Below are 72,089 nucleotides of genomic sequence, written 5' to 3'. Positions count from 1 at the left end.
CACACATTCTTCTCCCCACCAATGATCTTTTTACAATTTTGCATTTCCTGGCCTAGAAATATGCACCTCAGCAGCTTGTAATGTGCACTTCAAATAAGAGACTATTATCACTCTGATACGACATTTCAATCTGAGATGGAGAAGTCCTCCTCCCTCCTGACATCTGTCAGTAGCATTTGGAAAATTGTATTTGCCATTGTTCCTGATACCTTGCTTGCCTCTCCCTCCAATTGTCACCAGAACAAGTCAAGTAAGCAGAGTGTGCATATGTGTGTGTGTGGAGGAGATGGCAGGAATGATTTAACAGCCCATGTTGTGCTCCCAAAAACAAGTGCGTCTGACTGGGCTTTGAATAAATCACATGGTGAAGACAAGAGTGGACAGGTGAGAGCATAAAAAGAGCCCTGCTAGATCTGACCAGGTGGCTACCTAGTCTAGTTTCCTGTTTCCTTCACCTATGGGAATCCCACAAGCAGGAGATCAAGGCAATAGTGTGTCCCATCACTGTTCCCCAGCACCTAGAAATTCAACAGCAGGCTGACTCGTATGTGATATTGGAGGTATCACATAGAACTATCATGCCTAGTATCCATTGATATTGTTATCCTCCATTAACTTGTATAATCCCCTTTTAAAGGCATCTTAGTTGCTGGCCAACCTAGACAGATTAACAGTTTAGTAGCTCTGGGATAATAGGACAGGTACTCTTCAGTTAAAGAACACAAAGTATTAAATGGACAGCTCTCACAATAAGGGGCAGATTTAAGTTTGATGAGGCCCTAAGCTACTGAAGGTAATGGGGCCCTTTATATGTCCAGCTGTCCTTTGTCAACAACAAATTGTCGCTGTTTTTTGTGTTATATGGTATATAGTATATGCTATATGGTAATTTATGGACCTAATAGGTATCTAAAGCCATTTGCCACTGTTGCTGTATGTAGGTTTTATTTTATTTGTTTTTTATCTTATATTTTGGAAATGTACATCCAGTTTTTTTCCTCTTTAAATTTTTTGCCCCCCCCCAAGAGAGTGGGGCCCTAATCTATAGCTTGCTCAGCTTATATGTAAATCTGGCACTGCTCACAATGGATGGATGTAAGAACTGTGGTTCCCCATAGATCTGTATCGGGAGTGGTACCTTTTATCTTGCTCATAAATGATCTTGAATTCAGGGTGAACAGTGAGATGACAAAATTTACTGATAATGTACAATTAGTCAAGGTTGCGGGGGAAACAAAATGGACTGTGAGGAGTTCCAAAAGGTTCTCAACAAGCTGTGTGAATGGGCATTACACTGGCAAATGAGATTCAGTGTAAACAAGAGATGCATATTGGGGCAAAAAATTCATTACACCAGATCCAACATACAGCATTACTGACAGGCCAGAAAGCATTAACAAAAAAGGCCACCAGGGCAATATGGAGCAGGCTTCAGATTTAGAGCCAGATATTCAGTCTGCTGCTTAGAAATGGATCGTGCATACTAGTCAGAATCTGCTGTTTCTTCCTCAAAAGCTTCTGTATAGGTTGAGAATCTAGTAATGCAATATTCTCCCCAGCCAACTACAACCTGGATATGGGCCACGGAATGTTGACGTTTGCCAGCAGCTGAGGCTCATGGCAGGCAAAGGTTTTTACTGCGCCAAAGGCAGCGCTGGCCCAAAGCAGTGAAATTGCTAACCCACATTTAGTATTCCTTCCCCAAGTGTTCCTGGCTGTCACCCTTCCTTTTTGGAGTTTTGAATCTGCTTCAATTTTTGAATTGGTAGAGTGTGAAAAAACAACAACAACCCCTAGTAGACTCGCACTGCAGTACTGTAAGTGTTGAGCCAAAATTTCCAAAACGTTGAACATTTGTCATGCCTATATTTGACAGGAACTGAAACTACGGAGTGAATGAAAATAAATGCCAAGTCGAATTGCAGAACCACCATGCACAGATCTAAACCTGCTTTGATTTTTCTCTGCGTGCGTTTCTCCCTTCTTTTTGCCAGTGTTATTTGGCAAACTCTGCATGAGGAGCCAGGGATCTTGGAATTGTTCTGCTCATTTAACACTTGATGAGATGCTCCTCAAGCACCTTGTGACTGCCATATGCGACCCCTTTTAAATGGCATTAATGCTAATTCTGCTCCCAATTAAGCCATAGCTGTTATCATTAGGCTGTGTCAGCTCCCTGGAAGATGCCCCGGTCAATTAGATAACCCAATTAAGCTGCCAGCTCCCATAGAAGAGGCTAAACTGGATGGTGTCGGTATAGTATTGTCCATAGTGCCAGCCTGCCATTGTGGGATAGCAAACCAAAGCCTGGTCACAACCCTGTCTGTTTTACAGGTTGTGAAAATGCTGATCACAACATAAATTTCTTCCTGATTGACTGTTTGCATGTTGTGCTGCCAGCCTGAAGGCCACAGCCAGCTGGTTCTGCCTTCAGGGAACAGATGTCATGTTTTGGAGCATCTGATTCGTACAGTCCAGATGTGCAGAGCTTAGTGGTTGCTGGAAATCACAAGTGGGGAGAGGGCTGTTGCACCCAGGTCTGCCTGCAGGCTCCCCATATACCTATTCTACTAGCCACTGTGAGCACAAGAAGCTGGATGCAATTAGACTGTGCCAGCAGTGATCTTCTTACACTTTTATGTTCTCCAGGATATAGCTGTCCCTCCACTAATCCCCTTCTCCCATTCTGCTTTCTTGCCGGTCACAAGTTTAAACCACATTGTAGCTTGCTATTATAGGGGAGGGCGGAAGAGGGTTTCCTCTGTTTCCAGCGTCTTGAAGCCTACTCATCCACAGTGAGTGCAGGTAAGCTCTGAGAGAAAAGTTCTCTTGCCTCACCTAGGACACTTTCTGTGCTGCCTGGTATGTCCCACCTAAACTGTAGCATAAAAACCCTCTCTCTTTAAAGAGTAGATTTGGGGCTTCAGAAATGGCCCTCTCCCAGTGGTTCTCAACCTGTGGGTCCCCAGATGTTGTTGGACTACAACTTCTGTCATCCCTTAGCTCTGGCTTTGCTAGCTAGGGGTGATGGGAGTTGTAGTTCAACAACATCTGGGGACCCACAGGTTGAGAAAGGCTGGAATCCCAAGCATGGGTGAATACACGTGCTGTGTAACCAAATCCCAGCTGCAGAGCTGAACTGGGCTGCTTAGGGCCAATCCAGGATTTGGTCAGAGTGGGTTGAAGCAGCCCAGGTTTGCCCTGGATCAGGTCTACCGCATGATCTGTCAAAAGTGGGGTCACTTGGTTGGCAAGAAGATAGGGGAGGAGGAGATGCAATCACATGTTTTAAACCCTGATTAAAGATGTTAAAATGTGGTGTGGAGTGGTGGAGACATCCTAAATAAAACCCTAATACATATGTCAGAGACCACGGAGTGCTGCTTCTAATTAATGTAGGCAATACTGAATCAGATGGACTAATATTCTGACTTTCTGTGTTCCTATGAGCAGAGTCAGTGGAAACAATGGCAACTGCCTCTGAAACACTGATTGCTATCTATGTACTAAAGGCATATTATTTTAAATAAACCTCTAAATTTTACATATTTCTAGAAAGGAAATCACTTTTGTGTGTGTGCTTTGGTAACAAACTTTAATGGGATGTCCCCATATATTTTAATTAATTCCTTCTGAGCGAAAACAAATGTCTTCAGACTTCCTTTGTCGGTTCCAATCTCCTTTTCAACTCCCATCTGCTTTCCTCATGGTTTCTGAACTTTAAAAAAAGGAAAAGAAGCCATTGATTTGAGTTCTTCTTACTGAAGGCAGTTACAATAGTTAGGCTCTTGGGATCCCAGGGAAAGGTTGCCTAAGCCTCCACTGAAGTATAAACAGCTGTGAGAAATGCCCTTTACTTATAGAAGCCAAATGGAGGGCATTAATAATCTAGCATTTTTCATTAGTTATCCGTAGGCATTAAATCCAGCACATAGTGGGACTAACTGAGGCTCACACTGTATAATCGGTGTTTAAACTTAGGCACTTTGGAAAGTTGGTTTAGGCTTATCAATAAGATCAATGGCCTTATATTGCAATTATCAGCATTCTCAACTATTAGACATCTTTATGAAGGCTAAGGGGTTTTGTAAGTTGACAGACGTGTGTTCATGGGCATTCACAAAGGCAGATATACGATGATTAGACTTTACAGCAGAGAACCTGTGGCCCTCCAGATGCTGTTGGACTTCAACTCCCATCAGCTTCAGGCAACTCAACCAATGATTACAAATAATGGGAGTTGTAGTCCAATAACACCTGAAGGGCCAGAGGTTGCTCATCCCTGCTTCTCAGGCTATCTACAGAAAACATAAATATAAGCACCAACATGCACACAGCTTTTGGGTTTGCTGTGTAAAGTATGGAGCTATCCTTAGTCACTGAGCAATTAAGATGATGATGATGATGATTATCCACATATGGAAAATCAGTACGAGACAGGTAGGAGTGCTAGGTGCACAAATGGCAGAACAGACTAGACAGGAGAACGGAGGTTGTGCAGCATTTAGACATATTGTTCAGAAGCACTACTCCAAATGCAGGGAAAACACTGATGAGATGCAGCTGAGAGAGACTGGGTGCAGAAACAGCATGTACAGAAGGAAAAACACACACCGCTGAATCAAAGTTTGGGAAGCCAAACAATAATTAAAGTGAGCCAAGATTAGCCCGCCTCTGTCTGTTTAATAGGGAAATGGAAAAAGAAAGGAAGAAAGGAATAGGGCAGGAAAGAGAAACAAAATTCAGCACCACTATTAGGGATAGCAGGAAGGTATGATTAGAAACTAAAAACCCCACCAGAATGATGTTTTATTCCAGCTGAATTCTTCAACAATTCTTCTCGACACAATAATAATGCATTAGTGATGGGTTTAGCCTGCTTTAGTTTGTACTGCAATGCTTCCCCAAAGCTAACACATTATTGCTGTCTGGTGGGTTTACAGGACAAAATTACCAAAACATTTGTGGAATAAAAAGTTATGGGATTTCAGGAGGTAGTTGTGAAATATGCACTGATTGGAAATGAATTGGTGCCACCAGCCCAACACTTTTGCTGGCACAAACAGTGTTAAAAGCAGGATCACATGTGATTAACCCAAAAGAATCGCAAGCACAAATAATCATGAATGTGCAATATAAAGTACACCTGGAGGGGCCACATGGTAATATGTAAGAATGTAAGAAATGTGAAAAAAGTAAAATACTGAAAAATAATGTGCTGTATCCAATGCCCCCTTCTGTTCTTTCATCCAGTGGAGCCTTCTATGAGTTGCATGGGGAGGGAGACTTTTCTTCTTCTAATTTACCCTTTGTCATACAGTCCCTTGCATCACCTGACACATTGTTCTGGTGTGTGTGTGTGTCTTAAACCTCTGGGATATATTTTTTTGGGGTGGCAGGGACCATATTGGACTACTCTTGGATATTTCAGATAATCCAAAATTATGTATCTTTACCTCCTAAACAGAGTCTAACAACATTTCCCTTTCAATAGATAAAGGAAAGCCATTTCACACAGAAGTACTCCCCCCCCCTTTTCCACAGTAATCCATGCAGTTTGATTGGCTTAATCCAAGAACAGTACAATCCAGAGCTGCTTTTGTGCTTTTTTGCTTACCTCCAATGACTATTTTAAAATACGATTTTGTAACCCTGGCCTAGGAGCTTGTTTATGTGGGAGAAAGGTTTTTGGGGGCAAATGGTATTCTTCTGAGTGACCTTTGGATTGCATCAGTGCTGCCAGACAGCAAGACCTTTGGAGAAGGTTCATGTTTGCAGATTTGAAGTGACCTGGGATTAATCAAGGAATGAGGTGTGTGAGCATGTCCCACTGTGTCTCATTTATTTACACTCACAAAACATGCTCAGGAAATGATACGCTCCCCCCCTTCCTCATTAAAGTGATCAGTGGCCCAGGAATGCATCAGTGAACATCCACCAGCTGTTAGAGAGCAAACCTACTTAATAGAGACAATATATATTTTCTTAAGGCACATGTTGACAATAATTCACTGGGCAGAGTGCACCCTATTCTGAGATACTCCGCTCTCCACAAGCAGCACAAATATTTCCAAGCCTGAGACTTGAGAGAATTGCTGCTAGTCAATATTAAAAGTATATCTGTTATTCTAGCCAAATTTGTGGACAAAAGCAATAATGACATGGGACTGAAAAAAGAGCAACTTGTTTTCCTTAAGCTTGCATGATGCTGATACCTATAGAATACTTTCAAAGTCAGCATGGTGTAGTGGTTAGAGCAGGCATAGGCAAACTTGACCCTCCAGATGTTTTGGGACTACAACTCCCATGATCCCTAGCTAACAGGATCAGTGGTCAGGGATGATGGGAACTGTAGTCCCAAAACAGCTGGAGGGCTGAGTTTGCCTAAGCCTGGGTTTGAGTGCCAGATGAGGACCTGGGGGACCAGGGTTCAAATGCTCACTTGGCTGCAAAGCTCCTTGAGTGACCTTGGGCCAGTCGCTGCCTCTTAGCCTAACCTACCTCACAGGGTTGTTGTCAGGATGAAATGAGGAGGGGGGGAGAACCATGTATGTCACATTGAGCACACTGCAGGAAAAAGGTGAGATAATAATAACAACAAAAACTACGACAATGCGGTCACTCTAAAGTGGTGTGTGAAAGTTATGAAGGATGTTTCTTGATCTTGTGTAGAGCAGAGCAGAGCGGAGCAGAGAGCAGTGTATCTTCAAGGGAAAGTGTGCAAACAAACAAATGGCCATGCAAGCACACACATAAGTAACAGTCTTCCTAAATTTACACCAGGGATGGGGGACCTTGGCCCCAGGGGCAAAATACAACCATCCCAAGTCACTGTCGGGAAGCAGAGGAACCAACCCCCACGGCAGGTTTCCAGGAATGGACAAGACAAGGGAAAATGCTTACCATCAGTGTTTATCCAATATTCACAGAGAGAGGCTTGGGAATGTGGCCTCTTGAAATAATGGCATTGTTCCGAGTAATCCTCCCCTCCCCTCCCCTCCTCTCTCACTTCCTCATTTATCATCTCTTCTATGGCTGGAACTGAGGGCCTTTTGATTCTGAGCCCTTTGCTCTCCTATTTTTAAGGCTCACCAGGTTCTGGGAGATGGTGGGTCTAGAATCCTTTCTAGTGATAATGTGTCAACCACCTACTCCAGTTCTGCCTCCTCCTCCTCTCCTATTACTTCCCAACTTTCCCCTTCATCTTCCTCTGAGCTGTGATCTCCCTCAAACCCCTGTTGTAATTCTGAACTGTCTTCTTCTCCTCTGGAAGGGTCAGCCTGGGGAGGCGGTCTCCACCATTCCTCCTCTGCCCAGTCCCTGACAGTCACACCCTCAGGCCTCATCCCTCATCAGCCTTGCTTCATACTCTCTGTGAATGCTTTTACCTGGCTGGAACTCTGGACTCTGGTGTTGCCTACATAGATGGAGGACAGAGAGGGGGAATATGAACATGTGTAGAAACTAGCCTTCCATACAAAGGTACAATTTATATTCATATTTGCCTCTGGCCACCACTAATATGTGTCCCTGAATGGAATGTGATCCTCCGGTTGAAAAACATCGCCCCACTTTTGATTTACACCAATTAGGCAAGATGTTCACAGAACATTGTGCCTTTGGAGCAACTGAGTCACTATCACAAATGTATGATTGCTGTGCCACTGTATGCACACCAGAGTTTTACAAATCCACATTGAATGATGTGTTAAGCATTAGTAATGTTGTTGTCTTTACCTTTGGCACTTGTGGGTGGGTGGGGCAAGGATCGTTGTGAGGACACGCTGTCAGATCAGCAGGATGATATGAAATTGATGGAGGCAGCCAGCAGGCACACTTACAGACCTTGTCGTGCCAACACCAAATTGGCTGCTGTGCCATAAGCTTAAACTGAGGCAAAGGGAGATTTCTGTGAATGCATAGGTAGACTTGACGCTGCACTGGTGTAACACAATGCAACTCAAAGCATCCTTGCAGTTTGTTGGTACAACCAGCACTGTGGCTCCTAAACGTTTTGCAAACACAGTCGTTCACTTGGAGTGGTAACATTTTTAAAAAGGTCTTTAGGGCAGAAATAAAAGGGATCTGCTGAAAAGCTACAGAAGCAAAATACCATTAAGGAATTGATACCTCTTACAACAAGGAATATAAGATGTTCCATAGAACATGGAAAGTGGTCTGAAAAGTCACCAAAGATGTTTAAATAATCTGACTTGTTCCATCTGAAACAAGCATCTAGAAATTCTTCCCACATTGGTCAGTGAAATATATGCACAGGCTGATATCTGACTATTTGTGTAACAAGCTGGTTCCTGTCTTCTGCTTCCAGAAGAAAACACAGAGAAAAACAGGTGATGCAGTAAAGTAATAGATTTTTACTACTTCGTCCTCTTCAGCTGTGCCAGACTCCCTAAAAACAGTAGGAGCAGGCCTTTCAGGAGCAGGCCTTTTGGAAGAATAGTAAAGATACCTTGCAGCAATAATATGAGTGGTGTTTCAGTTCACCTTCACTAAAGCAGAAGGATAAAATAGGTGTGTAATCCAAGATCAGATCCAAGAGAGTCTCTTCTCTTTTCTCTTTGGCAGTCACTAGTAGCCGAGTAAGATTATCTTCCATAAACCCGGTTTTAACAGTGACTGTGGAGGCCAATTCTGGATCCACACGTCCTTCCACAGTGGGGACATAGGTTTCTGGGCAGGAGTTGATCATGGTGAGGGTTTGCCAAACGTGTCTTCCTCTTAGCACATTTCTCCCTTTCATCCTGAGTTTGAGAGTCTTCAAAGCCCATGACACTTTTGGTAAAGGCTGTTCTCCAATTGGAGCACTCACAGGCCACTGTTTCCCAGTTGTCAGTGTTTATACTACATATTTAAAGATTTGCCTTGAGAGAGTCTTTAAACCTCTTTTGTTGACCACTGGCATTGCGCTTTCCATTTTAAGTTTGGAATAGAGTAGTTGCTTTGGAAGAGAGTGCCTGGGCTGGGACAAGAAGTGGGGGGATAGCTGGGAGCAGAAGAATCTGATGTGCTATAAAGACTAGCTGCTCATACAGTGAGCCAGGAAGGAAACAACCATATTCTGAAATAAGATGTAGATTGCAGAGACTGGTCTCAGTCAGTGATTATAGGTGCAATGAGCCTTGACTGGTCCAGGTGGCCAGCAGCTATCAATACTACCCACTGCTGAAGGGTACAACAGTGATAGGCTTCTATTTCCAGGTTCTCTTTATTAAAAAAAATTCTTTGAAAAGCATTTCATATGAAAATTATCCATATGAAATAAAGCGTTATCTCTGACATGGTACTTGGAGTAGGGGGAGGTGAGGTGATTGCATGTGTGGGCATTGTAAATTAAATTCCTCCACATGTTTAACATGAGGTGGTGCAATCACCACATGAGAACACTTGTACCCAAGTTGGGCATATTTGAATTGACCTTTAGCAGAGCTCAGGGGAAGCAAATCCCTAGGTAATGTGAATCTCTATTGAGATTAAAAGTCTGTGGTAAAATAGCCTAGATATTTCAGTTAAGCAGTGAGCTAACCATTATAGTAAGCCGTTGATTTTCATGCCTTTTTATATGCTGTATTAGCAGAGTAACAAACCTTGTTACAGTTTAATAAACCTTATTTCAGCCTCAACAGCCTTGTTTCAGTACTGGTGGCTAATGCATAAGAAATGGAACACACACACTGAAATCAAAAACCCATATGGAAAGAAGAGAAGATTTCGAATTAGGTTTAATACAATAAGCTGAAAGTTCAGTACAATTTCACATTCCTACCACATGTGAAAGAAACTGGTGCAGAAAATGGAAAAAAACCCACCATTTCTTAAGCTGTGCCATCAAATGCTGGTCGGTCAACATAGGAGAGGGGCATATTTTCTAGTCGCCTCCTGGTTCAATGGGCAGTATTCAATTCTCTTTTCCTCACAGCACAAGGGTTTCCACTTATGCAATGTGATTTCCCATACTTCCCTGTGCCCTCCTCAAATCTGCTCTGGAGGATTGGTGGAACCCTTAGAAAAGATTTAGGAGCATGCACAAAGAAGAGAGGCAGAAGTAGAAATCCTTGTGCTAACAGGAAGTTTACTTAGCACTGCACTGACTACCAGTCAGTATTTTTTAACCTTCTCCTTCACATAGATGCTAATGGGAGTGAAAACAACAATGGCATTTCTTGAGCTGGCATACTTTTAAAGCCTTTTTTAGCCTGTGTGTGGAGGGGACAGGGAAACTTTAGAACTGGCAGATCCAAGGCTTCTCTGAAGCAGCATCTTTTTTTTGAAGCATGTGACCATTACACAGATAGCAACAGAGCTTTCCTCAGCTTCCTTTCCCCCTGCATGAGGAGACCTCTGCCTATCGGCTGTGCCATAAAAGAGGTAGGTCCACACAGCATTTACCGTATTTTTCGCTCTATAAGACGCACCACACCACAAGACGCACCTAGTTTTTGGAGGAAGAAAACAAGAAAAAAAATATTCTGAATCTCAGAAGCCAGAACAGCAAGAGGGATTGCTGCGCAGTGAAAGCAGCGATCCCTCTTGCTGTTCTGGCTTCTGGGATAGCTGCGCAGCCTGCATTCGCTCCATAAAACGCACACACATTTCCCCTTACTTTTTAGGAAGGAAAAAGTGAGTCTTATAGAGCAAAAAATACGGTAATTCCCCAGTGAACCCCCCTAGGAGCTTAGGCTTTCTCCCTTAGTGTTTATCAAACATGAAAAAATGCACTGCTGTGCTTTCCAACAAAAATGTGGCAAGAATATAATTAAGGACTGCTGGATGAGATTGAGGTCTATCCAGTCCTGCATTCTGCCTGCAACTCTATGTGCTCAGATGCCTCTGGGAATCATACAAACAGCAGGGCATTGATGGTGATAGCTACCCTGTGTCCAGAAACCACCACCTCATTCTCCTAATCCATTAAAACTGTATCTACAGTGATCTTCACTAGCTCCCAGTCCCTTGCAAGGCACATGGGGATCACACATTTTCTACCAAGTTTTCAACTCATCCCAGCATCAGCCATGCCTACATTCTCTTTGATTTAAAGGTCTCTGTCCTAATGTAACCAATCAGTCAAGCTCTGTGAATGCGCCAACAATTAATCACCCTCAGACTAGACTTTGCTCCTCTTGTGCAAAAAAAAAGAAAGAAAGAAGAGAAGCTCTTGCTGATAGGAATGAGCAGGATGATGTCATGACCAAAGGAAAAATAAGGTTTAAGTGCTGTTCCATTTCAATTCCTTGTCCCTGCTAAAAGTTAAGGCAATATTTACAAATTAAATGCCTGGGTAAAAGCAACAGAGAGAGGCTAATGGCCTTGGATTTAGCCCTTGATTAAATTGCTAGGCTGGCCATCTGATTCCTTTCTACTCTCTGTGACCTTTTGTGTTACTTTTATTCGTGGCAAAATGAATTTATACACCATGTAATTATAGAAAGAAAATAGTTTTGACCTCAGCTCCATCCTCCCTATCTTAATGTGCATAATTGTTTTGCCAGCCGTTTATTACTGTCACTATTTCCAGTCAGGTGCAGCCGAGAGCACCAGAAGGAGGGGCACGAGGATAAGGGAGGTCAGGAGGTTTAAAGGAATAGAAAACTATTTACCCATCGGGTATTAATTATAGATATGGGCCCAGAAGCTGACATAACTTAGACACAAAACACTTAATGTTGGATAAACACTAGCGTGGCAAACAGTGCCATTCTGGAAGATCACAAAGCGCTTGACTGCCATCAGTTCAGTCAACCCATAAGACTGTTTGGAGACGTTCTATCACTCCTGCCCTCCTAAAATAACACATAGGGATCTGTTTTCTGATGAAATTGTATCGTGCCTGATTGCGGCAGTTCCCAGTACTCTGTTAAAAAAACAAAAACACTTATTGTGGGTCCAGAAATAGAACATTCTACTGCTGGACAAAAGTCATGTGCAGTGTGGGAACATGCACCATTAATAGACGTGTAGAATATTTGTGTGATGTCACAGGTTCAAGCCCTGGCCTCTCCAGGTAGGGCTGGGAGAAGTCTGAAACCTTGGAGAGCTGCTGTCAGTCAGTGTAGACTGTATCGAACTAGAAGGACCAAGTACCTGACTCAACATAAGGCAGCTTCCTATGTTCCTATGAAATGCCTTCTTCTACACAACTATTAAAGGTGAAGGAGTCCCATCCTATTTTGCATCCTGACCACCTTACTATGAGTATATAGTGGTACCTCTGGTTAAGAACTTAATTTGTTCTGGAGGTCCGTTCTTAACCTGAAACTGTTCTTAACCTGAGGTACCACTTTAGCTAATGGGGCCTCCTGCTGCCACCGTGCCGCCAGAGCATGATTTCTGTTCTCATCCTGAAACAAAGTTCTTAACCCAAGGTACTATTTCTGGGTTAACGGAGTCTGTAACCTGAAGCGTATGTAACCTGAAGTGTATGTAACCCGAGGTACCACTGGCAGAGAAAAAATATCCATATTCTCAAGTATTGATGAACATCCATGGAACAGAACTCTCTTAAAATTGAAAAGTAACATGTAGGTGCTGCAGAGAAATTGCAGCATGTAAGGTCTCCACCCTAAAATGTGAGGGGCAAGGGAGTGGGGAGGATGGCATGTTACAAACCCGGTGCTTCTGGCAGTGTGTTTGCACCACACCAACCTCCCCATCTGGTCATCCCTTGCTCTCTCCTTCCTGGTAACCATCAGCGACTCATTGTTGGGAGATGCCCTGCCACATCATCTGATACTGCTGATCCCAAATGAAAAATACTAATGCCGCTTTCTATCAAGATTCTATTCTTGGTTAGAATTTGTAGTTTCACAAAGGTCTTCTGGCAATTGAATATTAACCTTCAAAAATTGCGGTATCAATGTATAGATTTTCTATGCGATATTTTTTAAGCCTTTCTACATGGCCACCAAGCATGGTAAAATGTCCCTTCATGTTCTTGACATTTCCAACAAAGAATTGAAACACCTTTAAACATTCTAAATAATTTCTCAGAAGTACCAATGTATCATCATTTTATAAAATTTCTCTTTAAGATCATAACACAATGTAAATTTTAACCCCTTAGTCCACATATATTCCAACTGTTCCATCTCTATTATATTATATAGTAACCATTTTTTTGCCATTTAATCATGCATTCTTTAACCTGTCCTCCTTCTGTTTTGAATTTCAACAAGAGGTTATACATTTTGCAATATCATGTTCAGCATCTGTACACAGTGTATTTTAAAAGTCCGTCTTTCCTTGCTCTATACCAAAAGTCTTTTTATCTCCTAATTGCATATAAGAAAACCACTGAAAATTATGGTGTCCCACTGAATTCAGAAAAAAAATCCTTAGGGTAAGGCTCCTTCCCCTTTGTACTGACTCAATGCTGGGCAGTCAAACAGTAGGATTGCCTCACTCACCTTTTGTGACCAGATTCTGGTCCCTTTAAGACAGTTGCTGACTGGCAGAAAGCTCCCAAAATGAAGCGTTCCCCATTACTTTATTTCTGTTATGGAAAGCATAGCTTAAAACTGGGGACAACTGATGCAAAACATTTATGTCTTGGTTTGGTGGCAATGACCCCTGCATTCCAGTACAGTGGCTCTGTTATGAATGCCTCTGTTATTACAAGAGGACTTATTCTTGCATGCAATACAGTAAAGCTAAATAACTTGGATTGGGGTGGAAGCTACCATATGCATCTTATAAATATCCTCTGTGATGTTTACTTTGCTCAGAGAAATCCATTTTAATATGCTTGCAAGCATATTGTATTGGAGTGAAAAGTTCATTTCCGAATAAAGGACCCACTACCTTACCAGCAACTCTTGAAGTCTTATGTTCTCTTATAGGGGGAAAAATCTCTTTAGCATCGCATTAGTATAAGTACCAAGGACAACAGAAGCTTTCCACAGCGGATTCTTTCTGCTTCTACCATTTGAGCAACCTTGAAAAAGGGCATGTTCCTTCTTTCCTCTTTCTCCTTCTGGGTGACTTCATCTTTTTACCTTTATTTGTATCACAAACTTGAGAGTTCTTAGAGACCACGGATACTGCTTTCATTATATGCAAAGGAACATGGTCCCATAGTGTTGCCTTATTTATAATCCTATTAAATATCTATGCCAGGGATGGCTAACCCACAGCCTTTGAGCCAGAAGGTTTTTCTCTGGTCCCTAAAGACCTTCCCCACCCTGAATATTTGTACAAGGCACTGCAAGTTTGTTTATTTATTTTCATGAGTGCCCAGGAGCAGTCATGTGCTCTGCTTATCATGTTTCTGCCTTTTCCCACTACCATCTCTCACTGCTAGGGGCTGACTGTGTTGCCTTCAGTTGACAAAGAGATAAGAGCTCTCATGATTGTTTTTCTGACCTGAAGCACACATTTCATAACTTTTTGTGATTTTCTAGATCCATTTTAATCAAGGGTCAGACCCAGTTTTCACATAGGAAACTGATTTGGCCACCTCTGTTGGGGGAGTGATGGGGGAGATGTGTTTCTGTTTATTCTCTTTGACCTCTCAGTGGCTCTTGATAACATTGACTATGGTATCCTTCTAGAGTGGCTGTCCGAGTTAGGGGTGGGCAGCACTGCTTTGCAGTGAATCGCACTTTGATCTTCAGACGAAGGGCAGTATACAAATTAAATAAATAAATAAATAGCTCCATAGAATGATCACAAAACATCATTTCTCTTTATCAACTGAAGGCATTGCAACCAACTGGAAGCTAGTGACATTAGTGAGGAAAGCTGAAGCAGCACTAGTGAGAGTCATTTAAAAAAAATAAAAATATAAGTTATCAAGGAGCATCTTGAGCATTCTGGAGCTTTGAGAATAAAAAGACCTGAGAGTCAAGGGAGAAAGTGCAATAATGGGCAGCCATGAAATTAAGTGCAAAGGGGGAAGGGGAAAAATTAATGCTGGAGGGGAAAGGTGGAAGTTGATACATTAGTGGAGCAAAGATTGATTTTTAATGATGGAAGGGAATGCAATTAATTTTGGGCTGGGGGTTCTTATTCATTCCTAACGAATTAGTAAAATTATAAAGTGATGAATTAATAAAGTGATAGCTTCTTAATGAAATAATAATCCAGTTGATTAATATTACTGTGGAATATCGTGGGAAATCCTTCAATGACGTCCACTTCAATACGACAGCCCTCCAAAGGGTCAATGCAGCTCCAAACCAAATAAAAGGTTAGATACCCCAATCTGGAATAAATTGCCAACCCCCCAGGAATAGGGGAATCATTGCTAAAGAATCTCTGACAGATGGCCATCCTACCTCTTTTTTAAAACCTTCAATGAAGGAGAGTCCACCACTTTCCGAGGGAGTTCATTCCACTGCTGAACTGCTCTTATTGTCAGAAAGTTCTTCCTAATGTTGAATTGGAATCTCTTTTCTTGTAATTGGGAATCCATTGGTTGAAATCTTACCCTCTGGAGCATCAGAAAACTAGCTTACTCCATCTTCCATGTGACAGCCTTTAAGTTATTTGAAGACATCTCAAGGTTAAATATACCCGACTTTCTCAACTGTTCCTCATAAAGCTTGGTTTCCAACTTGTCTTTATCCTTGAATTTTACATTGGTGGAGTCCGACTTGAATTGCAGCTTTGCATCCACATTTTCCTCTATATTTCTTTGCACTAAGATTACATTCCACATAGAACAGTGTTCTGTAAAATTATAGGAAGGCAGGGAGACTTACTCATACATTAATTCCACTTTTCCTCTTCATTAGCAAACCCTCTGGAGGTCATCTTAATCAAGTACTCTGAAAAGAGTATTCTATGGCAATTGACATCACAAGGCGCACCTCTACTTTATGGCATTGCAGGCACTATTGAATGAAGCTTGATTACTGATTTCCCCCCTTTTCTACTGACAGTATTAAAAAAAAGTTTCTATACTTAAAAAAAAAACCTCAGCAAGACATCATAAATTAATAGCTTCATGGGAATATGGTTTAATGACCCTTACAGTCCTATAGGTTAGTGAAAATCAGCTTAAATGACTTCAGTTCTTTCAAGCCAATCCTTATAATGTTTATGTTGAAGAAATCTCTAGTGAGTTGAGGGGGATTTATTTCTTTGTAATTTAAGTGTGCCTTAGTGATGTATGGAAGTGAGAGTTGGACCAAAAAGAAGGCTGACCGCCAAAGAATTGATGCTTTTGAATTATGGTGCTGGAGGAGGCTCTTGAGAGTCCCATGGACTGCAAGAAGATCAAACCTATCCATTCTTAAGGAAATCAGCCCTGAGTGCTCACTGGAAGGACAGATCCTGAAGCTGAGGCTCCAATACTTGGGCCACCTCATGAGAAGAGAAGACTCCCTGGAAAAAACCCTGATGTTGGGAAAGATGGAGGGCACAAGAAGAAGGGGACGACAGAGGACGAGATGGTTGGACAGTGTTCTCGAAGCTACGAACATGAGTTTGACCAAGCTGTGGGAGGCAGTGGAAGACAGGAGTGCCTGGCATGCTCTGGTCCATGGGGTCACGAAGAGTCGGACACGACTAAACGACTAAACAACAAACTAGACTGAACCTACAAATGCTTACTTGGTACAGGGGTTAGGTACCCTCCATATGTTTTTGGACTCCAACTCCTATCAGCCCCAGACAGTATGGTCAGGAATGTCTAGCAACACAGGTACACCGCCTCCCCCTCACATGGATGCATGTCTCACTGGGTACAGTAGGGCACACACTCAAGGAATGTGCCTCGGATTGCAGCCTTTCTTTTTTTTTTTTATAAGATATTTATTAAGATTTTTTATAATATCACAATAAAATAAAAAAAGAAAAAACAAAATAACAAAAATACAGAATAACAAAACTTTTTTTTAAAAAAAGAAAAACACATATACATTTTCAATTACTTATTTTCTTTTAACTTGTTTCCCGGACCTCCTCATACCTCCCTTTTTTGTATTCCACCCCAAATTGTTAGTTCAGCAAATCCTTACCATTATATTATTACCTATTTATAATCCTTTTTTTTCATATCTCTTAAAGCATTACAGCTGGAAACCACTTAATTTCAATCCAACATCATTCTAACACTCATTAATTTTACAATATTTCTGTAGATAATCTTTAAATTTCTTCCAATCTTCTTCCACCGACTCTTCTCCCTGGTCTCGGATTCTGCCAGTCATTTCTGCCAATCCCATATAGTCCATCACCTTCATCTGCCATTCTTCCAAAGTGGGTAGTTCTTGTGTCTTCCAATACTTTGCAATCAGTATTCTTGCTGCTGTTGTAGCATACATAAAAAACGTTCTGTCCTTCTTTGGCACCAATTGGCCGACAATGCCCAGAAGGAAGGCCTCTGGTTTTTTCAGAAAAGTATATTTAAATACCTTTTTCATTTCGTTATAGATCATTTCCCAGAAAGCCTTAATTCTTGGGCACGTCCACCAAAGGTGAAAGAATGTACCTTCAGTTTCTTTACATTTCCAACATTTATTGTCGGGCAAATGATATATTTTTGCAAGCTTGACTGGGGTCATGTACCACCTGTATATCATTTTCATAATATTCTCTCTTAAGGCATTGCATGCCATGAATTTCATACCTGTGGTCCACAACTGTTCCCAGTCAGCAAACATAATGTTATGTCCAACATCTTGTGCCCATTTAATCATAGCAGATTTCACCGTTTCATCCTGAGTATTCCATTTCAACAGCAAGTCATACATCTTTGACAAAATCTTAGTTTTAGGTTCTAACAGTTCTGTTTCTAATTTTCTTTTTCCCACCTGGAAGCCGATTTTCTTGTCCAAATTATATGCCTCCATTATCTGATAATAATGTAGCCAATCTCGCACTTTGTTTTTTAGTTTCTCAAAGCTCTGCAGTTTTAGTCTATCTCCCTCCTGTTCCAAAATTTCCCAATATTTCGGCCATTTGGCCTCCATATTGAGCTTTTTCTGAGCCTTCGCTTCCATTGGTGACAACCACCTTGGGGTTTTATTTTCCAGTAAATCTTTGTATCTTATCCAAACATTAAACAATGCTTTCCTGACAATATGGTTTTTAAATGCTTTATGTGCTTTAACCTTGTCGTACCACAAATATGCATGCCAACCAAAAACGTTGTTAAAACCTTCTAAGTCCAAAATGTCTGTGTTCTCGAGAAGCAGCCAATCTTTTGGCCAGCAGAATGCTGCTGATTCATAGTAAAGTTTAAAGTCTGGCAGGGCAAATCCGCCTCTTTCCTTTGCATCAGTTAATATCTTAAATTTTATTCTGGGCTTCTTGCCCTGCCAGACAAATCTAGAAATATCTTTCTGCCACTTCTTGAAACAATCCATTTTGTCCACAATCTGCAATGTTTGAAACAAAAACAACATTCTAGGCAAAACATTCATCTTTATAGCTGCACGGATTGCAGCCTTTCAAGTGTCATGTTATGCATGCCTACTCATAAGTAAACTCAGCTGAGTGCAATGGGACTGAGTCCCAGGTAAGTGCGTATAGGAGTGCACCTGTAGCCTATTATAGCAGTAAGAAGTGAGAGCAAAGCTGTTTGTCAAATGCAAGTATTTCTTTCTGTTGATGGTGCTCACTCAGATTCACTTCAGGCACTTCAACTTTGTTTAATACACACTGACAACCTTAATTCACTTCAGCTGCATTTCTTCCGCTTTGACAACTTCAGTTGAATCGGAAGCAGGCACTTTGCTCTTGTCTGGTGATGTCTGCAACAAATTGGGGTGTGTACGAGTGTGTGTTTAACAGCAGAAGTATTGTTCAATCTGAAACAGCAAGACAAGGATTCTATGCAAATCTTTAATGATCTGCGTCACCATCATGCATCCCACTCTTCTACTAAAAATACCCGGAGCAGCTTTTGACACAGCACTACAAAGAGCAAAATGAAAACAAAACGAGGAGGTACAAGGAAGTGGTGGGTTCTTAAGTGACAGTTTCACACCTCAACCACAACTCCACTAGCTGCAGAGATGAAACCCCAGTTGCCTGCACGCACCACACTTTACTGTTTCTTTCCAGGTCCTAAACAGTGGATGTAGTAGGCACAAGTAATGGCTGACCCATTTTTTTATATAAGCAAGCAACTAAGGGTCAAACTACATGTCAATCAATTCATGTGGCTGTATTTGTCTTTTTTATTTTTTTATTTATCACAACAAGAGGAAAATGGGATTGCTTTGGGGATAACAGTGCATGGGAAAGAGAGGCTGATCCACCTTCCCCAAGCAAATACTTTCTCAACAGTTTGGCTACAAGGCATAGAAAAGAGTTCCCATTGGTGCCCCATTGCTCGTGATTGGTGATAATGTTTCTGTTAGCAATTTCACACCTCTGATGCTGCAGATGATATTGTTGCAAATCATATGCCTGTCTGGGACAAGTCTGGGAAAGGAGGAAGGTCTTATCTCTTCCGCTGTGGGTACTGTTACACTGTGCTTTCGCTTTTATTTCTGTCTGTTTGTTCTCTCGGAGCTGGAGAGAATGGACGCCATTATGCTTTTGTCTGTAGTACATAGTATGTAAATAAATAGTAGATTAGCTCTACGATGTCTCACTCTTCTTGCTGCGTTATGCCAGAAGATTAGTGTGCATATATCAATATGATGTATGTCTCTAGAAGCGCACTGGAGAAGAAGGGAGATGCCTTTTCCAGAACTGCAGAGCACACTCAGATATCTGGGGGCTTGCAGGTGCCCCCAGGGCATTTTGCAACAGTTTCTACCCTTTATAGGTCTGTAGTAATACCAGGAGTGTCCAGTATGAAGGGTCCTGAGAGTGGTATCAGTGTTCCTTACTGGGATGGAGGAGGGTAAGGTGGTGGCAAAGTTGGGGCTGCATGAGCACACAAGCAGGAGCACTGGATTGGCTCCACAAAACCTTAACTCACCGCTGCACAGCTCCATTCTCACAGTGTCCCAAAAAGCTGCTGCATCTCTGCTGTTGGGAGAATGGTGGGGTGGTACCGCCTCTCCATGCCAGCTACTCTTGAGTTACACCCCAGTGCTGCTATAGGGAAACAAACTCCCAGCAGGACCTCTATGTCCATTTGCATGAACTGCCATACCACCCCAAGTGGGTCAACTGAATCCACATTTTCTTCTCGTAGCATATCATCTGCCAAGCTGCATTCTTTGCTCTCTTGCCTCTGTTTGTTTAGAACAGACGCTATTTATTTTCAGTTTTTAAAAGCTCCTGCTCTATCCAAAACGGTGGTAGTTTCCTGTAGAAATGCACTTAAGCTAATTGAGTTTAAAGATACCTTTGAATTCAATTTGCAGGAATAGGGGGTATAATCAAGTTTCTGTGAAATTTCAGAAATAGCCCGTAAGGTCCCCACTGGTTATGGGAAATGAGGGCATGAAAAATGCATGCATTTTGGGGGGTAGGCTCAAGATCCTGTGATGGAGGAAAGATCAAAGAAATCATATGCATTCTAGCTAGCAGCACAGTTGGTTCCTGCCCCTTAGTTCCCAGTCACGAAGAAAGTTTTACTGGACAGCTGGGAGCGCAAGGTTTTATCAGCAAATCACAAGACACTGAACCAGATGTTATGGAGTAAGCCACTCATCTTTCCAATGGTCTGAGGACTGAGCTAAAGCCGTTTGGGTTATCTGCATGAAGAGATGGCAAGCAAAACTCCATTGCAAAGTCAGGAGGGTCAATAATATCCATTAGTGCTAATGGGAGGTCAGGAGCGAAGCTCAAAAATCCCTGCACTGCTGTGAATCTGTTGCCCCTGCTTTGTCTTGTGTAAAATCTTTTCATTATAAGGTGCTGCAAGGTGAATACGACTAAGGCTAATGAGCTATTGATTTGCAAATAATAGGAGTGGCTTTGCTCCTAATGACTTGGTTGTTTACTGGTCTCAGACCACCTCTACAATACTAATTATTGCAAATATGTTCTCTTTAAATTAAACTCTGTGTATCAAAGAGGGTGCTGAGGTAGCCCTGAAAAGAGATGATGATGATGATGATGATGATGATGATAATAATAATAATAATAATAATAATAATAATGGGCTAGCATATTCCTATGGGGGCCAAACTGGACATGATGTGAGGGCTCCATGATGAGAAATATCCAGTTTCATGTGCATGTTTAAAAAATAGCAATCCCAAGTGGCTGCTTTAAAGATGGGAGAACTGACACTGCAGGAGGGGGCATTTAACACTTAACATTTCCGCCAAGCGAAAGCCCCCCCCCACTGCTATTAGTTCTACCAGGGAACACATACTGGTAGATTTATAGTTGCAAATATCCATATAGACTATGGATAAGTCTGTCCATAGAACAAAACTTTACTGCATTTCCTGGGGTTTTTCATTCATAGGGTATGTACACATTAGTGACTTAAAAACAGTGTGGCTATTCCCCATGCATTGCATTTCAAGCAGCATTTGCTTAGTGTTCACATCAGAGGAGTGAGTATGTCCTTTCAATGGGCATAATGTTTTTGGTTTCTGATAACCTAGGACTTGCTGATCAGAACATCGGCGGTTCGAATCCCTGCAACGGGGTGAGCTCCCATTGCTCAGTCCCTGCTCCTGCCAACCTAGCAGTTCAAAAGGACATCAAAGTGCAAGTAGATGAATAGGTACCACTCTGGCGGGAAGGTAAATGGCGTTTCCGTGCGCTGCTCTGGTTTGCCAGCCCCACCTAGTTTTCTCTCTCTCCCCCTCCCCCTATCAGTCTGAGCATGCTCACACCTCATTAGGTTGTTTTGGGAGTTTCTGTCACACAGCCCTTTCCATTTTTTGGTTACCTCTCCAAACCCTGAGGTTCCCCTAAGCAACTTGATATCTCTTTACTGTGTGTGGTGCTGTTTTGGCTATATAAGTATCCAAACTTATATCCAAACTGAACTTCAAAAACAGTGAGAATGATAAGGTACTGACACACTAAGAAACCTTCATAGGCAAGTCAGCCACTTCAAGTTACTCCATTCCATGAACCTTTTTTGTAAGTTTAGTTACTTTGCAGTAAAAAAAGGCAATAATAAGTCCAGAAAATAAAAGTATATAGCAAAATTTCAGCAGTATTTTACTTCTTATTTTTTTCGGTATTCACTCATGTTAAAAGAAAACATATACTTTTTTTTTGCAATCAATCCGTCATTCAGGAATGTCAGGGGTTTTACATCATCTTTAACTGTGTTATTAAGATGCTTCAATTTCCCCCCTTTTCTTCTATTTTTCCAAAACAACGCTAGTTGAAATTTGGCTGCTATTAAAAGGATTACATCTCTTGCCTGCATAGGGAAAGCACCTATTCTGAGGCAGTTTGGTAGGACTGGAACTATATTTACCTTTAATATTTAATATGATTCCCCATCAAAGGTGTGTCTTGTGAATTAGCTTTTAGTATATTTGATTGGAAAGCATTACAGTATATGTGTTTCCCTTTTGTATTATAGCAGTAAGGGTTAGTTATCCTTTATCACTGGCAATTAAAAACAAGTTACTATCCATAATAATTTCTCATTTTTAAAAATCTCCTACGAAGGCTAGATTTTACTTGGTATCTAAACATATTTTCAGGGATTCTGCCACACTCTCCCATTCGGTGAAAGACTACATGCAATTCACTTTGTAAAAACCTATTAAAAGTGACACTCAAAGAGTCAATAAACCAATAGCTCCACTTTGGTTGCTTTATCAGTATTGATTCAGCTCATAATTATTTCTCTTAATCCTCCGCTCTGTGAAGGTGTCTGATTTAACCCTTTGCAGAAATGTCTCACTCAGTTTTCTGTTCCTCAGCTTGCCTCCCACCTTCCAAGGTGCCAGAAGCGGTTTCCTTTTCCTGGGCAATTTTATGCTTGCAGTAGCAAAGGTGACTGCAGCGGACGATTCATAGGAATGAAAGATAAATGTTGGAATAAGCAGCCTTATAATGCAAGGTGAAAGAATGCATTGAGTGGAGTTTTTGGTCTGTCCACAGTCAGATATAACTGCTAGGCATAGCCAACATGGTACCCTCCATACCTTGTCAAGTTACAATCCCATGGAGGCCTGAAAGAAGAACCGATAGCCAAGGACAGGCATGGCCAAACTTGGCCCTCCAACTGTTTTGGGACAACAGTTCCCATCATTCCTGACCACTGGTCCTGTTAGCTAGGGATGATGGGAGTTGTAGTCCCAAAACAGCTGGAGGGCCAAGTTTGGCCATGCCTGGCCAAGGATGATGGGAGTTGTTGCCTCACAACATCTAGATGGCACCATGCTGGCTACACTTACACTACTCCTATTTGATACATTTCAGCTGACTTGATATGGGGAGACGAAAGTCCTACCCCAACCTTCCTGTGTTGAGTGGGAAGATCTATAGGGGACTTCTAAATATGTTTTGGTGAATACGCTTCTAATCCTTGATGCACATGGAAACTCCAATAATGCGGGGTTCTTGTTTGTGTGGAGGATTCTAGGTGCCTTCACTCAAACTCTTTCCTATCTTCCCATCCAGTGTGAGACCTTCTACGTGCAAAGCATTTGCTCTAACACTGAGTTATGGAACATCCTCCACAGCCCTTCACTGGGCTAGACTTAAAGCATCACCTTCTGCCTAGTCATCACCATTCATCCATCTGGTGGGGTTTGCCTGCCCACTTTAGCTAAGATTTCACTCATACCTTTTAGTAAAAGATATTGCACGCCATGATTTTCTTTCCTAAACACTGAGGAACATATTCAGTTGTTGTCACAAAGCCCTTATCTTCGGGACTCCTCCTACTTAAATAACTACAATATTTCCTAGCAAAAGGTGAGTTACCATAAATTACCTAAGGAGTTCATAGTAGTTTTCTATATTAGCTGTTCACTTGGGCAAAGATTAAAAAAAATAATGGTACAGGATTTCTAAAAGGCTACGATTTGCATATGTTCAGGACAGAAAACTGATGCTTTTGTTTCTCTCCCTTTTTAATTGGTTACCTTCTGATCCCCCAAATCCAAGCATCTTTAAGTACAGTCTCTAGCATTGCTTTTGTAGGATAGGTCTTTCCATTTGTTCCTCCCTTTTGTACATTGGCTCTCCCACTTTGCAGGAGGATTTCACATACTCTCCGAGCATGTTTGTCAAATCACTGATCAATGAAGCAAACCACCTCAAGCACAACGCTGGCCTAATGCTAGTATCTGTCAGCACCATCTGGATATATCTTTCTGCTGAAGGGATCTAGAATGAAGCTTTAAACATGCTTGCTTATTTGTGGGATTTCAGCCAAATGTTTGTAGTGATGGTGCCAGCCATTTGATTTATAACAAGCATACTTACCTGGGTGTGGATTCCACATCAAAAAGACATCAGAGATGCTGACTGAAAGCTAATAAACCCCACTGTGACTTGAAGTGATAACCTGCAGGGCTCAGGAGAGAGGCTTCAAGCAGAGAGAGACAACAAACTTTGGTGCTGTATTGCTTTGACACCAGTAAGGTGAGGAAAGAGGGATAGATTTCTTTTACTCCATTCATTTATATTTGTATAGCCTACCATCAAAGTCTCATATATCAAAGCAATGCTGTAGTTCCCTGGAGTTATACTACTATTTTGATGCCCAGCTGTTAGTAAGCTGGAAGTGCCTCATCTCTGGCCCTCAGTTGTATCCTGTTGAATTCGACATGGTGATTCTCAGAGCAGAGCTGCCCATTCAGAAAAAAGCTCATGGTATGGCCCTGCTGGACCTATATACAGTAGAAGTCTTGGTAAGGGATTATTTGTTTGGATGATTGCTCATAGATCTTGGTCCTTTGTTCTTTGTTTTTAACCTATCTTTCACACACAAAATTAACATGTCAGAAAAAAGGCTTGGTTGGAACCCCTCTCTTTGACATATTGGCTTTCTGTGGAGTTTTCAAACATATGGAACATTCAAACATGAAATAACCACCTGCATTTTTAAATGGTGCGACTGCATGCCATGCTATATCTCCTGAAATTTCTTCTCCTGCACAACTGTCAAAGGCGCAAAATCTTGATCCTCTTTCACCTGGCAGTTCTCATAAGAACTGCCTCAAATATGAGAGAGAGAGGGGGGGGATTGAGTATCAGTGTAAATTCAGATCATACCTTGAGCTTCTTTAAATTGGTCTTCTGAAGGGCAGATATCAAAGATCCTCCCCTCTTCCAACATTGGCACCATCAAAAATTTGTCATATTTTATGTGGTACCACAGGTTAAGAACTTAATTCGTTCTGGAGGTCCGTTCTTAACCTGAAACTGTTCTTAACCTGAGGTACCATTTTAGCTAAGGGGGCCTCGCGCCGCTGCAGCGCCACCAGAGCACGATTTCTGCTCTCACCCTGAAGCAAAGTTCTTAACCCGAGGTACTATTTCTGGGTTAGCGGAGTCTGTAACCTGAAGCATCTGTAACCCGAGGTACCACTGTACTTTGCAAACCCACTCAAAAAGATGTCCTTATTTACTTCAATAGGGCTTACTCCTCCAGGTAAGTGTGTATAGCATTGTAACAATGTTGCAAATATTACATATGTACCTACCCTCTGAATGTACGCCGGTTCCCTCGGCCAGTAAAGCAAGATGAGCGCCGCAACCCCAGAGTCATCCGTGACTGGACCTAATGGTCAGGGGTCCCTTTACTTTTACCCTCTGAATGGGCATTTGTCAAACCCAGATATGAAATTACATTTATTAATTGTCCCTTGCACAAGAATATTCTTGTAAAGACAATTCTTTCACACTGAAATATGCCATTTGCAATAAGTCTATTAGGTGATAGTCAACCAAGTTTTACTCAGAGTAGAACAATTTAAATTAATAAGCATGATTAAGTTAGAGCTATTAATTTTGATTGATCTACCCATAGACTCTGATGTAGATTGACAAATATTTTATCGGTTAGCTACCAGCTAAATGGGGTTCTTTAGACATGTGCTCAGGGCAGGTGTGCTTTTTATAAGATCATACAGAGAAGTGACAAGGTACTTGGCACAGGAATCTCAAACATAGTGCTTTGTGCGCTCTATTTTAGCTGCAAGAACTCATAGAATTTGCATGTAATTTCCTAGTTTTCAGGTTCCATGCAAAAATTAACATGTGAAGAATAGCAAGGAAATTTGGAAGGTTATCGGGGTGAGGGCATTCATGTGTGTGCTAATTTTGCAAAGATGGATATCCACACATCCATGAGAATACTTGTGTTTTATTAATACGGTTTCCCACAAGTGGCTCATAAGTTAGAATTAGCATTTATATCTGTACCAGATGTAAGCCTGCAGATTTTAATTCATGCACAGTGCCTTGGTAGACTTGGTATACTTTTATAAATAATAAATTATGGTGATATTCAGGAATCCCCAAATCATTACACCATTTCTGCTACATTTATTTTGCACTTTTTTCTAGTTAACAACATCACAATAATTTATAACCACAAATTCACACAAGAACACACTTCCTAATTATTCAAGTGCCTTGTTTCTTCTTGTCACTTTCCAGTTCTGCTATTAGCACCTCTGCCTTTCTCTAGTTCCTTTATTTCCACAGAAATGCCCTTCTTATTTTAACTCCTAACAGCTTTCCTAAAGCCATAACCTGCTTTGTCTGTTGTTTAATAGGAAATCAATATTGTTGTAATACAATGAAATTAACATTGATTTATTTCATTGTAACTGGCAGCTAAACCAATAAGGCATTAGTCAATGTGCACACAGTGGGAGGTCCAACTGGTCTCTCCAAACCTGATGTATTTCTCTTTGCTTATAATTAATTACAAAATCTGGCTTGAGGTTTGCAGAAGAGATTAAGACAGAATTTCAACTACCAGTAGTTCTCAGTCCTAATGCAACCCCCCCCCCATGAAAACCAGGAGCCATCAAATCGAAATGCATTTCAAGGTATGCATGTTATGTGCAATGGCTTACAAGTTTTTCCTGGGGGTGTGAGCTGGCTGAGTGGATACAGAAAATGAAACTGGCAAAACAAATGTAGAAGAACTTCAGAATCTTAAGGCTGGTGAGAGGGAATAGGAAGAACTGCTAAACTATCTGTTACTCAGGAGACCCAGGCTTAGCTTACCTAACTTTAATAGAGTCTCATTGTGACCTTGTCAAAATATTTATAAAAGAGATGCAGAACTTTTTTTTTCTTCACACCGAGGGCCACATTCCCTTCTGGGCAATCTTCTGGAGCTCCATATACCAGCAGGCAGAACTGGAAGCAAAAGTGGGTGAAGGAACAAATGCAGTAAGCTAGACTAGTTTTTATACATACCATCATATCCTACTATTCATTGTCCATCCAGGCAAACCAGAGGCATTATAAAAGATCAAGGACATATTCTAGCCATGCAAAAGCACTCAAAGAAGGTGTGGAGCTGGGGAGGGTGGGCTGGGGAGAAGGTGTGTGGCTGACTATGGTGTGTGTTCTGGGAAAGTCCCAAGAGCCAGCTAGAGGAGTCCAGAAGGCTGCATTTGGCCCCTTGGGCTGAGGCTCCCCATCTGATCTGTAACCACTTCCTGTTCCTCTAAATGAAAAGTTTATGTGATGCAATTGTCAAGCCATGCCATGTTTTAGGGCTCCAGCTATTGCTGTTGTTGTTGGCATCTGTCTGTGAAGAGGGACAATGGAGTGCCCTTAGGGGGGTCAAGTCAAGAAACAGCATTAGCGGTACCAAAGGGATCTCCCTGGGGTGCAAGCCTGGGCAATGTGCATGGAGGTCCTGGGCTGTCCAGACAACAAAGGAAAGCAGAGCAATATGTTTGGCACTAGCTTGGCTGCAGGAGTTGCCAGATGGAGGCGTACAAGGCACCATTCAACCATCTTAGGGATTCTATTCCAGATTTGTTTAGGCTTTGCTCCTTAGCCTTTTCTTCCCCCAAAGATATCCCAGTGGAGATTTAGGAACAGAGTTTTCCTTCTCCTAGATGGGTTATCTTCCCAGATTGACAAACCCATTTGTCCCTCACTTCCCTCTATAGTATGTTCAGAAACCACCTTCTTGACCATTGGACCCACTATTGGTCTTGTCCACTCAATCTGCCAGAGCCTGTCTTCACATGCAGGAGAAGCTCCTAGCTCACTGAGTGTTTGAGACCCATCAGCTAGCCTCACCTGGTTTAGCTGACAGTCAAATTCATTCCCATGGTTGTGTGTTGGCTGCAGTTGCATGCTGACAGCTTCTAGGAGCTACAGGTGAAAGCTGAGTGCAGGGTGGGGACCAGAAGGAGCATGACACATCCTCCACCAGAGGTATGATCCTCTCCCCTAACATCTCATATGCCCCAGATAGTGTAATTAATCTCAGAGATTGTAACTGTGGAATGACATTGAGCTGATGAGTTGCAATGATTTTTAAGCAGCAGTTTCCCCCTTCTCTCATGACAATCTAGTGATTAAATGCACTTATTTATATACATAGTCAGCTAGGTAAATCACATTCAGTATCAACACTTGCCTGTAAATAGAACTGAAAACTGTCCCTACGTGCTTCTATCTTCAGCTCAATCTTCTTTCTTTTATTTCTTTTTACTTTTTTGGATGAGAGTAGAATCATGCAACTCTTGCACGCCCATGGAGCGTTCACATCACATGTGATGTTAATTGCATATGGTCTTCCCAACACAAAGGTGCTTGGGCCCCCAGTGAATATATGATATGAGACTTCAGCTTGTACCTAATTTCTTAAAATGCAGGGGGCCTGGGCTGAAACCTGCTTCAGAGTCATACCCTTTGCCCTGCCATCAACTGGTGGCGTGAAGCAGAGCAGTAATGGTCCACTGTGGATATAGTGCATGCTGTCAAATAATGGAGCAGACCTAATGAGATAATCTGCAGATATTTAATACCAATGGCAACTCTTTCCAGGAGTCTTCTTCTTTAGGCAGAAGTGCCCTCTGAAGGTATACTTGAAGCAACTACATTTATTCCCGTCTTTGGCTAAGAATCACTATCCCTTGGACCCTTTCTCTTGCCCCGGCAACAGCTATTAAACTAACATCTGTTCTAAAACTTAGTTGAGTAAGTTTCTTAATAGTATGTCATGGTTAGGGATGTAAGAAAACACCACTTTCCATTCCAACCCGTTTGTTTCATGCAGTGCTGCTTCTGCAACATTTTTGCTTCTGACAAAAGCTATGATATCGGTCACACTGCCCACTGTGGCAGAATTTTACATAATGATGTAATAATTTATATTACTATTTCACGCCTTCATGTCACTGCAAAGGAAACACAATTTAAATAGTGGGGGAAGAGTCATCAGTTACGTATAATTTTTACACTGCAAACAACAGTAAATACCAGTTGTATTTACTGGATTGATTTCCATTCTGGACAGGGGATGAATAAGCAAACTTCAACTATTTCCACTCCTGTTTCCATTTCTGTTGGAATTCTCTGACATCCCCAGTTATGGCAGCCGTTTGCTTATGCCATAGAAACTAAGCTTAGTGTTCCCAGACAGTTTAAACATATTTTGGTGCTATTCCACTCCTGGCTACATTAAATGGCTGGCGTCTAGCCCATACTCTTGCAAGCAGACAGGCAAATGGGTACCAACTCCCTCTGTTTGATCCCAGGTGTGTGTGAGATGTCAGTAGCAGTGGTGCTGGTGATAGGGAAGGCCTGCAGCTATTCTATGTCTTCCCTTCGCCTTCTCTTTTCAGTGCACTCCTGATGAGCTCTCAGGCTGATTCCTTGCTCAAATTAGTACACAGGTGTAGTTAACAATATATGAGGGGCTTAACTGCTGCCATGCAAGTGAAGGAACAAATCCAAACTGTTTTGCTGTATCTATTTCAGTATTCTAATTGGTTTTGGCAGCCTCCTGCCTTTCAGTAGACTGAGATGTGACACACACACACACAGAGAGAGAGAGAGAGAGAGAGAGAGAGAGAGAGAGAGAGAGACTTGTAATCAGCAATTTAAAAACAACAACATAGGAATCATTTCTCGATGGCTCCACCCTAACAACACAATTAACCAATTAAACTATCCTAATCATCAAAGCCAAGGGAGGTGAGTGTGATTAAGCTCTGATTATTTAATGTATTCAAGAAAACAAAGCTGAATGCTGGAAGGGGTAATGGAACAATAGAACCTTTCCTTAGGCTTGGCATGCCATTAAACCCTGGGATGAAGACGGCAGGATGGCAGGACCGCCAGTATTAAAAGGAGGCAGAAATTTCAAGGAGCAGGTAAAATCAATAGAAACATCTACTAATATTGAATTGTCGTTTTCATTAACAGTTACTTACAACCTTATATAAAAAGTATCTATCTGTCTATCTATAGTGCCAAACAGCTTGTGAATAATTTAAAAGCAAATACATAAAACACAACAGAAATAAAGCTTCTAAAGGTGTTCATCCAAGAACAAAAATAAGAAGGATGGCTCCTGCTCCACCCAACTAAAACATGAACACCACAACTATGATCTAAGTCTAAATAAACACCACCACCAAAATCCTGGGCAAGCAGGAACATCTTAGCCTAAAAGCTGACAAAGGGATAAGCTGTGTGCTTTAATTGAAATTTGAGACTCCAAGGTCCCCTCACTGCAGGGGTGCTGACGTTTTGCTAAGCCTTAAGTCCAACATTCAGCACAGGGAAAGTAAGAGAGGAAATGAAGGGAGATGGAGGCATGGGGGAAGAGAGGAAGAATATCCACTGTGCATTATTATATGCATTACTAACATATATGCATATCCTTTATGACAGATACACAATCACTGCTATATTAATGTCCCGGTTTTGCATTGTATTCCTTTTATGAGTCAGTGAAGCTCCATTACCTGACTTAGGGAAAACACATGGCTTTCATCCAGATGGATAGATTAGAACATCAGCTCTATGCTCAGTCCTATGAAGATACTCCTCAGTTTAGAAAATTGTGAACTGATGTCTACATTATTTTAAGGGGCTTTGTTGTAATGCCTCTGATGGTTTACACCATCTTTTCTTCGCAATATTTTTGAAACAAGTTTGATTTTATTTTTGTCCATCAACCTGGTTTGAGAAAGGGCCACATGACTCAGTCCCTTCACCTTACCTCGAGGCTAAACTGATTGTCAAATACTAAGCATAGTTGTGATAGATAATGTACAGTGGTACCTCGGGTTAAGAAGTTAATTCATTCTGGAGGTCCGTTCTTAACCTGAAACTGTTCCTAACCTGAGGTACCACTTTAGCTAAAGGGGCCTCCTGCTGCTGCCACGCCACTGCCATGCAAATTCTGTTCTTATCCTGAAGTAAAGTTCTTAACCTGAGGTACTACTTCCAGGTTAGCGGAGTCTGTAACCTGAAGCATTTGTAACCTGAAGCGTTTGTAACCTGAAGTGTTTGTAACCTGAGGTACCACTGTATATACATTTAACCCGTTTGTGTTTTTCACAAGCTAAAGTGGGTTGTTTTCTTGCTACTTCCATCTCGGGCATCTTTCGGGGGAATCTTTTTCACTTATATTTGTGAATTAAGATAGAAACATATGGAGCCATTGGATGGATTCATACTATAAAATATACCTAGTAAACCAAATTGAAAAATAAAATACAGTATAAAAGTGAGATGATCCCTAAAGATGAATTCAGCCCCCCCCCATTTAGTTAGATTCTGAATGTAGCCTGAAAAATACCTTTAAAATTATATACAATGCTGGTTGAATGCTTTTGTTTGATTAAAAATCAACATATTAATCAACACATCAACAAAAATCAACATACTAATTTTCAAAATGTGTTATTCTGGTCTTAATAGACAGTGACTTTGAATCAGTTTTATTTCGTATTCATCTAATGGGAGACCTTGAGAATGTATGGTATCTTACACTTTAATATTCAATTTCCTAAATTCTTATTAAGGATGTGCTTTGTGTTGGGGCTGCATAACAAAGTGAATTGGGGTGATTTGGGGCCAAGTTACATTTTGAGGATGTAAGAATTTGAACATGACTTATGTGGGTAAAATCTAATGCATGAAACCTAAAGTTGCAGAGCTGGTCCCACAGAAAAATGCAGTTTGTCTAAACATACATAATCTTACATGTGACAGTCATATACATTGTGAAGAGATGTTGGAAGTGGGGAAGATGTGCTTGGTGGGCTAAGAGGATAGGTTTGCTGCTGCTACTCTCCTCCATGCAGTGGGTCAGAGCTTGTAGGGCAGCGGCTGAAGAAGGAACAAAAAGGGTTTTCTTGTGTGAGTTTCTTGTGGCTGATTAGCTGCTTTCTCTGTGCAAAGGTCAGAGGGGGCAGGGCTTCTGTTGAGGTAGGGGATTAGCTGTGGGAGGAGCTTGTCAGAGCTTGTAGGGCAGCGGCTGAAGAAGGAACAAAAAGGGTTTTCTTGTGTGAGTTTCTTGTGGCTGATTAGCTGCTTTCTCTGTGCAAAGGTCAGAGGGGGCAGGGCTTCTGTTGAGGTAGGGGATTAGCTGTGGGAGGAGCTTGTCAGAGCTTGTAGGGCAGCGGCTGAAGAAGGAACAAAAAGGGTTTTCTTGTGTGAGTTTCTTGTGGCTGATTAGCTGCTTTCTCTGTGCAAAGGTCAGAGGGGGCAGGGCTTCTGTTGAGGTAGGGGATTAGCTGTGGGAGGAGCTTGTCAGAGCTTGTAGGGCAGCGGCTGAAGAAGGAACAAAAAGGGTTTTCTTGTGTGAGTTTCTTGTGGCTGATTAGCTGCTTTCTCTGTGCAAAGGTCAGAGGGGGCAGGGCTTCTGTTGAGGTAGGGGATTAGCTGTGGGAGGAGCTTGTCAGAGCTTGTAGGGCAGCGGCTGAAGAAGGAACAAAAAGGGTTTTCTTGTGTGAGTTTCTTGTGGCTGATTAGCTGCTTTCTCTGTGCAAAGGTCAGAGGGGGCAGGGCTTCTGTTGAGGTAGGGGATTAGCTGTGGGAGGAGCTTGTCAGAGCTTGTAGGGCAGCGGCTGAAGAAGGAACAAAAAGGGTTTTCTTGTGTGAGTTTCTTGTGGCTGATTAGCTGCTTTCTCTGTGCAAAGGTCAGAGGGGGCAGGGCTTCTGTTGAGGTAGGGGATTAGCTGTGGGAGGAGCTTGTCAGAGCTTGTAGGGCAGCGGCTGAAGAAGGAACAAAAAGGGTTTTCTTGTGTGAGTTTCTTGTGGCTGATTAGCTGCTTTCTCTGTGCAAAGGTCAGAGGGGGCAGGGCTTCTGTTGAGGTAGGGGATTAGCTGTGGGAGGAGCTTGTCAGAGCTTGTAGGGCAGCGGCTGAAGAAGGAACAAAAAGGGTTTTCTTGTGTGAGTTTCTTGTGGCTGATTAGCTGCTTTCTCTGTGCAAAGGTCAGAGGGGGCAGGGCTTCTGTTGAGGTAGGGGATTAGCTGTGGGAGGAGCTTGTCAGAGCTTGTAGGGCAGCGGCTGAAGAAGGAACAAAAAGGGTTTTCTTGTGTGAGTTTCTTGTGGCTGATTAGCTGCTTTCTCTGTGCAAAGGTCAGAGGGGGCAGGGCTTCTGTTGAGGTAGGGGATTAGCTGTGGGAGGAGCTTGTCAGAGCTTGTAGGGCAGCGGCTGAAGAAGGAACAAAAAGGGTTTTCTTGTGTGAGTTTCTTGTGGCTGATTAGCTGCTTTCTCTGTGCAAAGGTCAGAGGGGGCAGGGCTTCTGTTGAGGTAGGGGATTAGCTGTGGGAGGAGCTTGTCAGAGCTTGTAGGGCAGCGGCTGAAGAAGGAACAAAAAGGGTTTTCTTGTGTGAGTTTCTTGTGGCTGATTAGCTGCTTTCTCTGTGCAAAGGTCAGAGGGGGCAGGGCTTCTGTTGAGGTAGGGGATTAGCTGTGGGAGGAGCTTGTCAGAGCTTGTAGGGCAGCGGCTGAAGAAGGAACAAAAAGGGTTTTCTTGTGTGAGTTTCTTGTGGCTGATTAGCTGCTTTCTCTGTGCAAAGGTCAGAGGGGGCAGGGCTTCTGTTGAGGTAGGGGATTAGCTGTGGGAGGAGCTTGTCAGAGCTTGTAGGGCAGCGGCTGAAGAAGGAACAAAAAGGGTTTTCTTGTGTGAGTTTCTTGTGGCTGATTAGCTGCTTTCTCTGTGCAAAGGTCAGAGGGGGCAGGGCTTCTGTTGAGGTAGGGGATTAGCTGTGGGAGGAGCTTGTCAGAGCTTGTAGGGCAGCGGCTGAAGAAGGAACAAAAAGGGTTTTCTTGTGTGAGTTTCTTGTGGCTGATTAGCTGCTTTCTCTGTGCAAAGGTCAGAGGGGGCAGGGCTTCTGTTGAGGTAGGGGATTAGCTGTGGGAGGAGCTTGTCAGAGCTTGTAGGGCAGCGGCTGAAGAAGGAACAAAAAGGGTTTTCTTGTGTGAGTTTCTTGTGGCTGATTAGCTGCTTTCTCTGTGCAAAGGTCAGAGGGGGCAGGGCTTCTGTTGAGGTAGGGGATTAGCTGTGGGAGGAGCTTGTCAGAGCTTGTAGGGCAGCGGCTGAAGAAGGAACAAAAAGGGTTTTCTTGTGTGAGTTTCTTGTGGCTGATTAGCTGCTTTCTCTGTGCAAAGGTCAGAGGGGGCAGGGCTTCTGTTGAGGTAGGGGATTAGCTGTGGGAGGAGCTTGTCAGAGCTTGTAGGGCAGCGGCTGAAGAAGGAACAAAAAGGGTTTTCTTGTGTGAGTTTCTTGTGGCTGATTAGCTGCTTTCTCTGTGCAAAGGTCAGAGGGGGCAGGGCTTCTGTTGAGGTAGGGGATTAGCTGTGGGAGGAGCTTGTCAGAGCTTGTAGGGCAGCGGCTGAAGAAGGAACAAAAAGGGTTTTCTTGTGTGAGTTTCTTGTGGCTGATTAGCTGCTTTCTCTGTGCAAAGGTCAGAGGGGGCAGGGCTTCTGTTGAGGTAGGGGATTAGCTGTGGGAGGAGCTTGTCAGAGCTTGTAGGGCAGCGGCTGAAGAAGGAACAAAAAGGGTTTTCTTGTGTGAGTTTCTTGTGGCTGATTAGCTGCTTTCTCTGTGCAAAGGTCAGAGGGGGCAGGGCTTCTGTTGAGGTAGGGGATTAGCTGTGGGAGGAGCTTGTCAGAGCTTGTAGGGCAGCGGCTGAAGAAGGAACAAAAAGGGTTTTCTTGTGTGAGTTTCTTGTGGCTGATTAGCTGCTTTCTCTGTGCAAAGGTCAGAGGGGGCAGGGCTTCTGTTGAGGTAGGGGATTAGCTGTGGGAGGAGCTTGTCAGAGCTTGTAGGGCAGCGGCTGAAGAAGGAACAAAAAGGGTTTTCTTGTGTGAGTTTCTTGTGGCTGATTAGCTGCTTTCTCTGTGCAAAGGTCAGAGGGGGCAGGGCTTCTGTTGAGGTAGGGGATTAGCTGTGGGAGGAGCTTGTCAGAGCTTGTAGGGCAGCGGCTGAAGAAGGAACAAAAAGGGTTTTCTTGTGTGAGTTTCTTGTGGCTGATTAGCTGCTTTCTCTGTGCAAAGGTCAGAGGGGGCAGGGCTTCTGTTGAGGTAGGGGATTAGCTGTGGGAGGAGCTTGTCAGAGCTTGTAGGGCAGCGGCTGAAGAAGGAACAAAAAGGGTTTTCTTGTGTGAGTTTCTTGTGGCTGATTAGCTGCTTTCTCTGTGCAAAGGTCAGAGGGGGCAGGGCTTCTGTTGAGGTAGGGGATTAGCTGTGGGAGGAGCTTGTCAGAGCTTGTAGGGCAGCGGCTGAAGAAGGAACAAAAAGGGTTTTCTTGTGTGAGTTTCTTGTGGCTGATTAGCTGCTTTCTCTGTGCAAAGGTCAGAGGGGGCAGGGCTTCTGTTGAGGTAGGGGATTAGCTGTGGGAGGAGCTTGTCAGAGCTTGTAGGGCAGCGGCTGAAGAAGGAACAAAAAGGGTTTTCTTGTGTGAGTTTCTTGTGGCTGATTAGCTGCTTTCTCTGTGCAAAGGTCAGAGGGGGCAGGGCTTCTGTTGAGGTAGGGGATTAGCTGTGGGAGGAGCTTGTCAGAGCTTGTAGGGCAGCGGCTGAAGAAGGAACAAAAAGGGTTTTCTTGTGTGAGTTTCTTGTGGCTGATTAGCTGCTTTCTCTGTGCAAAGGTCAGAGGGGGCAGGGCTTCTGTTGAGGTAGGGGATTAGCTGTGGGAGGAGCTTGTCAGAGCTTGTAGGGCAGCGGCTGAAGAAGGAACAAAAAGGGTTTTCTTGTGTGAGTTTCTTGTGGCTGATTAGCTGCTTTCTCTGTGCAAAGGTCAGAGGGGGCAGGGCTTCTGTTGAGGTAGGGGATTAGCTGTGGGAGGAGCTTGTCAGAGCTTGTAGGGCAGCGGCTGAAGAAGGAACAAAAAGGGTTTTCTTGTGTGAGTTTCTTGTGGCTGATTAGCTGCTTTCTCTGTGCAAAGGTCAGAGGGGGCAGGGCTTCTGTTGAGGTAGGGGATTAGCTGTGGGAGGAGCTTGTCAGAGCTTGTAGGGCAGCGGCTGAAGAAGGAACAAAAAGGGTTTTCTTGTGTGAGTTTCTTGTGGCTGATTAGCTGCTTTCTCTGTGCAAAGGTCAGAGGGGGCAGGGCTTCTGTTGAGGTAGGGGATTAGCTGTGGGAGGAGCTTGTCAGAGCTTGTAGGGCAGCGGCTGAAGAAGGAACAAAAAGGGTTTTCTTGTGTGAGTTTCTTGTGGCTGATTAGCTGCTTTCTCTGTGCAAAGGTCAGAGGGGGCAGGGCTTCTGTTGAGGTAGGGGATTAGCTGTGGGAGGAGCTTGTCAGAGCTTGTAGGGCAGCGGCTGAAGAAGGAACAAAAAGGGTTTTCTTGTGTGAGTTTCTTGTGGCTGATTAGCTGCTTTCTCTGTGCAAAGGTCAGAGGGGGCAGGGCTTCTGTTGAGGTAGGGGATTAGCTGTGGGAGGAGCTTGTCAGAGCTTGTAGGGCAGCGGCTGAAGAAGGAACAAAAAGGGTTTTCTTGTGTGAGTTTCTTGTGGCTGATTAGCTGCTTTCTCTGTGCAAAGGTCAGAGGGGGCAGGGCTTCTGTTGAGGTAGGGGATTAGCTGTGGGAGGAGCTTGTCAGAGCTTGTAGGGCAGCGGCTGAAGAAGGAACAAAAAGGGTTTTCTTGTGTGAGTTTCTTGTGGCTGATTAGCTGCTTTCTCTGTGCAAAGGTCAGAGGGGGCAGGGCTTCTGTTGAGGTAGGGGATTAGCTGTGGGAGGAGCTTGTCAGAGCTTGTAGGGCAGCGGCTGAAGAAGGAACAAAAAGGGTTTTCTTGTGTGAGTTTCTTGTGGCTGATTAGCTGCTTTCTCTGTGCAAAGGTCAGAGGGGGCAGGGCTTCTGTTGAGGTAGGGGATTAGCTGTGGGAGGAGCTTGTCAGAGCTTGTAGGGCAGCGGCGCGCGCCTAGCGGCGCGCGCAGTTTGATCCATCTTTTAGATTTAGGGGAGCTAGTCTCAAACGTTTGTTGGGGGAGATATAGGTTTATTTGGGGGGATTTATTTGTCCTGTCTTCACGCTTTTTATGATGGAGGACCGCTGTAGTCACCCCCAACGACACCTTCTCAAGATGGAGGGTGAGAGAACAGCTGCAGTCGCCTGTGGTTCCTGCGCAATGTTTGCCATCTTGCCAAAGGTTGCAGGCAGCTTTACCTGCAGCAATTGCATGTTGATTGCCCTCTTAAAAGACAAAGTCCAGCAACTGGAGGAACGTGTAGCTACGCTCCAAAGAATTAGAGAGCTGGAGCTCTTCTTGGAAGCAACAGAGCACACCGTCTCCACCAAGGAGGAGACAGGGGACTCCCCTGAGAAGGAGGCTAGTTCACCAACACAGGAGCCAGATATATGGAGAAACGTGACTCAAAGAAGTAGGAGGCCCAGGGTTCGCTCTGATTGTTTAGAAATACGCAATCGCTTTGAGGTCCTTTCCCCTAGCATGGAAGACGAAGAGCAGACTCCATTTGAGGATCTCTCCCTCATTACAGTCGATCAGGTATATGAAGACGAGCAGCAAAGGCAGTCTTCAGGGAATGTGCAGGCGACCTTGGAACGGACAGCTCACGGAAGAACCCCGACCAGACCTAAGAGGAGGCGTGTAGTGGTGATAGGGGATTCCCTACTGAGGGGAACAGAAGCAGTGATCTGTGGGCCTGACAAGATGTCTCGGGAAGTGTGCTGTCTCCCCGGGGCTAAGATCCAAGATGTAACTGAACGACTGCAAGGAATCATAAAACCCACTGACAAATACCCCTTCCTCTTGGTTCATGTGGGAACCAATGACACTGCAAGCAATAGCCTCCAGAAGATCAAAAGAGATTACGAGGCTCTGGGCAGGAAATTGAAGCAATTAAATGCACAAATTGTCATCTCATCTGTCCTCCCAGTTGAACGACGTGGCCCAGGGAGAGAGGGAAAAATAGTGGAAGTGAACAACTGGCTTCGCAAATGGTGTAAACAGGAACGGTTTGGATTCTTAGATCACGGAATGCAGTTTCTTGAAGATGGACTTCTGGCAAGCGATGGGCTGCACCTCACAACGGTTGGTAGGAATGTTTTTGCAAAAAATCTCAGAAACCTCATCAGGAGGGCTTTAAACTGACTAATGTGGGGGAGGGAGACAGTGCTCCTGAAGGTAGGAGTCTATCAATTGATGAAGATGATCATCCAAATGTCATAGACCGAATGGAGCAAACAGCACGCAGACCTAGTGGTGGGAGGAAAAAATCCTTAAATAAGAGACACGGGGGAATGATTAATGGACTTCAATGTCTGTACACTAATGCGCAAAGTATGGGAAATAAACAAGATGAGCTTGAGCTCTTGGTACAGCAAACTAAATATGACATAATAGGCATCACTGAAACCTGGTGGGATAAGTCCCACGATTGGAATGTAATAATGGAGGGATACAATCTATTTCAGAGAAACAGACCAGACAAGAAAGGAGGAGGAGTGGCGTTATATGTCAGGGATGTGTATACCTGTGAAGAGATCCAAGATTTAGAACCTCAAAGCCAAAGTGAGAGCATTTGGGTCAAAATTAAGGGAGAGAAGAATAACAGTGACCTCATTGTGGGAGTTTACTATAGATCCCCAAGCCAAACGGAGGACATAGATGATGCCTTCCTGGAACAGATGGCCAAGCATGCAAAAGGAAGGGAGATAGTAGTAATGGGGGACTTCAATTACCCGGATATTTGTTGGATGTCAAACTCAGCCAAGAGCATAAGGTCAAACAGATTCCTCACTGGCCTTGCAGACAACTTCATTGTCCAGAAAGTGGGAGAAGCTACAAGAGGAACAGCCATTTTAGATCTGGTCCTAACCAATGTTGATGACCTGGTTAGTGGGGTAGAAGTGGAAGGATCATTAGGCGCGAGTGATCATGCTCTTCTGAAGTTTACTATACAGCGGAAAGGAGCAGCCAAGCATACTAGGACTCAATTTCTCGACTTTAAGAAAGCCGACTTCATAAAACTTAGGGAAGTGCTGGGTGAGATCCCATGGACAGTAATACTAAAAGGAAAGGGAGTTCATGATGGCTGGGAGTTTGTTAAGAGGGAGATAGTAAAAGCACAACTTCAGGCAATACCAATGAGACGGAAACATGGAAGGTGCCTAAAGAAGCCAGGGTGGCTATCTAAAGAACTTTTAACTGAGTTAAGATTAAAAAAGGATGTGTACAAAAAATGGAAAAGGGGGGAAACCACCAAAGAGGAATTCAAACAAATAGCCAGCACGTGTAGACACAAAGTCAGAAAAGCTAAAGCACAGAATGAACTCAGGCTTGCTAGAGAGGTTAAAAGCAACAAAAAAGGCTTTTATGGGTATGTTCGTAGCAAAAGGAAGAACAAAGAAACAGTGGGGTCACTCAGAGGAGAAGATGGTGAAATGCAAACAGGGGACACAGAAAGGGCTGAACTCCTCAATGCCTTCTTTGCCTCAGTCTTCTCCGATAAAGAAAACAATGCCCGACCTGAAGAATTTGGAGCAAATGATTCAGCAGAGGAAACACAGCCCAGAATAACTAAGGAGATAGTACAAGAATACTTGGCTAGTCTAGATGTATTCAAGTCTCCAGGGCCAGATGAACTGCATCCAAGAGTATTAAAAGAACTGGCAGATGTGATTTCAGAACCACTGGCAGTCATCTTTGAGAATTCCTGGAGAACAGGCGAAGTCCCGGCAGACTGGAGGAGGGCAAATGTTGTCCCTATTTTCAAAAAGGGGAAAAGAGAGGACCCAAATAATTACCGCCCAGTCAGTCTGACATCAATACCAGGGAAGATTCTGGAGCAGATCATTAAGCAAACAGTCTGTGAGCACCTGGAAAGGAATGCTGTGATCACCAATAGTCAGCATGGATTTCTGAAAAATAAGTCATGTCAGACTAACCTGATCTCGTTTTTTGACAGAATTACAAGCCTGGTAGATGAAGGGAACGCAGTGGATGTAGCCTACCTTGATTTCAGCAAGGCATTTGACAAGGTGCCCCATGATATTCTTGTAAAGAAGCTGGTAAAATGCGGTCTTGACTATGCTACCACTCAGTGGATTTGTAACTGGCTGACTGACCGAACCCACAGGGTGCTCATCAATGGTTCCTCTTCATCCTGGAGAAGAGTGACTAGTGGGGTGCCACAGGGTTCTGTCTTGGGCCCGGTCTTATTCAACATCTTTATCAACGACTTGGATGATGGACTCAAGGGCATCCTGATCAAATTTGCAGATGACACCAAACTGGGAGGGGTGGCTAACACCCCAGAGGACAGGAACACACTTCAAAACGACCTTGACAGATTAGAGAACTGGGCCAAAACAAACAAGATGAATTTTAACAGGGAGAAATGTAAAGTATTGCACTTGGGCAAAAAAAATGAGAGGCACAAATACAAGATGGGTGACACCTGGCTTGAGAGCACTACATGTGAAAAGGATCTAGGAGTCTTGGTTGACCACAAACTTGACATGAGCCAACAGTGTGACGCGGCAGCTAAAAAAGCCAATGCAATTCTGGGCTGCATCAATAGGAGTATAGCATCTAGATCAAGGGAAGTAATAGTGCCACTGTATTCTGCTCTGGTCAGACCTCACCTGGAGTACTGTGTCCAGTTCTGGGCACCACAGTTCAAGAAGGACATTGACAAACTGGAACGTGTCCAGAGGAGGGCAACCAAAATGGTCAAAGGCCTGGAAACGATGCCTTATGAGGAACGGCTAAGGGAGCTGGGCATGTTTAGCCTGGAGAAGAGGAGGTTAAGGGGTGATATGATAGCCATGTTCAAATATATAAAAGGATGTCACATAGAGGAGGGAGAAAGGTTGTTTTCTGCTGCTCCAGAGAAGCGGACACGGAGCAATGGATCCAAACTACAAGAAAGAAGATTCTACCTAAACATTAGGAAGAACTTCCTGACAGTAAGAGCTGTTCGACAGTGGAATTTGCTGCCAAGGAGTGTGGTGGAGTCTCCTTCTTTGGAGGTCTTTAAGCAGAGGCTTGACAACCATATGTCAGGAGTGCTCTGATGGTGTTTCCTGCTTGGCAGGGGGTTGGACTCGATGGCCCTTGTGGTCTCTTCCAACTCTATGATTCTATGATTCTATGATTCTATGATATTGGGGAGAAATACTGTCAGATTTAGCTGAACGTTAGCTACACTATAAGCTAAATGAAAAAGACAACAGAAACTACTTGCCTTATTTTTTTCAAAGCAATTCATGAAATTCAACAGTTGTGGTGTGTCTCAAAGCCTTGTGGACCCTTTGAGTAATGTACATAATGTGGTTCAACCACACATGCTGACCATCAGAAAATAAATTGCACTTGATTCTTTCTCTCCCAAAACAAATACTGTGCAAATTAAAAAGGGTTTTCAGAATTCAACCCTCTTGTCAAATCATCACCATCACCATCCAGATGAAATTATCCATTGTTAACTAGTTAGATGGGGGTTTGCATTTCTGCATGAATGTCATTTTTAAGAATATGTTCCCACTCTCTCATTCCATCCATTTTAACATAAGTTAAAGGGCCTTCACCCTCTGCCAGTCAGCCTCCTCAACCTTGAGACTCATGCCTTAAGGCATACCTTCATTTCAAATCACAGTTCTGATTAAAATATGGGAATGAAGCATGGTGATAAGTATACTAAACTCTCCTTAGCCACATTACATACTGGTGCAAGGTCCCTACCTACTGTGAGCAGAATAATGTCTCCTCTTGCAGTTTAGTGCATGAAAAACATAATTCAAACCTCTAAAAAAATAAGGAAAAACAAGGCCCAGTAGATGAGCAGCTCACAAAACATTGTAGGTATACTGTTTGACGTCTAATAAAACACATACTTAGTGGGCAATGTTTCTTTTTTATGCAAATGCTTTGAGAGATGATGATATGGAGAGGCAGCCATGCTTTGAAACTCAGCAAGCAGAGAAATGATTGAGGAAAGGTAGCTTAGAGTAGGGAAATGATGGCTGGGGAGAGGGTTAAGCACTCTTTCCAGTCATTTCTCTACTCTGAGTCACTCAGGAAAACCTACAACTAATAAGAAGCTCAAGGGTTAACTAGAGTCTGGTTACAGTGGTACCTCGGGCTAAGAAATTAATTCGTTCCGGAGGTCCATTTTTTCTGAAACTGTTCTTAACCTGAGGTACCACTTTAGCTAATGGGGCCTCCCGCTACCACCACACGATTTCTGTTCTCATCCTGAAGCAAAATTCTTATCCCGAGGTACTATTTCTGGGTTAGCGGAGTCTGTAACCTGAAGCATCTGTAACCTGAAGCATCTGTAACCTGAGGTACCACTGTACTAGATTTATGTAAATGGGAACAGGAATACAGAGCACAAAGGGCGAAAGTCATTCAACAGATCACTCACAAGTTCCCATACAATAGGTCTGCCCACATAGCTCCAAACACAACAGGGGATAATTACTGAATGATGATGGCTCACTGCACACATGACGGACACCTTCATTAAAGTGGAATGACCAGTCTGCAGGTGAAAGCACGACCTATACGTTTTCCAGTCAGCCCAGGTAAAGAATTCACTGATGGAATAGGCAGGCTGATGGAACAGGCATATACATACCAGTGAGCCCCTGCTGAAAGCTTAAGTGTCACCTTGTCTCAAGTCAACACAACTGGAGCTGATTGCTTTAGATAGTCCTCACTTAGAAGTGTCACTCTGCTAACTGTTCAGTAAAGCTTGTATACAGAGAAGCAAGGCACTCCCTATGCTATCCTGCAATACTGAGGCCACCCAGACAACGCATTAGTGTCAGCAAGCTAGTCCAGTGGGGTTAGGGAAAGCAATATAATAAATTCAATGCATGCACTGACCGCCCCCCCAAGCCTTGACCAGAGGCTTAACCACACACTGTGCATACAAAGAATGTTTCCTGGACAAAACACCACAGCCCTGTTAACTTCTACAAAGATCTGGACCTTCATCAGCTGGCTATAATAATGCAGACCTACATGATGCTGCCAATCTAGTGACTAAGCGGAGCATTTTGAATCCACCCAATGGCTAAAATTATTAGCAATCAATATGAACAGACATGTTGGAAACCCTTCTGGATGAAATGAGAAATCATATAGAGCCAGAACACTGCAGGAAATGAGCTTTGGTCAGGTACTGAACAAAAAGAGGGAGAAATGTCAGGAATCTAGGACGCATTTTGGAAGCAGAAAAAAAGCACATCAGAAATCTTGATAGAACAACATTAAGAATAGAGACTGCAGGTGTGAGGAAAATGAGGTTAAAACAAGAAAGGCATTAGAAGAGGAGCTTGCAGGATGAAGAAGATGAAGCATGTGAAAAGTGAACTGTACAAATGGGGACAAGCCTTGGGCAACAACCAGCATATTGTTCACAAGCCACTAGGAATGCAGTGATGTTGGCCAACCAGTCCAGCAGTATCAGCAAAGGACAGTCAGACAGATTACTGATGGCAAGAGAGAGCACTTAAGAAAGCTGCCTTAGAAAGACTTTTCTACATTTGGAGAAAGCACATGTTCAGCACTTGGACAGCTCCATACATTAGGAGCTAACTCTATAGAATCATAGAATTGTCGAGTTGGAATGGATCCTAAGGACAATCTAGTCCAACCCCTTGCAATGCAGGAATATGCAGCTGTCCCATACAGGGATCACACCTGCAACCTTGGCACTAATAGCACCACACTCTCCTCAACTGAGCTACCTTGCTTGGAACCTCCCAGGACTTCAAAATCCAAATGATGCACATAGGGGGAGAGGTTACCTTGGTTGTGACAGCATGTGCACGCTGCTAAATAGATTTGTATGCATTACTGCTGTTGCCAGAGGTTGTAATTTCCTGATTTGGTATCCAAATTGTAACATTTCCCCCCGAAGCTCTCCCGCCCATGCTTTTTCAGTAGTTCAGGCATCCAAAGCCAGATGCTTTGTAAGTGTATTCACTTTTTAAAAAAATAATAATAATTTTTTTGCTTTTGATTAAACTCTGGTTGATCTCTCTGAATGGATCCAGGCCACATTACCAAGCAGTATTTTGGTTGGTGAGTGTCTTCTTTATTTGTATCAGTTCTCTTGATTGTTTGTTATAACCATTTATGTGGTTGGTCCCCATCTGGATTGAAAACCACGTCTCATTTTTTTGGGTTTGAGTGCTTGAAGGGGCAGCTGAATTCCCAAGAGTTTTCCAGTATGGTTGGCGCTATGGGGTGTGTGCAGGGCAGGTGATGCCAAAGTACAATTTCCAGAAGGCATTGTGATAAGTGTATTTACATGGCACTAGCAGTGCTTATGTGACAACCTTTAACCAGCAGCGGCTCTCAAGGGTTTCAGGCGGGGCTGTTTCACACTACCTTCTACCTGAACCTTTTTAAACTGGAGGTGTCAGGGGTTGAACTTGGGACTTCTTGTGCGCAAAGTATGTGCTCGGCCACTGAGCTGTGGTGCCTTCCTCACTGGCTAATACCACATCAAGCCAAGGGAAGTTCACCCACCCCAAATGTGTGCTGCACATGGCCAGTTATAAGTGGCTTACACACATTAGATGCACAGGAGTGCTTTCCATGCAGGTGGTCCATCAAATACATAGCAGATCTCTCTCAGGCACCACTCAGTAGTCCCAACTAGTTTGAGCACCACAAATCTTCGCATTTTCTTGGAGCTCAAAGGGGGAAATGCAAGGGAGTGTTTGCTTTGAGGATTGGCAAAGCAAATCTCTGCAAATGTTTGAATAATTAAGTGATTCATTTGAAACTGGAGGGAGTATTCCTGTGAGATGGGCAATACCCTTGACAGCAGTTTATATCAAATTTCCAGTGATTCTGTTGTATTAATATAATTACCAGGCAATCAATTTCAATAACTGTAATCATGGACCCATATTTCACTCCTCAATTACCACCCTTATTAGGATTGTTTCTAAATCATCACCTCCTTAAAGAACCCATTGCTAAAATGATTTCTGAAAAGAGAACAATTCAATAATTACTCTCCATGTTGAGCCAATTAGCCCAGTGGCAGCGGAGCAGAAAGGCATTCTGGCTCTCTGGGACTTCATCAGTGATAACCACTGAAACCTCAAGCTACTCAACTAGGTTTGTTGGGCTTTTGTTTAATTTTACTTTTAAAAGAATTCCAACTTCACAGCTTTCGAACATGAAAAATCTGAATGTATGAACCCATTTTAAGTAACAGAACAGGAAGACATATTTGGAGGTAATTACTGTAACATAATATTATGTTGACTGACTCCTACCTGAATCCATTGTGTATACAGTGGTACCTCAGGTTACATACGCTTCAGGTTACATATGCTTCAGGTTACAGACTCCGCTAACCCAGAAATAGTGCTTCAGGTTAAGAACTTTGCTTCAGGATGAGAACAGAAATCGTGCTCCAGCAGTGCAGCGGCAGCAAGAGGCCCCATTAGCTAAAGTGGTGCTTCAGGTTAAGAACAGTTTCAGGTTAAGAACGGACCTCCGGAACGAATTAAGTACTTAACCCGAGGTACCACTGTACTTTGTGTGGTGTGGGACCTAGTGTGTTTTCTTTTCCAGTTTAACTTAATTATCACATATCAGTGTTTCCTTCTGATATCCCAGTCTTAAACATGTTCATATGGAAGACCCTCTGAATTCAGTGGAGGTTTTTTCCAATTAAGTCTGAGGACAGGTGCTTTCTCCATATGCAGATGTATTGTTTATTTAGTCAAAGTATTTTAAATCAACCCTTAACTTCAAAGTCTCAGGGTAAAAATATACACAGTCTAAACCAAAAATGTGCAATAAGATTAAAACGGAAATAAACAAAAATGCAGGCTTCAATTCCCCACCTACCTCCCCCCGCAAAACCTAGAGAGACCTAGCAACAGAAACGCAAATGGTCAATAAACTTCATCCATCCCCAAATGTTTGGGCAAAGACACATGTCTTCACTTGCTGATGAAATGACATCAACGTCATGTTGAGATACACCTCAGAGGAGAAGCAAGTCTAAAGGTGAGGGGTCATCCAGGTAGGACTAAGAGATAACTCCGTCTGAAATCCTGGAGAGCCCCTGGCAGTCAGTAGAGAAAATACTGAGCTAGATGGACCATTGGTTGACTCCGTATAAGGTAGCTTCCTATGTTTCTGACATGCTCACTGAAACTGATACACTTACTATGCTTAAAGCATAAGAAAAAAAGGTCATTGCCCAAAGAACCTGCAATCTCAAGTGTTACAGCAGGTTTGGGAACCTTTGGTGTTCCAGATGTTGCCTAACTACAACTCCCACCAGCCCCAGTAAGGAGGGCCAATGGGCAGGGATGATGAGATTTGTAGTTCAGCAACATCTAGATAGCCTGTATTACAGTGTGGAGGAACAAAAAGAAGGAAATAAATTGGAGAAGAAGGGGTAATGTGTGCCGAGTGCAGTCAAGTGTAGATATTCCTATTTCTTGCTGAAATGAAATGAAATCTGCCAAACGTGAGATTTTGCTGAAACAATGAGCTCTCTTCTCTGTGTTAAGCAGCCAACAAGGTGCTTTGACTTGCAAATCTCTGAGCTGTCACAGCATTGTTGCATGCTGAGAACTTTTTGGAATATTACATTCTCAAGTGCTACGCCAGAAACAGCCCGTTTAAATGTTCTAAATTCTAACAAATTACATTTCCAACTGTCCAGGAGATCACAGTAACACACAATGAATGCATTTGTGCACACTTCAGGTATAGAATTAAACAGGAAAAATATGATTGTTTGCAGTAAGAAAAGCAGTTCAGAAAGAGTTGCATATAATACATTACCATGTTATACATGATGGTTTTGCACTGCAGTCCTCTGAGATTGTAATGAATAAAATCTTGACAACATTCTTTCCTGCATTAATCATTTTAAGCTGATCCTACAGGATACAAGGGCAAATTAAATTCTATTTGCAATTTCATGCATGGAGCACAGGAGCGGGCGATTCCTGAGCTAGCAGTTTTTCAGTAAGACAAGCGTGTAAGTTGCAATTATGCAGCTACTTTCTCCCATGTGCCAGCTCTCTTATTACTGACAAATTTTGTAAATGAAAATGTATGAATGGTATTAAATTCACCTTCAAGGAGGTAGAAAATTAAAATGAATAACATCAGGCCATGTTTACTGGGGGGGTGGGGAATCCCACACTGCTTTTAATGTTGAAAATCACAAATGGAAGCCCTTGTTATCTTGGGGTAGGCTGATCTTCTTGTTGATCTTACATGACCCGTCAGAACAAAACAGAACAACCACAAGCTCACAATGAAAACCCCACTTGGTATCATTGGTACAAGCACAACTATTTCAAGATGAAATCCAAATGGTTCACTGTCTTTTGGTAGTTGTTTAAAATTGTATGGCAGGTTTTTGTTTTTGTTTAAACAGCCAATGATGATAAATACTGCTTTGGCTGCTTTAATTTGGCTGAGATCCAGAGACATGCATTCTGTTCTCTGCTGTGTCATGGGCTCGCTGCAGTTGTTTTTCCATTTCCAACTGAATCCTTCGAAGCAGAGTGGTGCAAGAATTTATATAATGCACTCAAGAAGTGCTAAATGTTTCATGTTCTGCACTTTCCTGAGTCGTAAGGATTTTGAGGGTCAGCCTTTTACAGCATCAATTCCTTTATGAATGCTCATCAGAGATTTATGTGTGTCTGTAATCTCTCTCCCTCTCTGAATGGGTATATGTATGTGTCTATATCTACACACACACAAGCCCACAAGCAACCAGGCAGTGCTAATGTGTAAAGCAGAGTCAGTTTCACAAAATATAAATGCCTTGCAGTAACAGCACCCCTCAAAAGACTGCTTCTTACCAGCCAGTTGCATAAGTCCGCTGGTTACATTCCTACATCTTAACTGTAGGTGGGAAGTGTCCAGTAGCCTCCAGTCATCAAAAGCCACAATTGAAGCAACCATCTTACAGACTTATAGACACATTCTGCCATTAGCCTGGAAATGGCTATCCTCTTCAATTGACTTAATAGTATTCCTATTACATAGATGTAAAAATGTTACTGCTATTGCGTGCCAAGGCCCTGTGGCCCTGTCTCTCCCTACATGATGCATAACCAGGCAAGAAAACAATATTTTGGGTTCAAATGGGCCACAACTTTATTGATTACAAATGTGAGTGGTTGGGCACAGGGGCATTGTGTGCTGGATGCTGTGGCCCCAGCCTGACAATTTTTAAGGAGGCACGAACCAGAATTTTACACAGGTCATTTTCACTCAGTCCTAAGCCCCACTGAACTCATCCCTCTGCTCCTGTCAAGAACTGTCGAGCACTGCCCCTTGTGGTGAGGAGTGTCGTTACAGAGCTGAAATGTGCCTTGCATTTATAGCCTTGTTTCTCAGTCCTGGCATCTAGCTTGTTCTCTGGTCCTGCACCCTGATATTTCCTCTGACCCTAATTGCTCTGCATTCCTTAGTCCTGGAACGGCCAGTAGCGGGGCTGACATCAAGGCTGTGTTCACACTCCTGTTTACTGTGGGGAAGTGAACTTTCAAATGGTTGTTTTCTGTTCATCTGCCAGAAAAGCAGAAGGGGTACAACCTCTGCTCATTTTAATGGGGGGTCGAAGATGTTAACTTAACAGTTAATGACCCCAGAGTTGGATATCCTGTAGACACAATTGTTGCTGCATCAGTGCCAGGTGGAATGTGTCAAATATTTTGCATGCTACCACCGTTGCCAAAAGGATCTCAGGAACCTTGTATCTTCCAACAGGTACCAACATGAAAGATTTTTTTTTAAAAAAAAACCCAATTGGTTTGCAGAGCCATCCTCTTCAGTAAGGGAAGGTTTCCAGCTGATGAGCTTCAATTGTCTCTCAGAAACAGACTTTACAGGTGGCTTAATTCTCTCAGCCAGAGAAGGCTTTTTATCGAGGCCTCTTTGCGCTCTGTTGCTTCACACTGAAAGCTAGCTCTCCAGCAGAGATTTACAGTTACCATCTGACCTGTTAAGGCAACAATCTGTCACATCTGTGAGATTAACTATATCTGTCCAAGCTGACAGAGGCTCATGCTGCTAATTTCGCATGATCTACCGTCCTAATGGCACTTTTCAATTGTGGAGGGACCACGTGTGCCAAAGTTGTACAATATAATGGCCTCCCTCGGCGGCATAATGAGGCCATGTAGAATGATCTTAGGCAATTTATTGTGAGCCAGTGCTCGGCATGTAGGAGTTATGGGTCCAAGTCTCACCTCAGCCAAGGATTCATTGGGCGGCCTTTGAGGCTCAATTCCCTGTCTTTAAAAAGGAAACAATGGTATGGTACATAGGCCTGAGGGTGCATTTAGGCAGCACTTTATTCCATTTTTATAATGTTTCCATGCCTGATAATTTCCACATTTTATGTGATATTTCACACAATGTAAAAGCCACTTCTGGAAAACCAGTAGAATCTAGTGGGCGTTTGGCACTTATCTCCATGCTGTTGGCTTCCAGGAAAAAAAATATTTTTACAACCTCCTTAACTGGAAAAAAAAATCTGGGGGTTTGGTGTTGTTAGTTCATGAGATGAAATTTTGCATGGTATTCTGGCACCTAGTTTTTCCCCAGCAACATGGCGGTATATCAGTCGGAAAGCCACAGTTTCTTTGTGCAACAGGTAAAGCAGTGTAAAAAAAAATGGTAGTCTTTGGGATAGAAGGCACTAACATTATACTAAGCAAGACTGATGCAATAAAGCCTGAATGCATCCTTATCAGTTTGCCCCAGATTTCTCTAACCCATAAGATTGGACTATGTTTTGGATTCCTGTTTTAGCTGAAAGACTAGGCAGGTTAGTCTTGTTATTTATTAAGCACTTAAATGACATGCAACGTCACGGACATCATGCACATAAATTGTACAAGGCCAAAATGCACTCAGTTTCCATACTTAAAACAAACTTCCCAAACAATATTGCAACACATTCTTTTGAGCTGGAACCTGCTTTACTTTGGGCAGGTACCTACTGAACGAAGGCAGATTTGTAAGTGTGTCATAGATAAAAACTACTGACTCCTGTGCAAAGGCCACTGCTGACAGAGAGTTCAAGCAGGGAGAAAAGCAGATTTTGTGTTCATTTTGCTGTTGTTGCTGTTTTAGAATAGGGTGTCTGACAGGGAATTTGCGCAGCAGGAAAAATCTGCTTTAAAAAACCCTGGGCCAGGGATGAAGAACCTCAGGCCCAGGGCCAAATGCAGCCCTTCAGGGCTTTCTAGCCAACCCTTGGAGCTCTGCCCAAGACACTTCTCTCACTGGGCCTGCTCAGTGTCCCCCTCATGTGCTTCTATCTGGCTGGAATGTGCTTTTGACTTGGGATAATGCCTTTTCCTTGCTTGCTTGCTTGCTTGCTTGCTTGGATAGTGTGATGGAAGTATCTATAGAAAACTCTGACTTTTGCGTGGCTAGACTAGAACCTACTGTAGAAAGTTATAGCCACATCCATTACTTCTTTCCCCTTTTCCATCTGGTCCATTCCACCACTGGCAAATGCCCTTGCCCCAAGTTTGCCCACAATGCAGCTCTCAGTTTGGAAAAGGTGCCCCCCCCCGAACTAGGCTGTGAATTTTCACGCAACAAATGCTCCAGAAATAAATATATCAAAACTTAAAAGCGAGGAGAGGATTTCTGAACAAACACACCATTAATGAGAAAAAAACAATGGTCCTAAGCTACTTGTCTCAAAATTGCTGATTTCTATTTAGATCAGTGGGATATTTATAACCTTGAAGCATCTTTGTGTTATACAGGACAGCCTGAGCAGCACGTATCTTTTACTGACACACTGCCTCTATTGTTTCCTCTTTTCCCCTCCTCTTGACCATCTGTAAGATTACAAATGAAGCAGAGAGACACTTCTGAGTCAATTAAAGGTACCTTGTCAAGACTCAAACATCAGCTCCTGCAGGCTGATATTGATTAGGGGTTTTAAACTGCAGCGCTTGTCACGGAACACCCCGCTGGAAATAATAATAATAGATATAACAGTAAGAATCCAACAAATTTGCTGTGTGTCTTGTAAAGGCAACGGTGTCCTTTACAGACTAATAATTAATTGTTATGGGGCCCACTCGCACAAAAGGACAAAAATGTTCATCGGAATAGATCAGTACATGTTACTACCTTCAGGATCAACAAGTTGTTCCATAAGTAATGCTAAATGATAATACTGACCCCATCTCAAGCCTCCCTCTCGCCCCTAGATATGACATTATTTGCAAAAATAGATGTGATTAATTGTGTGGGATGTGAAACATATAGCAGTCCTAGAGTGGACATGCTAGGGGATGCTTTGTACCAGTCAGGAGAAAACTTCCTGTTTCCTCCTGAGCTGGGACAAACTTCCTCTGCATGTGACTAGAGGTGGGCGTGATCTATTCTGGCCCTCTTTCTGCCCCGGGGAACAAGAGCAAGGCAGGGAGCATGCCTCTCTCTCTTTCTGCTCTTCTCCATTTTGTTTTTCTATGTGTGAGGAGAAGTGACTGCTTGTTTGCAGTCACTTAGGAACTAACTCCCTTATGGGATAGTTCCACATGTGTATATACTTTTGTAACATAAGTCTGCCTTCAGGGATCCAACTGTGAACTGAATGAATGTGAGTAAACTACTGACTTTAATAAGATTGCCGTGTTTATTCTTTTTAAGAGGGACAAGAAGGTAGCTTACCAGGAATCCTATATTCAGAGGCTAAAACTAGCCTGCAACAAGCAAACCGTTGTGCGTTTAAAGGGGAATGTTTAAACTCTGCTTAGATATAGAACTTGCTAACGCAACTTAGGAAGGACATCATTAAACAATATATCCTCTCCTGCATCCCTGAACATTCCCACAAATTGCATGAATGTGAATTAAGGTGCATATTTTTAAAATGTGTGAGTGGGAGAGCAGTGGAGTCGCAGGTGGTGGGGAGGGTCAGTTTGTCTTCTTTCCCTGTTCCCCACCCTGCTGCTATTTAGAAAGCACCACTGGAGCTTCAGTTTTTTGTTTCGTTCCCATCCCTTGCAGCAGCAACATTATAGCCTGGCTCCTTAGATTCTCACTCCTGGCTCTCACTCTTCTAGCACTGACTTCCGGTTCTTGATTCCTTGCTCCACCACCACTGCCTCCAGCTCTGACAGCAGCACCTCTTCTTCACTTTTCATGAAACCGCCTGTCCCCATTTCCTCTTAAGAACCATGCTGCTTGCCAGCTTGCTGCCATTTAATCAGCAGAATCCTATCTCCACCCCACCCCCTCCCCATGTCTCTTAGAGCTGCCGTAATCTGCACTTTGTAGGAATTTATTTCTCTCTCTTCTCACCAGCAAGGGGAAGCGGCGGACTCTTGCTCTTCTCCATTGTGCAGCAATGTATGCTGATCATGCTCTGTGCAAAAGTTCAAAGCCCTTTTCAAATGCATTCACAAGGCACCTGGGTGTTAATCAGGTTCTAATGTAATATGCTGTCCAAACCTCTGGAGGGTAAACCCACACTTTCTTCAAAGCAGGCTTCTCTGATAACTTATAACCTCCCTGCACCCCCATCTGCATATTCTCTCCCCTGTGAAAGGAAGTGGGTTTTGCAAAGGCATAAAGGAAAATATTATGCACTGTTTTCCTCTCCTTTGGATCGTCTCTAATGTTATTGTGCTTCTTACTGGTTGGGTGAGATTGGGGAAAATAATCCAGTCATGAGCCAAAGCACCAGATGAAATCCAAATCAGGGCATATTTAATTTTTAAGTGGATTGCTTTGCTTTTTAAAATATGTGCCAGTGCTCTGGAATTTGGGGGAGAATTTAAAGAGGCCTTTATCTGTAGTTAACCAAACATGGTTTCCTCGCTCTGGCATGAGAATTTTGCTTTTGTTTCATAGCAAATGAAAAACTGAAATGCTTGGGGCCCATTTAATGCCAGAACCACAATTGAACTCCAAGTGTCATTTATTCATGTGTTAGTCTTTTGGAGCTTATTCTTTTCCTTCCATTTTACTCTAGATCCAAAATAAAGCAATTTGTGGGGGGGGGGGAGCAGGAAGAGAGAGAGAGAGAAAGAAAAAGAGAGAAGGGCAAAGAAAACTGACCAATTAACAACTCAATACACTTTTAAGCAAAAGTATTCAATATTCTTTCTGCACAGAATTTTCCAATGTTAATGTCAAAGGGAGGGAGTAATGAAAGTAAAGAAAGGCAAAAGCTTTCTTGTTGGTTATGTAAAGCCTTTCTCTTTGGCTTGAGGTGTGTTCTGACCACGAATAGGAGTGGCGGCCCTTAAGGGTAGTGTGGTCAGATATATGGCCAGTAGCAGCATCCTAGACAGTTCCATGTGAACAAATTTCTCCAACCAGATTTTGAGTGTGAGATGAGGCCTTATATTCCACCTGGGCCAGATTGCCTACCAGATTTTGCAGCTTTCTGAAGAACAGAGCCTTGAAAAGCCTCCTCAGGGTTGGCCCCTCAGAGGTGCATGACCCAGTGGAAGCTATGCCTGAGGTCTCTAGCGTGGGGATCTCTGGCTGAAGGAGTTCAGTCTCGGTCTCCGCAGCTTGTGCCTCTGTCTTCCTGATCCAGCTGGTTCCTTCCTCTCTGTGTCAGAGTTCCCTCTATCTGAAATGGCTGCTAGTCACAATTGATTTGCCACCTCCAGTAGCAGAAGCACGATGCCTCTGAATACCACTGGCTGGAGATCATGAGCAGAAGAGTGCTATTGCATCATAGGTGGCCACTAAAAGAACAGAAAACTGAACTAGATTGGCCTTTGGTTTGATCCAGCGGGGCTTTTGTTATATTCTTAAATCTTGCAGGGCTGATGCCTTCAAGGGTTAGTTGAAGGCCTGGAAATGTGACACTGGTTGGGTGGAAAACACATATTATGGGTAACAGAAGAGCAGCTGGGTCTTCTATTGAAAGCAATGGAAAAGGAATGGTGATAATGAAAGAATCAATCATGAAAATGAATGTAATTTGGGACAGATGAATAATGAAATTAAAGAGGCTTGAGAGAAAATGGAGTAATGAGATAAACATTTTATTTTCATTATGAATGAAACTATGGGCAAAGTGTCTAACATAATCTCACTAAAATTTAGTTAGGGCTGCTAGAGGCTAAGTAAAATTGCTTCATGGGCTGCCATGTCACCATCTTTGAGCTCAGAGACCGGTGCTGTAAACTGACCCGAGATATGGAGTCATTGTGCAGCCTTTGCGAAGTCATCAACTTCAGCATTTCATCTTTAAATTGGGAATAACACTGACCTACCTTACAGAGGTTTTGTGGTGCCCCATATAAAAATGCCGGTGGAGCACATTTTCATTTATATAACATTTAACTTGCCAATAGTTGCAGCGATTGCATTGCAAAACTTGTGATGCTGTCTTCATGCTTTGAAGGAAAAAGGAGATAGCTTAGCCAGATGCAAAGGAGGACAGGGCTGCTATATCTTTAATAATTGCATGGAAAAGGGGATTTCAGCAAGTGCTGCATTCACCATCCCTGCCTGACAAGCCACATCTGTCGAAACTTTTTCTTCAACAAAGTTATCCAAAGGTACAAAAATGCTGTCCTCCTTTCCATCTGGCTACCACAAGAGGAGGGATGTAGGGCTATTCTTTGCTCCTAATGAGTGTTTCAGTAATGCAGAATTTTATGCAGGATAGGAGTGGTGGTGGAATTTGCTACAAGTGGACAGAGCACGAAAGTGACCCATAGTCACTTGTCTCCTCTCTTTGCAAAGCAGTCTCGCATGCAGCAACTTTCTGCGAATTTCCCTGATGCCATTTTTTTGGGGGGAGGGGGTATTTTTAGATTTATTTCTTTTCCAAATATGGCAACATTTGTTTCAGTGCTATTTAGTCAGCTATTTGATCTGCTAACAGGGTACTGCTGAAATTTGCACATTAAGCCAACAACTTACATGGGGGTTAAATTCTGGGGATTGTGCCTAAAGCCAAAATTGTGTATAGTCAAAACACAAAACAATGGGAGGGAGAGGAGATTGCCAAAGTCATTTTCCCTGTGACTCACCCTCTTTTAATTCTCCCCCCCAAATAAAACTGAATCCAGTTAAAAGTGCATAAGTTGTGCGCTTGCTGTATTCACTTTAACTTCTGTCTGATTGATTCACTGTTGAGGTGATCATGTTAGCCATTAACCACCACTAACATTCATTTTTAATTAACCTTTCTTTCACTATTTTGCACTCTGCCTTAGCCTAATGCACTCAAAAAATGCAGTCATTGTCTTACGTCTTAACGCAAACCTATAATATTTATTAATAAAACCATAAATGAGCTTCATTTGTATTTTGTGAGTGTTAAAATGTGAGTCTGGTGTATATATTATTTACATTATTTATTTAACAGTATAATAAATGGGTGTGTGCTTTTGTCATGTTTATGCTTATTATGTTTCCTTATTAATCCATGAGAATAATTTTAAATAGCAAACTAAAGCAAAATTGTATGGGTAATGAGTCCATCGGATGAAAATCCAAATCTGTACCATGAATTGGATTACATCCCTAATCCTGGTTCATCTTAGGTTTCATAGTGGACTAGAAAAAACAGATAATCTGCAGAGAAGCATTGTATAACATCTTGGCCATGTGTATGCTGGGACTTGGGATATGAAATTTTCCGGTCAGCATTTACCTCTCAGATAGCAAACCTCAGTGCTTGCTATTTCAAAGGCTTCCAGGCAGTAGGCAACGCACAATAGTATCCTGGCATTGCTTTGAGATTCTCCTGTGTTTGTTTTCTTGATTTTGCAAATTAAAACCTGAGGCTTGCCTGTCTCCAGATGTTTCAAGTCTCTTGGTGGAAACACGCAATAATCTAGAGGTGCCTTAGGGAAAACTTAAGTGTGTCATTCGCTCCCAACGTGCCCATATCTTAAGCACTGAATGATCATTTGAAACTAAAAGATGAACAACTATTTCCCAACATGAGTTGTGCAATAAGTTGATAAAGGTTTAGCTATTACATATTGAAGAGGAACAGATGTGTCCCAGCTCTCCCCTCCCCTCCCCACCTGCTCTCCCTTCCTTCCCGCACCCTCCTCATTGATACCAGATTGCTTTTGAAAAGCCAACAATGATTTCAGATTATTTTTCCTAAAGTGATAGCATAAACAGCCTTCCTGGACCAGGTACCCTCTGGATATTTTAGACTACAATTCCTATCAACCCCAGATAGCAGCCAAGTTGGGGAAGGCTAGCATAAGTTGGTGAAGGCTGCTCCATCCTTACAACCTTTTCAAGAGAATTCCAATGTCAAAATCATTCTGTGAATGCACTAATGAGGTCTAAAAGGACACCTGTCAAAGCAAAAACAGATTTCTGTCTTGCACCTTTGTGTACCAGCTAATCTTACTTATTTAGAATTAACAATAGAGTATAAAAATGCAGAAGCACTGGAAATATTAGACCCAATGCACTAGGAACTCCATTCATTGAACTAAATGGGTGTTGTGGGAAATTGCAAGTATCCCATTCATTTCAGTGGGGCATATGCTCCTGGTGGATTATACAGCTGCTGACATTAGCTAAGGAACGCCAGAGAATTCTCAAAACCTATTAGTGAAGCTAGTTTATCCCCCTCCTAAGATTGCTACTTCATTCTGTCCAAAATCTTTTGAGAGCACTGCTAAAGCACCATTTCTGTTCAGACACACACTAACTTGTTCACATTTTAGGCCTTGCTGAATTTTTAATCTATCTTTAGTCAGCCAGAGCTAATAGTGCGACAAGGAGCCATGTAAAAGCCTGTGGCAGTAGCTGCAAATTGCTTTTTACTCTGTTTTCCTTACAGAATCTCTAGTCCCACTTTTGTTGCATTGCGTTTTGCTGCATTGTTTCAGCACAGGGCAAAGACACAGTGGCCAAATCTGTCCATGTATTCCCCTTACCACCAAGGGCAGCACAGCGTTGCAGCAATGATGGCATCCTGCTGCCTCCGTAGACTCTTCTGCCAGGGTTCCTAGCAGGTGGGGGATGCAAAAAGTCTCTCTCGCCTGCTGGGGATCATTTGACAGGGGTGAAACAGGCTTTATTTCACCTGGGTCTAAGACCCAGTTTGGCACCCTCCCAAACTAATTTGCGTACACACGCAACAGTCAATTTTGACTGAGTACTTTTTACTCCTATGTAGTCCACACACGGGACACGGGTGGCGCTGTGGGTTAAACCACAGTGCCTAGGGCTTGCCGATCGTATGGTCGGCGGTTCAAATCCCCGCGGCGGGGTGAGCTCCCATCTTTCGGTCCCAGCTCCTGCCCACCTAGCAGTTCGAAAGCACCCCTAAGTGCAAGTAGATAAATAGGTACCACTTTATAGCGGGAAGGTAAACGGCGTTTCCGTGTGCTGCGCTGGTGCTGGCTCGCCAGAGCAGCTTCATCACGCTGGCCACGTGACCCGGAAGTGTCTCCGGACAGTGCTGGCCCCCGGCCTCTTAAGTGAGATGGGTGCACAACCCTAGAGTCGGACACGACTGGCCCATACGGGCAGGGGTAACTTTACCTTTACTAGTCCACACACAGTCTAGATCTACTGCATATTTTTTGTCCCTGAAAAGTGCTTCTTGAGAACTACAGTGGTACCTCGGGATACATACGCTTCGGGTTACATATGCTTCAGGTTACAGACTCTGCTAACCCAGAAATAGTGCTTCAGGTTAAGAACTTTGCTTCAGGATGAGAACAGAAATCATGCTTCGGCAGCATGGCAGCAGCAGGAGGCCCCATTAGCTAAAGTGGTGCTTCAGGTTAAGAACAGTTTCAGGTTAAGTACGGACCTCCGGAACGAATTAAGTACTTAACCCGAGGTACCACTGTACTTCCCTTCCAAAAATAAAATCCCACTGCAGATCGCTTATCCCTTGCCTTGCTGCCTTTTGAAAACAGATGAAAACAGTTGAAGGCAGTTGGGGAGGTTGGCTGGGGCTGATGGGAGTTGGAGTTTAACAGCATCATGAGGGCCACAGTTTCCTCATCCCTGGTTTACTAGTCATACCAATCAGGAAGCTAGAAAAGACTGTGTCTGTCTTTCTCAAACCACAATAGCAACAGGAAGTGCCTGACTCCAGATACAAGGAACCCCAGTGCCACTTGGTGATTAAACTAGTTAATGCCACTTTCCACATATACATGATGAGGGGCTATAGGGAAAGAGACTCAGGGCAACTAACAACAGTAATGAAATAGAACAGCAATAGAATAAAACAAATACAATCCCTAGAAATTCAGAATATACACTCAAATTCATTAAGTTAATATGCAACCCATCTAACAGATCTAGCAATGCAAAAAATAGTATTGAACCAAACCAGCTAAACCTTAAAAAGTCCTTTAAAAAGGTCAGGTCTTCATCAACTGCCTGAAGCAGCATAGTAATGGATCCTGGTGGAACTCACTCAGCAAGATGAGTAGGTGCCACAACCAGAAAAGGTCCTAGCCCTAGTTGACCCCAGCCTTGCCTCTGGAGGTGGTGAGGTTTGGAGCAGGGTTCCAGATGACTATCATAGCATGCAGGAAGGAATGTACAAGGAAAGGTGGTTCCTAAGGTACCCAGGTGGCAAGCTATTAAGGCTTTTAAGAACAGCAACTTGATTTGAGCCTGGAAACTAAGCAGCAAGTGGACTTGAAGAGAAGGGAAGTAATCATAATTCTCTTTAAAAGCAATCACATTTTTAAAGCAACAGCTTTGAGGTATCTTACACAGAAAAAATGGGATAGAAATCATGCAAGTAAATAAAAATAAAGTAATGTGTTCCTTGGTGTGAGAACAGAAGATGTGGAAATGTCTTGTAAAATGGACAGGCTCCTGACTAGAGCAGGTTGTCTGGGAATAACAGTGTCTCAGCTGTCATTTTGCCCTACCAGCATATCTGTAGAAGAGAAACTGTGAAGCTTTTTCCTAATGAGCAGTCATATGCTCTTACTCCCTCAACCACTTGGGTCAGCAGGTCTCTGTTAACACCTTTCTAGAGCAGAGCGCCAGATGACGAAGAGGCCACAGCTCAGGTTGGCTGCCGGTGGGACTTGTGGATGCAGGTTAACAAGACAAAATTTCAGCATGCGACACAAAGCACAGAAAAGCTAGTTTTCAGGCAGAGAGTAAAGAGGTGGAGGTCGCAACTATAGCTTCTGTTTTTGATGCAAGGTAGAAAAAGAACTTCCAGTGAACCCCAATGTACAAAATGGATATGAGCTCTAGCTGGAATAGATGCATCTGTTTAATTCTGGATCCCTTCCAGTCGGGATTCAGGCCTCAACATGGGACTGAAACTGCCTTGGTCGCACTGGTTGATGATCTCCGGCGGGCTAGGGACAAAGGTGAGAGCTGTTTCCTAGTTCTGCTGGATCTCTCAGCGGCGTTTGATACCATCGACCATAACATCCTTCTGGACCGTATAGAGGGGCTGGGAGTTGGGGGCACTGCCATACAGTGGTTCTGCTCCTTCCTCCTGGGCCGTGTTCAGAAAGTGGTGTTGGGGGGATGAGTGTTCAGACCCCTGAGCTTGTGGGGTGCCTCAGGGTTCTGTCCTCTCCCCCATGCTTTTCAACATCTACATGCAGCCGCTGGTAGAGATCATCAGGGGGTTTGGGCTGGGTGTTCATCAGTATGCAGATGACACCCAGCTCTACCTCTTTTAAATCAGAACCAGTGAAGGTGGTGAAGGTCCTGTGTGAGTGTCTGGAGGCGGTTGGAGGATGGATGGCAGCTAACGGATTGAGGTTGAATCCTGACAAGACAGAAGTATTGTTTTTGGGGGACAGGGGGCGGGCGGGTGTGGAGGACTCCCTGGTCCTGAATGGGGTAACTGTGTCCCTGAAAGACCAGGTGCGCAGCCTGGGAGTCACAGCTGTCCATGGAGGCACAGGTCAATTCTGTGTCCAAGGCAGCTGTTTATCAGCTCCATCTGGTACGCAGCCTGAGAACCTACCTGCCCGCAGACTGTCTCGTCAGAGTGGTGCATGCTGTAGTTATCACTCCCTTGGACTACTGCAATGCCCTCTATTTGGGGCTACCTTTGAAGGTGACCCAGAATCTACAACTAATTCAGAATGCGGCAGCTAGACTGGTGACTGGGAGCGGCCGCCAAGACCACATAACTTGAAAGACCTACATTGGTCCCAGTACATTTCCGAGCATAATTCAATGTGTTAAAGGTCAGCACCTTTAAAGCCCTAAACAGCCTCGGCCCAGTATACCTGAGCGTCTCCACCCCCATCGTTCTGCCCGGACACTGAGGTTCAGTGCCGGGGGCCTTCTGGCGGTTCCCTTGCTATGACAAGCCAAGTTACAGGGAACCAGGCAGAGGGCCTTCTCGGTAGGAACATCCTCCCACCAGATGTCAAAGAGAAAAATTACTACCAGACTTTAAGAAGACATCTGAAGGCAGCCCTGTTTAGCCCTTTTAATGTTTAATAGACTGTTGTATTTTAATATTTTGTTGGAAGCTGCCCAGAGTGGCTGGGGAAACCCAGCCAGATGGGCGGGGTATAATAATAATAATAATAATAATAATAATAATAATAATAATAATTTATTATTTATACCCCGCCCATCTGGCTGGGCCTCCCCAGCCACTCTGGGCGGCTTCCATAGAAACCAAAAATACAGTAAAATATCACACGTTAAAAACTTCCCTTAAGATGTCTTCTGAATGTCAGGTAGTTGTTTATCGCTTTGACATCTGCTGGAAGGGCGTTCCACAGGGCGGGCGCCACTACCGAGAAGGCCCTCTGCCTGGTTCCCTGTAGCTTGGCTTGTCATAGCAAGGGAACCGCCAGAAGGCCCTCGGTGCTGGACCTCAGCGTCCGGGCAGAATGATGGGGGTGGAGACGCTCCTTCAGGTATACTGGACCGAGGCCGTTTAGGGTATAAATAAATTAGTAGTAGTAGTAGTAGTAGTAGTAGTAGTATGTGTTCATTCAAAAAGCCATTCTGCTATGCTTCCAGATTAAACCTTTAAAAAAATATATCTGTATGAAGATTTATCTTTAGGTACTATTTAAATACATATTTATTTATAAAAGTTATACACCAATATATATATATATATAAAGTATCAGAGCAGTTTACAGCAATTGTACACAATACCGTACAATAAAAACCACCTTAAATGTTAAATTTAGAAATCGGGCAACTATTGTGGAAATATATATTCTCAATTGCTTGTATAAGCCTGATGGGGCAGAAATGTTTTCAGCAGGTGCTCAGAAGTTGAAACACCTGCTGAATCTCTAGTGGCAGAGTATTCTATGACAGTGGGCCAATGACACTAATGGTTCTGCTTCTTATTGTTTTCAAACGAACCTTGCCAACATGAGGAATGATCAGCAGTGCTCCTTTAGATGATCACAGTGATTGAGCTTTGATATAAAGGTTCAGGAAGTCCCCAAAGTACCCGAACCTTTGTAAATTAATACAAGAACCTTTAATTTGGCTCAGTGCAGATGTTTCAACAATACTTTCACAGTAGTTAGACAGGTGCCCCCACCAGAAGTCTGGCTGATGTATTCTGTAGCAGCTGGAGCTTTGCATTGGAGCCATTGCATGTACAGTGCTCAGGCTAAATAGTATACACCGTATTTTTCGCTCTATAAGACGCACCAGACCACAAGATGCACCTAGTTTTTGGAGGAGGAAAACAAGAAAAAAAATATTCTGAATCCCAGAAGCCAGAACAGCAAGAGGGATCACTGCGCAGCGAAAGCAGCGATCCCTCTTGCTGTTCTGGCTTCTGGGATACCTGTGCAGCCTTCATTCGCTCCATAACACACACACACACACACACACACACATTTTCCCTTACTTTTTGGGAGGGAAAAAGTGAGTCTTATAGAGCAAAAAATACGGTATGTATTTCAATGTATGACTTTCTAAATTATCTTATCATGAAATACACATTTTTTTAAAAAAAGACTTTGGTACTACTTTGGGTCAAGACTATATCATAAAATTCAGAGAAGTGCAAAAAACCAAAGCATAATTATGTTCCATTTCACATTATTTTAGGGAAGCCAAAAGTTAGAGTCAGACCAGAAAAATATCTTCAGGTAGGAGAGATGAAACAAACACAGGGCAAGAGAACTTAATCATCCAGAGCATATTTTCTATGTTTCCAAGTATGTGTGTTTTTGGTCACTGATTAACAACTTCAGCTTGTAAACAGATCAGACATTTAAAATGCATTAGAGACAGTTAACTACTTTAGAATAATCAGTTAATTAAAAGCACGTTGTAAGATTGCCAACGAGCCAATCAAGAGTTGTGTTGTGTGCGTGTGTTTTTTTTTATTAAAAAAGATTTCATGGTACATCATGCATCATGTTGTCAAGGATATATACCAGATTAATGAGAAGAAATGGTAAAAATTGAGCAAATTACATTATAGACTGACATTTGAGAAATGGGGAAAAGGTATAGAATAAGCAAGAAGAAATGTAATTTAAATATTTATGTTAAAATGTATTCCCTGTATTCCTAGTGCAGATTAAGCCACAATTATTACACACTTTAAAATCATATTTTAAAAAATGAGAACAATCCCAACAATTAAAAAATTTGCAATATAACAACCACACATTAAAAGTATAGCAATAATATGAGTTAGCAGGTCATGTTCAAGATGTTGTTATTAACATATAAAGACATGGCAATCTGGGAACAGATTACCCGAAAGACCACCTGTATACCTGTAAAATCACTTAGATCACTTGAGGAAATTCTACTTGTCGGACGGATAGCCCTTCACATAGGTAAAGGTAAAGGACCCTTGGATGGTTAAGTCTAGTCGAATTTGACTATGGAGTGTGGCGCTCACCTCTGCTTTCAGGCCAAGGGAACCAGCGTTTGTGTGCAGACAGCTTTCCAGGTCATATGGCCAGCATGACTAAACCGCTTCTGGTGCAATGGGACACTGTGGCAGAAGCCAGAGTGCATGGAAACACTATTTACCTTCCCTCCACAGCTCCCATGATCCCTAGCTAGTATGATCAGTGGCCAGGGATGATGGGAATTGTAGTCCAAAAACAGCTGGAGACGCAGTTTGGGGTAACCCTGCTTTAAGAAAACAAATGACTGCCAGTGCTGAAAAAGTCCAGAGTCTGAAAAAGACAAATTCCTGATGTGCCCTCAATGAGAATCCTGTGCTATGGCATTGGGGGTTTCCTTATATAGGAGAAAGGCATAATATCTGTAGAAGTTAATGATGTCAATCCTTATCTTCTGCTCAACCAGGATATATGTGTAAATAAACCTTATATCATAGAAACATCTTAAGTCTTCAAGGAAATCATTCAAGGAAACGAACTCAGGTTATGTGCTTGAACATGTGGAACTGCTTCCTGCTTGGAAAATGGGGTGTGTATAATTATCCTGTACTGTGTTATACATGTTCCTTAGTCACCTACTGTCCTGATTTGCCTGGAACAGCTCACAGAGTCTTGCCTCTGGTAGAAGTCCCCAGTATGGGATTATTTTTTAATTAAGTGTGGTTTAGAAATATAAATGAATACAATATATGAAATACTACTTTGGTTGTCTATAATCTAATCTAGTTTTTTTACCTGTATCTAGAACACTTTTTCCACACTCCTAGATCCATCCCAGCTAGCTAATAAAAATGTGTGTGTGTAATATACAGCAATAAACTTTTATTGTCAAACCACTCATGTTTAATGTTGAGTATAGTGAAATGTTTGTATTTGTGGAAATTAATAACCGAGGAATTCTACCACCCAGTCTGAGCACATGTTTCTTTTATTATCTGTTGGTGAACTGAGGAAGTTTTCTTCCATAATCTGTAAACATAATATAGAAGACATTTTCCAATGGATCAACTTTGTTAAGTGCAGCAGTATGCAAACTTTGGTTACACTGAACTGTTCGGCAGGATCTGCTTCAGGTGAAAGTGAATTCTGTACCACTCCAGTGCATATAGCAAGACTTAAAAAAACAACACCGGAGTCAATGATTTTGAGTGGATTTTGTGAGCTTTACAGTTTTCTGCTCATTAACAACAATTCTGGAAAAAAGGAGATCTAGATTAATTAATTCCAGTGTTCACTGGAAGGACAGATCGTGAAGCTGAGGCTCCAATACTTTGGCCACCTCATGAGAAGAGAAGACTCCTTGGAAAAGACCCTGATGTTGGGAAAGATTGAGGGCACAAGGAGAAGGGGACGACAGAGGACGAGCTGGTTGGACAGTGTTCTCGAAGCTACCAGCATGAGTTTGACCAAACTGCAGGAGGCAGTGGAAGACCGGAGTGCCTGGTGTGCTCTGGTCCATGGGGTCACGAAGAGTCGGACACAACTAAAACGACTAAACAACAACAAATTAATTGCAACGTGACATGACCAGGAACCCAGGTATAGTTTCCTGCATGCTGTTTTAAGAGCACCTAATGTGGAATAGCTAATGTGGAAAAGCTGTACAATGTTATTCATCTACCATGCCAGTTATCCATCTAAGAGTGGGTGAATGCTTCATTTTAGACCCATATGGAGCAGTTCTCAAGCTGGTATGAAATTCAAGATTCTGCTTTTACTTGTTGTAAAACAACAACAACAACAACAACAACAACAACAAACAACCTTATGTAAAAGCATGTGGAATCGGCAAGCACTGTGTGTATGGGGGGGGGGGGGGAGAGTTTGCCATACATCCAGAATTTCCAAGACATATCCCAAGATACTGGAGTTGGAAGCAGTGTCTGGGCAGAAGTTGCTAAAGTGTTTTTTGGGACATTTCCCCTTAAAAATAGCCAAAAGAGCTCGACAACTTTTCTGTCCGAATTTTTACTGTTTGAAATATGGCAAACAGCCCTCCATGCCTACCCCCATTAGAGGGCGTATGCCCATAGCTTTATCCAGATACTCTCACAGAGGAGTGCACTTATTTTCATCAGTGAGATGTTGATAGCTGGGTGTCCATTTATCAGGGTCAATGCAGCAGCATCATGTGTTGCAGATTCTGCACTGAGTACTGCACTGAGTATTTGGACTGAATACGAGGGTGATGCCTGCCCTCCATACTTTATGCCCTCACATGTTCTTTGAATGCTTAAACAGGGCTGATGAGTCTATGTGGATGTATAGGGCTATCCTCTTTTTCTCTCCTTTTAGAAGTGACTTGTCCAGTCCCACTCCCCGCTCAGTGCAGAATCTGAAATACAGGATGCAGTGACAGTAACACTGACAGATGGACACCCATTCACCAACGTTTTGCAGGTAGGTGGGAGATAGCTTCCCTTGGTGTTGTATCAAAACATTCTCTATTGATTTCCTACAATTTTCTAGAATGCAAGAAATAAAACCTCAAAATGTAGCCTGGCTCTTTGCCACAAAGACTTCATGGGCTTTAAGGCTACCCAGCTGCTGCCTGATTTGTCAGTACTAATTAAGCACAGTGCATTCGTACCAGATTAAGGTTTTTTTTTTACTTCTGAATAGGTAATTTATAGAGCAACAAAATAAGGTTACAGGCTATTCACATAATGTTGCAAATAAAACACAGCGTGTGCTGCCGCTTTGGAAAAAAAATACAAATACAAAGTTCCTCTTTGAGGTCCCATCACCTAAATTACCAGAAATCTCCCAATGTGCAGGCAGAAAACATCTCCTAAAAACTAGTAAGCATTTAGAGCAGCATGCCAGGTCAGTTAAAACGTTGGATTCATTTCAGAACTTCAGCAGAGGGAATTTTTAAGCATCACACCCATAATTTAAAAGGAAGCAACCCACAGCAATTCAGCCCAGAGAGCCTCTTCTAAAGGCCCATGGCTTTTAGGAAGTCCATATTGATTTCAGAGCATGTTGCTATAAGCAGGCAACATGCGCATCTAAGCAGTGTGGCTGGACATCAGAACAGGCTGACCCAATAGAGATATTATAACCCTTGGAAGCCTGCTGTGACAACTTTGCAAAGGAATTTGAGGGTAAAATCACTTGCATTCATATTGAACTGCACAGAAATAGTATATATCTGAAGGTGTCTAAAGCACCATCTGGCATGGGATCAAATTCTGTTGTTGTGGTCTGATGATGTGGGCAAGATGCTTGAGGGAATTCATCCAATTGCATGTCTTTTCAAGCTTTACGCAAAAGCTAGCCAGAGAGGGGTGACTAGGTAGGTCCTGTGGGAGACTGCAGTTAAACATAACTATGAGTGACTGTGAATTATTTGTAAATGACCACAGAGTTGTATTGCTAGATAGACTTAGCTAGTTACATCACCCCACCCCCTCCTCCAGAGTGGGAGTAAGTGAAGCCTTTCTTCTCGCTGTCCTCCCTTTGCATTATGTAATAAGCCAGGATGGATGTGCTTAAGCTAGCTCTAAGCTTAGAGCATGTGTCTGATGCAATCTTGCTGTACTTTCAACCTAAGAATATTTTACCTGCATTATCCTTGCTGCTTCATGAAGGACTGAGACCTTGAATCTGTAATTAAAGCATTTTAAACTTACTTAACAGTGTTTGGTCTGCTCATTGCAAGAGGGGTAGAAAGAGGCCAGCTGCTTTGTGCAGCTGAACGAAATAGAAAGATCTAAGAACGTATATTCCTAAAGCTTTTCTCTGTTGCTTATTTTTGTGAGTTTAATGCTCTGTACTGGGGCTCCTTGTCTGCAAACCCTGTGTTTTGAATACAGGCACCCAGCCAGTTCTTTTGTTGTTCACCCATACACATCTTTCCACAGGGATTCATATACAATTGTACCTTGGAAGTCGAATAGAATCTGTTCCGGTAGTTCATTCGACTTAAAACGTTTGGAAACCAAAGCGCAGCTTCTGATTGGCTGCAGGAAGCTCCTGCAGCCAATCAGAAGTCACAGAAGCCCCATCGGATGTTTGGCTTCCAAAAATAGTTTGCAAACCGGAACAGTCACTTCTGCTTTTTGATCATTCGGGAGCCAAAATGTTTGAGAACTAAGCTGTTTGAAAACCAAGGTACGGCTGTATTTATTTCCTCACAGGTGCAGGTCCAGGGAGTAGTGAATGTTTTGCAGAACCATGCAATGCCATTTGCTTCCATGCAGAAATGTTCCACTGAATTTAATGGATGTACACCTTAATGTTGATTTGGTTTGAGGTAATGATATACATGGATCGATTTCAGAAATACTATGAAACGGGAACAGTGAAATTTCAAAGTGAAATTCTGTCATTTGATGAAATGAATAAACTTTTGACACTTGAGTTGTATATTTTTTGGGAAAGACTCTCCTCCCTGGAAGAGAGGGGAGTGGTTGTGGGCGGGAGCCCGAGCTCCGCCCCTGGCCGGGGGCCTTAGCCCCCGCCCTCCTCACCTGGCTGGCGCCCACGCCCACCGGAGGCAGCCAACCAGGTGTCTCCGGGGGGGGGGGGTGTTGAGCAGCTTAATGCTGCGGCTCCAGCTTCGCCTCCTCCTCAGTCGTCGTCGTCCCGCAGCGAGTCACCCACCCTCCACTCCCATTTAGCTCAGGGTCTAGGTTTTTTGGCCTTAGGTTGGTCGCCCCGGTTGTCTGGGGGGCCTGGTAGGAATTTTTCCATTTGGCATTAGGCTTTTTGGTTTTTTCGCCTACCTCGTAGCAATCGTCACAACTTTTGTGGTATTGGTGGGTAGGTTAGGCATTGGATTCATGTGTGTCAAGGGCTAGGTGTGGCCATCGCCTATGCTATCTACCGTGGGTTATTCCGTTAAAGGAATCTGGCGGTCGTGTATTCCGTCCGATGCCTGCTTGGCGGGAGGCCATGGCACGACCCTTGGTGACATCAGGGGGTGAGCCTATAGTTGGATTAGCATCAACAGGCTCCACCTACTGTTGAATAAACCCACCTCCTATAGTCATCCAATGCCTAAGCCAATACCTTTTCACTGCTGTAATCAATAAAGTTGTGGCCTTTTCTTGCCCATTAACCTTATATCACGTGTCCTTGTGTGTTTATTGCACATAGCGGGGGTCGGGCCCTCGATCCACAACTACCCTGTTCTTGTGATTGCAATTGGTTTTTAATGCTATGTTTTAAATTACTCTGACTTGCTTTGGAACTTTAGGATTGAAGGTGAGTAATAAACCAAAATAAGAACTATTACTACTAAAAAAAAACCTTCAAGAAAGTAGCTCCAAGATTTTGTCGTTTTGTTTGATTTTTTTTTCTTTAAACTGAACGAAATATCGGAGAGAAGGTTCTTTTGATCAGATGCTTGATAAATGTCTGGGCCTGTGCAGCTTCCTTTCTGGAGAGATAGTTTAATATGAGTTGCTTTTGGCTCCATTGTCAGTTTCACACACACCTCCTACATTCAGGAAGCAAAAAACTGTGAATCTAGCACTTTCTTTCTTTCTTTCTTTCTTTCTTTCTTTCTTTCTTTCTTTCTTTCTTTCTCCTCCCCTCAGAACTCTACACCCATCCAGCCAAAACAAGCAAACAAAATAGAACAAAAACAGTGTGCTGATAAAGCAGGAACACTCTAATTTATGTTCCAATTTTTGCTGGGACTTGTCTCTTTCCTAACTTCAGGCTTATAAAACTCTGCACCACGGACACATTCAAGGCACATCATTGAAGCCATTCCTGCCACTGGCAACATGGTAGGACTGGCTGGGCTAGAATTCAGGAATCAGAACAGCTCCCATTCAGCCCTCACCATTGGCGAATGCACAAGAGTGCTTTATTCAATGTGCAAGCAGCCAAATGTATGTTTGATTCAATGCCTGCACGGGGATGTGTTAAGAACATGTAGCTCTGTGAGGAGCAAACTACAGTTCCCAGGATGTTTTTTTGGAGATGAAGGGAATGTGCTTTAAATATATGGGGTATGTGCAACTGGGGTCATTTCAGCCTCTCCTTAACTGGGGAAGAGAGGCTAAGAACATAAGAGGAGCCCTGTGAACTCAGAGTTCTAAGAAAGCATTGCTAAAGAAAACCAATTGACTAAGCTTTTTTTTCCTGTCTAAGTGGTGCAACCATGCCAACTAATGCATGGAACAGCCACTACCCTGGATTCAAGATGAGTGCTGGAAACTACAGGAAGGGAGAGTGCTCTTATGCACAAATCCTGCTTGTTGGTTTCCCACTTGCAAGGACGAAACTTCCCTCGGCAAAGACCCAGTTTGACACCCCCTAAACACATTTGCATACACACAGAGAAAGACTGGGAGCTCAATGGTACCCCTCTGAAGGTTTCCCCAGGGCAAAAAACTTGGTTAGACATCCCCGCCCCTGTAGCTATGGCTCTGCCCACATGCATCTGTGCAGCCACTGTGAGAGCAGGATGGCCCATTAGCCTGATCCGGCAGGCTCTTCTTATGTTAATATCTGTTCCCTTTTCCTCCTGGTTTTCCCCTGGCTCTTTTCCTTAGAGTTGGGTAGCTTCAGTCTGTGCCAATTGGGGAGAGCGGCAAGGGGACATTTCCACCCCCCTCTTTCTAGATAAAGAGAGGAAAGAAATAGGAGAAGACACACACACACACACACACACACACACACAGTCTCGCTAATTTCCTTCTTGCTAACGGCGTGCCAATTTGGATTTTAGATCTCTCATGTGATTCTGATATTGGCACCTGCCTCCTAACCATTCAGGCTTCCTGGCATGGTTCCCGCTATTTCTATCACCATGTCTTTATTCCAAGTGATAATGAGCTCATCCAAAACAAGTAATTTTTAAGGAAGTGGGGCAGAGATAAGCCACAAGCAAGACAAAATAAGCATAAATTCTGCATTCCAGGGAGCCTAACATTCAGAAATCAACTTACTTATCCAGCATATCTTCGTGATTGTACGATGAAGACAAAAAATAGTGAAAGAAAGAAAAATAGAATCACCCCACCTGTATCTTGTTTGGCCAAAGAGCTAATGGGGGGTGCCTTCAAGGAGGAAAGGTCTGGGCAGGGTGTGGCAAGGCACTTACTTCAAATATGGATTTGGTGGTTCTATGCTTCTATGCTTAGAGAACAGAAGAGGTGTTAATCGGAAGGATCTCTTTGTGGGCTCCTCTCTGACAGATTTAGCTAAGGAGGAATCAGTATCATGTCTTGGGAGGATGCTTTGCTTGTGACTATCCAGTCTTTGAGCAATGGAGTCTTTGGTGTAAAGCAGAGACAAACAACAGCTTGGGGCCAATAGGTGGGGGTGGGGGGGGCATGCAGCATAGAAAGATGTGTAAAGCATGGACAGCAAACATTAAGTCAACATAATTCTTCAGTGATATGTAAGTAGGGATATCTGAGAATTGAAACAATGATTTTTTTCATCCCTTGTTTGGAACAGGAACCAGTCCATTGAATACGATCAGTATTCACTGTTCTTGATTCTTTCAGTTTACAAATGATACGTAAATTGTTTACATTCATAGTGCTGTGTATGGTTAATACAAGGTAGAACAGAAAATGATGTCTTCTTGCACCCCTACTTGGAAGGACAGGTTCCTTTCACGGTAATCAGTACATCACAATAAATAATAAAATAATATCTCAGTATAGTGAAGAGTAAACAGTGCATAACATCGTTGGCTATAGGAAAGTATGATGATGATGATTTAATTTCTATGCAATTTAATATATTTAAGATATCTCTAAGCAATGTACAGAAAACTGAAGCAACAGCAGACAAAATAAACAGAAATATTACAAAAACAGACAATTACATATAAAAATGTTTCATTAATACAACTGGGATTAGCTTTCCCAGTAAAGGGCGATCACAATTTTGCTTTTGTTTTTTATGATAGGTCATAGGTGGCAGGGAGATTTTGCCACAGTAGCTCAGAGTTCCAAGGAAGTATTGTATGTGAAATAAAACCACTTGGCTGAGTGCCTTTTCCCCTGGCTACCTGATATAGCCAGCTACCACACTGAGTTCAAGATGAGGGGAGGCATTGCCATCATCACAAAGAAGAAGAAATACATCTGCATCTCCAGAGATTTCCCTCTTTGATGAGGCAACAAAGGATGAAGAGTTAATCTCTATTATCTTTTCTTCCAACTTTTGCTGTGGCATCTCCACCCCTTTTTCTTGGAACTGGATAATTCCTTTCAACATGTCAGTCAATTTATTTGCAGGAAGGGTTTGTCAGCATAATGGCTTTCCACAATACTTCTGTATCATTAGAGATGCCCCCCTTTGATGAGGCCACAGGGGATGAACAATCTCTATTCCATTTTCCCTCTGGCATATCCACCCCTTTTCCTTAAAATTGGGCTAAGCTTTTGAAGTTGTCAGGCAATCAAATTATGGCCAACGGAGAGCTAATCTGCATTTTAGATCCCTCATTTAGTCTGGTATTGGCATCCACCCCCTACCATTCAGACTTGCTGGCATGGCTCTTTCTTTTTCTAATTGCACCAGCAATATTTCTGTTACAAGCTGGTACTGTCTTCACATGTGTTGCCACTCTTTTTCACTCAAGAAAACATCAGAAAGAACTATCTGATGGCAAGAGATGTTCAACAGTGGAACAGACTCCCTTGGAATGTGGTGGACTCTCCTTCCTTGTTGGCTTTTAGGCAAAGATTGAATGGCTACCTGTCATTGATGCTTTCATTGGGATTCCTACAGTGCAGGGTTTGGGACTAGATGTCCCTTCCAACTCTGGCTTTGCATGCATTGCTGTTTTTCACTCCTTAGACCACCCTAGGGTTGCCATATTTCTAACAGTGAAAATCTGGACAGAAAAGTTGTTGAGTTTTTTTAGTTTTGCCCCAAAATGACAAAATGGCACTGCAGACATGAGCTGCCATATGTTTTGATTTTCCCAGACATGTTCCCAATTTCTGTCCAGAAAATCCTGACATATGGGAACCCTAGACCACCCTCTCTGAGAGGATAGCGTGATTCTTTCCTTGTTCTCCTGGCTGC

The sequence above is a fragment of the Podarcis raffonei genome, chromosome 6 (genome assembly GCF_027172205.1).
Source record: "Podarcis raffonei isolate rPodRaf1 chromosome 6, rPodRaf1.pri, whole genome shotgun sequence".
NCBI classification, from domain to species: Eukaryota; Metazoa; Chordata; class Lepidosauria; order Squamata; family Lacertidae; genus Podarcis; species Podarcis raffonei.
This window is presented reverse-complemented; position numbering follows the sequence as displayed.